The sequence below is a fragment of the Vicia villosa genome, linkage group LG3 (assembly GCF_029867415.1).
Source record: "Vicia villosa cultivar HV-30 ecotype Madison, WI linkage group LG3, Vvil1.0, whole genome shotgun sequence".
NCBI classification, from domain to species: Eukaryota; Viridiplantae; Streptophyta; class Magnoliopsida; order Fabales; family Fabaceae; genus Vicia; species Vicia villosa.
The window spans coordinates 133,151,591-133,223,679 of record NC_081182.1 but is presented as its reverse complement, the minus strand read 5'-3'; the positions used below and the strand labels follow the sequence as shown (position 1 = coordinate 133,223,679).

Here is a 72,089-nt window from a genome sequence, read left to right as displayed (position 1 = left end):
TCAGAATCACTTCCGCTGAAAAGTCATTTAAATCCGTAAAACTGTGAACGATCTATTCACCCCCCCTCTAGATCCTAAGGCCAGCGTCTAACAAGAAATAAGGCCTTGAAATAGTTTATATAGAGTGATACCTTTTAACTTACAAGTCGATTTTGTAAGGATGGCTTAAACCAAAATCCGATGCCTAAAGCTTGAATCCATCCATCATTGGATTGGAAACCAATTTTAATACCAAGGCTCTAAAGCATAAAATATGGAGGACCAAACAAATCTCTACCATAACAAGTATATATGACAGGAGTCCTTGATAGAATAAGAAAAAAAGCAGGTGGAACCACGACATTTTTCTTCTTTTCCAACTTAAAAGATTTATTCTTTTTAAAAAACTTTACATGGCTCACTTTAAGGGGAAGATGACTGAAGGCAGCACCATGTAATAACACTTACATCTTGTAATCTTTAACCTCGAAAAAACGTACAAAACGAAATATTTTCTTCTTTATTAAATTTATATGGAACAAGAGCATCTTTAACGCACCTACACTTGTTGAAACATGGTGCACAAATCTTAGAGTTAGATGAAAAATTAAAAAATATATAATGAGGTTAAATCCTTGTCTAGCTCTCCCCTCTTTTCCACCACTAACAACAAAGAGAGGCAAAATATTAAGGAGATTCAAGGAGAAATGGAGAAATTCAATAACATGAAGGAGGAATACTAGAAAAATGTTGTTGTGTATTATAAACTTCCTCCCAGATAAAGGCTTAGGAGCAATATCAAACTCTTACTCTGCATTAAAGGCCTTTCGCAATCTACTATATGGATAATTTTGTTTTATAAGTTTTTGATGCCCAAGGTGTTGGCTGGAGATTTCGTTTAGAGAAAATATTCTTTGAAGAGTTAGAATTCGAAGAAAGATGGTGACTGATGGCCATTTTTGAGATCGAATATGGCTACTGATGGCCATGTTTCGAGGATGTTGTTTAAGTTGAAGTAAAGATGGTTAGAATCGGAGCTAATTCGAAGTGAATTATCTTTAAGACTTAAATGTTTTGCGAAGTACGAAGGGTACTGAAGCTTGACGTGTTTTCGTGGCATTCTCGGTTCTGATCACGTTGCCACGTATCGAAAGAGGATTCAGGCGGGAGGATTTGAATTTCGAAGTAGTCTGTGTAACCGAACAAGGACAGATGGCATCCCAGGGATTCTTGTGAGCAACGTGGCATCAGATTAGTATAGGACCGTTAGGGTCGAAATTAGTATAAATAAGGGTCTTAATGTTAGGATTCCGTGTGTTCATTTTGTACAAATCACTCACAAATTACTCAAGTATCAAGTGTTAAGAGAACGAGTTCGCTGAGAAATGTACGTATGACACCAACACCATTTTAAATACATTTGTATCATTCTTTATTCAAGTATCTTTCCAATTCCTTTATTGTTTTCGTTTAACTTTCATTTCGAAGCATTTTACGTTTCTGCATTTAACATTCTTGCACGTTATATTCTTGCACTTTATATTTCTGCAATTTACACGCTTTTTATGTTTTCTTTGTCGAAGTTATATTAACATGTATAACAAGTGTTGTTTCACATGAGTAGTCATATGATCATATCACAAACGAGTTTTCGAAGCAAGAACAAACAAATATGGACCAAATCATATCAAAAGACAATTGTTTGACTATGTCCTAAGATCAATCTAGTCGATCCTGCGAGTAACCAAAATATATTTTATAGTTTGGAGGACTAGCAGTTGTTTACCGGAAATCACCGTAAACAAATTGGCACGTCCAGCGGGATAGTGTCAAACAGATTGTTATTAATTGATTGTTTTGTTTTGTCTAGAAAATATCAAGACCTTGTATGAACCTTAGGAACGGTAAATTAACCAACAGTGCACAGCCGATTCCTAAACGAAGGTACAACAAGAAAATGGTCAATGTGGCTAGTGGAGGGAGAGATCAAGATCCCCCACATGGGTCAGGAACAGTAGCGGCAAATTCTACGCATGTTTCGACTTCTACTCAAGGAGCGCAGGATATACTAGGTTCGACAAGATCTGCACCCATAGGTAGTTCCCAGGCTATGCCCGAAAATAATCAGGGACAATAGGGACTGTTCCAGTCTCGAGTTCGACTACCGTGCCTCCACTCACAGGCGCAAGCGAGATACCACCTTTCTCGACAAACGCTGCAAGTCAATTATTTATCCCAGGACCATCCTCATCTGCTTTAGAAAGTTGGAGACCCAACAACCCATATGGAATGCCATATTCATACATGGTAGGATTACGAGGGGCAGGGCCCACATACACTGCACCTAACCCAACGGCGTTTTTGCCTAATGTCGGCTCGATAGGTCGAAGCGCACAAAACACAGGCTTCTCTGCCCAAATACCTCCCTTAACTAACAGTAGTCAAGCGGCATTTCGACAGGAAATGGACGCAAGTAACCATGATATGTTAGGTGTCCTTGCTAGAGAATTGGGGTCAATTTTTAATCCATTAGTGACAAACATTTCCAGGACTAACCAGGAGAATGTAGAAACATGTCAAAAAATATCTTCGCAAATAGGACGAATGGCGGATTTCTTAGGAGTCCCGCAAAATAGGCGAAGAAACAACCAATCAACCTATCAAGAAGGGGACTCAGTTCTAGAACAAATTCGGAATGCAGTTCCACCACCTAGGCCGACGCCGGTCGAAAGAAATCAAGTGGTAGATTTAGAAACTCAAAATCAAACAACTAACGTTGGTCGACAAGTAGTTCCCGAACAACAGCCTAGAGTAGTGGTAGTGGGAAGAGACGAACATCCTGACGAAGTTGTACATAGGGTTAGGAGAGATAATTTGGCAACAGAAAACAATCTCACTACATTGATAGAGAGAATAATGGCTAATAATGGCCTTAATAATGGACTTCGACGTCCAAACTACACATCCCCCGTACCCGAACATATTATGCAAACAGAATTGCCAAGACGTACCAAGGTACCCAAATTCACGAAATTTTCAGGGGACACTAGTGAATCAACGGTGGAACACATAGTCAGATATTTGACGGAAGCAGGGGATCTAGCAGGGAACGAGGATTTGAGAATTAAATATGTCCCTAGTTCGTTAACAAAAAATGCTTTTGTTTGGTTCACTACCTTACCCCCAAATTCCATAGACGCATGGGCACACCTGGAGAGGTTGTTCCATGAACAATTCTACATGGGTCAAACCAAGATAAGTCTGAAAGAAATGGCTAGCATCAAGAGGAAGTTCACGGAGCCTATAGATGATTACTTGAACATGTTCCGTTTGTTGAAGTCAAGATGCTTCACGGTTGTCCCAGAACATGAATTAGTCGAAATGGCTGCGGGCGGCCTAGACTATTCAATCAGAAAGAAACTAGATACCCAATACCTAAGGGATATGGCCCAATTGGCAGACAGGGTTCGATAAGTCGAACGACTAAAAGCAGAAAAGGCCAGAGCAAATAAAAATTACAAGAAGGAGAGGGTAGCATATATTGAAGCTGAAGACGTTGACGGCGAATCTTTCGAAGATTCATACAACGTGGAAGAGGTCAAAATAGACCTAGTTGAATTAAAAGAAGCACCACCTTATTCTTGCAAGTTGCTCACCCCTTCTAATGGAAAAAATCCAGTTGAGAATGATAAAAGCGATAGATTTCCTAAGAAAACTTATACATTTGACGTCACTAAATGTGACAAAATATTCGATTTGTTAGTAAAAGATGGCCAGATGATAGTTCCTCATAAAACCTCACAATGTTTTCTAGGCCATAAAACCTCACAATGTTTTCTTTTCAGGGATCTAATTCAGAATGCTATCAAGGATGGACGTCTGAAATTCGCTGATAAAACAAAGAGTCATATGAAGGTTGACACAGACCCTTTGAATGTTGCTGACACTAACTTGTGTGAACCACTTGACGTCAACATGGTGGAAGTGTCTGAAACTGATGTTGCTGAAATGGAGATAATTTCAACTGGAAAGCAGGCTACTGAAAGCCTAAGTGACAATACAGTCCTCAATGCTGATATTAAAGAATCCTTTGATGCAGAGATAACTGAAGATCTGAAAGGGAAAACTAGCGAGGCCACTGAAGACCTCAGGGCGAAACTTCAGCAGATACAGATTTCAGAAGCCCCTCCTGCAGTTGTTAACATGGTCAATGTTAGGAGACCTTTATCTGAAATAGAAGAACTAGAAAAATGGCTGATAAGGGAGAAAGGAAACATTGAAATCCCACCGAGAGGGGAGAGTCTGAAAGATTATCTCTGGAATTGTCATGAGAAAAATGGTGGAAAAATGCTAATGTGCCCAAGGTGTTCGATTATGATGAATCGAAGGTTTCAAGCTAACTTTGAGAGGGCCCTACGAGAAAGAATGGAATAACCCTGGAGAGGAGGAAACCTATTGCTGAAGGTATATCCAAAGACTGAAGAAAGTTTAGTAGGCTTTTTGGTCAGATGTCATAAAGAAAACACTGAGGTTGTATTGTGTCCCAGATGTGGAGCAGTCTATGACGAACTGCTAGCGCGATCATTCGAAAGAGTATATTTCTACATGGGTCGAGACACTCAGGGTCTCCGTCCCAACATGTATGTGTTCGACAACCGGACCTCATCGAAGAGGCCTGACAACCCCCACCCTAGAGCTCGAAGGGTCACATTCAAAATTCCTGCAGATATACCCAGGCATATATGGATGCAAGTTGGTGCCTGAACCAACAAATGGCGAAGCTGGGACCAAGGGGGAAGAACTGCAATGGCATATAGGAAGCAATTCTAGACATCAAATCGAGAGATGTACAGGTTGGAGAATTACGAAGGCAAAAATCCTATGTCTAGATCCGAATGGAGAAGACACCAGAGGATGAAGAAGGCCCAGAGGGAATATAAACCAAAGGGGATTGGAGAGTCTAGTAGCAACCAAATCCCAATGCAGGGGACAAGAACAAGTAAACCTCCGATGGAACGCAAGTTGTTCGACTCTGAAAACGAGAAGCAAGAAGAAAAGATGCATTCCAGCCCTTGGAAAGAAGACGATAGGATGACAAATAATTTCGACTCAGACGGAGTATCGTCTATAAACTTCAATTGCAATGTTGTGTCAGTACTCCCTCTTGAGTTTAATCAAGAGACAGAAGCTAAAGATTGTGAGGAAGCTGATGCAGAAGAGATGGCAAGAAACATACCTGTGTGTTACTATGTTCTAAACAATGGGGCAGTCGAAGAGCAGAACGCCTTCTTCGAAAGGCCTGGTGAAGGTATGAGAAACCACCTAAAACCACTATACATAAGGGCTAAGATTGAAAATGTTGGCATTAACGAAGTCCTAGTAGATGGGGGGGGGCAGCAGTGAACCTAATGCCCCAGTACATGCTGAAGAGAATTGGTGTGTTCGATACTGATATAAGGCCACATAACATGGTTTTGTCTAACTATGAAGGCAAAATAGGGCAAACTTTAGGAGTCATTCAAGTGAATTTGACTGTGGGTTCGGTCACAAGGCCAACGATGTTCATGGTGATACCAGCAAAGGCGAATTACAATCTTTTGCTAGGAAGAGAGTGGATCCATGGAGTTGCCGCAGTGCTTTCGACAATGCGTCAAAGGTTAACCATTTGAAGGGAAGATGGTATAGTGGAAAACATTGAAGGATATCAGAGTTACTACATGGCTAAAGTTAATCAAGTCAACAAAACCAGTTTCGACAGGAACTTGGCAAACATAGGGCCTTGCCATGCTGCGGAAGATATATACACCCCAAATAAGAATGCTTTATACTATTTGTCTTTACACCCAAATGGGTTCCAATGGAATAGAGAAATAATGGACGGTCTAGAAGATACCACACCAATGGAGCATTTGCCAAAAATACGGCCAACAGGCTGGGATGACGACGTTGATGATGTCAGAGTCATCCTTCTTCGAAAGGATTTCGGCTTACATAGCCGAGAACAAAAGAAAAGCGACTCTCGAAGCCGAATTATTAAACATGACTGTCGATGCAATTCAAAGAGAGGCAGAAACGACGGGTTCTGGGATACATTTGATCCCTCAATCTCTTGAAGACACAATTCAAGTTGAAAAGATCTCAGGTGAAGAGGCGAGTCAAAGGCTGGACGTGATCTATGATAAAGAACCCTTGGGATTCGAGAAAGACCCAATGGCGTCAAATATAAAGATGTTAGCCCAAGATCCACTCGAAGAAGTAAATCTTGGAGACGAAGACCAGAAGAGGGTAACATACGTCAGTGCAAAATTAGAGCCAGCTTTGAAATCTAGAGTCGTTGCGTTATTGAAGCAAAACAAATAATGCTTCGCATGGGATTACGACGAGTTGCCTGGTTTAGGGAGAGACTCGGTCGAATTAAAGCTTCCCATAAAGGAAGGAAAAAAGCCCATCAACAAACTCCTAGGAGGTTCGCACCAGAGATTCATTCGAAGATCAAAGCAGAGGTCGAGAGACTTCTACGTTGCAAGTTCATCAGAACTACAAGGTATGTTGAATGGATTGCTAATATTGTGCCGGTTATTAAAAAGAATGGTTCATTAAGAGTATGCATAGATTTTCGTGATCTGAATGCAGCAACTCCTAAGGATGAATATCCCATGCGAGTGGCAAAAATGCTAGTAGATTCAGCCGCAGGCTTCGAATATTTAAGTATGTTGGATGGATATTCTGGGTATAACCAGATCTTCATTGCAGAAGAAGATGTGTCCAAAACAGCTTTTCGTTGCCCAGGGGCAATAGGCACCTACGAATGGGTTGTAATGCCGTTTGGTCTGAAAAACGCTAGAGCAACTTATCAAAGAGCAATGAATTCTATATTCCATGATTTTATAGAAACTTTCATGCAAGTATACATAGATGACATTGTTGTAAAATCTGTTTCAGATCACAATCATCTGAACCATCTGAGCCAATCATTCGAAAGAATGAGAAAACATGGCTTAAAGATGAACCCCCTTAAATGTGCTTTCTTTGTGAAAGCTGGAGACTTCCTGGGCTTTGTGGTCCACTGTCGCTACCGCGAAAAATGGAATCAGAGTCGCCACTAATATATTTATCCCATAAGGGAAAGGAATATCAGAAAACCTAACTCGAAACAAGGACAAGGTCTTTCGACCAGAGAATCTAGGTACGGGAGTCGGTTACGCAAGGGGAAGGTGCTAGCACCCCTCACGCCCATCGTACTCGATGGTATCCACCTATGTTTGTTTCTATCTAAAGGGTGTATATATGTTTAAACCTAAATGCGAATGAATGCAAAAGAAACACGGGGAAAAGAAGGATTATTTACAAGTGTGCTCGCTTAGGCCCCACGACCCAATGCCTACGTATCCCTTACCAGGAATCAGAGCGACCGTAGTTCGGCTCCATAGTTTCCATTTGTTTTGTGTTTTTTAGTTGAACAGCGGTTAAGGTCACAATCCACGATGCTCGACCTTTGGAGACTTATACGCCTACTTTTGGAAAGGACTTAACTTGTTCTTAGGTGCCTAACAAGGCAAAAGAAAATGAACTTTGGTTTGTGTCTTTTATTATAATTCCATGATGACAAAACCCACTACAAGGCTTCGCATCACTTCCTTACTTTGTTTTAAATCTGACCATTTATTAGATGTTTTATGTGTTTTTGGTTGGGTGTTTTTTAATGGAATTTATTTGTGATTTAGATCATACCAAAAAAAGAGTCTTTTTGAATATTTAGAGAATGCACATCGAGGCCTACGCCACAATCGTTTCTCTAAATATTGGTTAAGAAATGCAGAGTTTTTTTTGAATATTTAGAGAATGCACATCGAGGCCTACGCCACAATCGTTTCTCTAAATAGCGGTTGAGAAATACACCAAGGGTACGCCTCAATCATTTCTCTTCCGCTAAGTAGGAAAGAACATACATCGGGGCCTACGCCCCAATCATTTCTTTCCTACCACAAAAAGAAAAAAACAAAACGGTATGATCCTTATCAGTAATTATTAAGTGTTTTAAGATTGAAAAAGAAAAGAAAATGAGAAGGGGGCTAACCTATTTTCTAGTCTAATTGTTGTTCTAATTCCTATTTAAGATCTAAACTAATATCTAAAGGGAATATTAAACTAAGAAGAAAATTGTTTAAGTTGACTAAAGTCAACTTTAACAACCAAGGGTATTTTTGGTATTTCATAAAGTAGAAAACATTCACAAAAAGAAAGAAAATAAAATCTAGACTAACCATGAAATATTCACAATTTTGTAATTTTTATCATGTTTAAGACTATTTTCAAAAATTAAAACAAGAAAAAACTACTTATTTATGGTTTATCAACCAATCAAAAATTTAGGGAAAACAACAATTAAAACCTAAAAAAAATATTTACAAATTCTTAAAATCCCAATTGGCTGAGGAATATTTTTGTCATTTTTTATTTATTTGGAAAATGATTTACTAAACAGAATTAAAGAAATAAAACAAAACAATTAGCAAGACTAGTCAGGGGGTGAGTTAGCAGTCAGATATAGAACTAAAATTCAGGTAATGCACACTTGGGCCGGAACAGGGGGGTGGAGAAAGCAGGACGCTCAGGCCCATGTTCACAAGGCTATAGGTACATTAGCAAAGCAAGAGTGTCAATCAAAAAACGTTACAGGCCCATCACAAGCAAGGCCCAACGACCATATCATTTACTCCATTTCATTTTTATCTTATTTTTTACCCTTAGTCAGCATTTATTTGTCATCATTATGCATGCAGCTTTTTTATATCACATGATTTTTATCAGTAACGACATAACACAACATGGAATCAATTGGGCCCTTTTTCACTTAAGTCAAATAAGACAAAATAATAGCCAGAACCAACCAGAATGCAACACGTCATTTCCAATCATTTAATAAAGGACAAAAAAGAATCAACTTAAAAGAGACGTATCCAATGGACACTTGCCACGTATGCGGACGGAGTGTCAACCACCATGCACACATAGACGCCGGAGAACCACCTCCGGTCGTCTTCTCCGGTCATACGGCCACCGTCCTTCCATGAAAACACCCAGACAATACAGATTCACACATGATTCGACTCGGTTTTCGATGCTGAGTCTAAATCCGAGCTTCGTTTTCTCTAATAATCCTTCCAACTTCTTATTCGAACCAAAACGTAAAGCCCTAATTTTTACCAAGCTCACCAAAATCAACAACACGCACATTCATCCAATCATCGTCATGCACACACTTCAAATATATGAGTTAACGTTTAAACAAGCATCATTTTCGCACAAACAGAAATCAAACCTCACAAATCCATAACTGAATATCGGTGCAAGAGTCTATGGCATGCGATCTATTATGCTAAGAGGATCTAGAAGCTTACCTGTTTGGATCTTGAATCAAAGATGGATGAAAGAAGAACTCTGCAAGTTTCTGAGCTCCTCGATAATGAAGATAATAGCTCCTGACCGTGTGACTTCGATCTGAGAAATAAACTCAGATTTGCAAGATTCTTGAAGTTCTCAGTAATATGACGAAGATCCACTAGCTTTTGCCATTTGCGGATGATTCTGAATCGTAGATGAAGATGATGCTTGTCAAGGTAGAAGCGAGTGGTGGTGGAAACGACGATGGAAGTTGATGGAGGTGGTTGCGGTGAGGAGAGGTGGTTGCGGTGATGAGAGGTGGTGGATGGTGAAGATGATGGTTGGTTGAATAGTTTGTTAGAGGTGTAACAAACTTTCTTTTGTGAGCAAGTGGAGAGAGAACGAGAGAAGAAAGAAGATTGAGAATGAAAACGGATGAAAAAAAATGAAGTGTCTGTTCATGATTTGTGAAGGGCGTGGAGTTATATAGTGTGAGTGTTGTGCATGGTTAGCTTATGGTAAGGAGCTTGTAGTGTAATATTTCTCTCACAAACTTAGTGAACAAGTTGTGATGTTTGTAGTAAGTTTTGGGTGAGCTTTTTACGTGCAGCACTTGTATGGCCGGATTTGGGAAATAGTGAGTTGTTACGCGTGCTATGCCCCTGCATGCTACAAGAGACATACTTCTCTTCCATGGCAAGAACAAAATGCCCATGACCCTGACTTTGCAAGCATGTAGCTCCCTCTCTACTCCTTCATTTGATTCAGATTCATGCTCAATGTAAAGAAGGCATGAAGGATAAAAGGTTTTATGTTTGAAGTTTCTTGAAATAAGGCCTTGAGGTACAAGCAATATGGTCACAAATATGTTGGATCTTCACTGCATGGGCCTGCATGGATTTGCATGGGTGTGACTTGGAATTGTGCCCTCGTCTTGGTCAGAACAAGGCTTGGTGAAGTCACAACTTTAGCGCTCTATAAATACTTCACATCCCAACCAAATTGCGTGATTCTTGACTCAATGGATGGACAACATGGAGATGAAGAGAACCATAGCAAGTTTGTACTTTGTGAGCTTTTATATTTCTCTAAAATCGACCTCAAAGTCAGCACGCCACATGCTTGATCATTTGCATGCGCTGGCGAAGAAGCTGCCTGGAAGCTTGTCTTGACTTAGTGAAATCTTCCAACTTTGAGCCCTTTTATCTCTTGATCCTTGCCCCATATGAAAAAACTCCCAACTACAATGTTGTAGAGGGCCACGAGATACACAACTTTGATGTTGAAAAAAAATTGATTTGAGGGTTGGAACTTGGTCAAAAACCTCCTGGAAGTGGCTGCCTTGCTCATGATAGTAATGACAAAAAATAAAATAAAATGGTGGGAATGACTCCACCAGGGCTCGAGCACACGCACCAATGCTTCCAGTCAAGTTGCTTTACCATTTGTGCTGCCCATTCATTCATGTATGCTGTTCCTTTATTAATTAAAGTAGTGAATCTTGTTTCTAAGTGCCCATTTTATTATTTTCTCTATTTCCTTCAAGCCATATCTTTTTATACAAGCCTCTAATGAAAAAACTCTCAACTACAAAGTTGTTCCTCACCATGAGAGGAATAATTTTGATGTTGGAAATTTTCCCGAAAAAATTCATTAATCATGTATAAACTGTTGATGAAATAGACCGGTCATCCAGTGTCACAACCTTCACAATTTTCTAAGTATGAGAAATTCATTATTTATCATAACTTCCCAAAATGGCAATTTTGACGATCCTTTGATTTTATTTGTTTCTTTTGATTTTTCTTGATCGACTTTCCACCAAATAGTCAATATTATCCAGTTGACTTTGACTCTGACCAAAAAGTCAACATTTTCTGATTTTTTCTAATTTCAGATGAATTTCCTAATTAATCCATTTCGGAACCAATTCTCAATCAACTTCCAACCAAATAAACTCCAGTGAATGATATTTCTTCAAGACAACCATATTTCACGTCCACAGACATCTCCTGATTAAATTTTGACCAAAGATATCTCCCACACGTAAGCTCTTTTTTTCAATTTCCTTGAACAGTAACTATGATATGGATGAATGTAATGGATAGATGGCCTAAATGAGGTATGCACATGAATATGGTATGAGAGCCAATTAGGGAATAGATAAGTGGGCAAATTTTGGGGTGCAACATCCACAAAAACGGAATAGAAATTAATCAGAATAAAACAAAGGCTATTATGGAAACAAAACCTCCTTCCACGAAGAAATAACTACGGTCTTTACTAGGAAAGATAAACTTCTTAAGAAGATTTATCTCTAACTTGAGTGGACGCACGCAAGCTTTTTCCCCCTTACTTCAACTCAAGCAAGGAAGGTTTGAATGGCATGCTGAACATCAAGAAGCTTTCGAAAAAATCAAGCAATACTTGATGCATCCACCAATATTGTCTCCCCCATATGGGAAGAAGCACATGCCCCTGTATATTTCAGCTTCAGATAATACAATAGGTAGCATGTTAGCTCAAGAAGATGACAATGGCATCGAAAGAGCCATTTATTACTTAAGTAGAGTACTCAATGATGCAGAAACTAGGTATAGCGCAATAGAAAAACTCTGCATTTGTTTATATTTCTCTTGTATCAAACTCAAGTATTATATAAAGCCAGTTGATGTTTATGTTTCGTCTCATTGTTATGTTATTAAACATATGCTATCAAAACCAATATTGCATAGTCGAATTGGCAAGTGGGCCCTTACTGAGTACTCTTTAATATTTCAACCCCTTAAGGCAATGAAAGGACAGATCATATCAGATTTCATTGTTGACCATGCAGTGGTTGAGAACCCTCAACAATATGTAGAATTGAAGCCTTGGAAGTTATACTTCGATGGTTCGACCCATAAAGAAGGAAGCGGCGTTGGAATACTAATAATTTCTCCTGATGGAATTCCAACAAAGCTCAAGTACAAGATTGAAGGTCCCTTATGCTCCAACAACGAAGCTGAATACGAAGCACTGATCGATGGACTTGAAGCTTTGTTGGAATTGGGGGCAACCAGAGTCGAAATTAAAGGAGACCCCGAACTAGTGATTAAGCAACTGACGAAGGAATACAAATGTATCAAAGAGAATTTGATCATGTATTTTGTCATAGCAAATAGGCTCCTTAAAAAATTCGAGTATGTGGAGTTAAATCACGTTTCAAGGTTGAATAATTAAGAAGCGAATGATTTGGCACAATTAGCTTCAGGATACCGGGTATCAAAGGAAAAACTATAAGAACTGATCGAAGTAAGAGGCAAAGCAATGGCCACGAAGCTTTCTCCAAGTGATTTGGAGAACTCACAATTAGGTTTCGCTAACAAAGAGGAGTTTGAGGTTTTAAATATAGACTCTTTAGCAGACACAGATTGGAGGAGTCCAATTGTGAACTATTTAAAAGACCCTTCGACAGACATAGATAGAAAGGTAAAGTATCGAGCCTTATCATACTTTCTGATGGGAAATGAATTGTTTAAGAAAACCCCTGAAGGAGTTTTGCTAAAATGCCTGGGTGAAGCGGAAGCATATTTGGCTCTCTCAAATGTACATAGTGGAGCATGTGGAGCACACCAAGCGGGGCACAAAATGAAATGGCTTTTGTTTCGGTATGGAATGTATTGGCCCTCTATGTTAAAAGATTGCATAGAATTTGCAAAAGCATGTCAAGAGTGTCAAGAACACGCAGGTATTCAACATGCTCCCGCAAATGAATTAAGTTCAATAATAAAACCATGGCCTTTCAGAGGTTGGGCACTAGACTTAATTGGCGAAATTCACCCCAAGTCTTCCAAAGGTCAAAGATATATCTTAGTAGGAATAGACTAGTTCATAAAATGGGTCGAAGCGATACCACTTGCAAATGTGGATCAGGAGGCTGTGATTGAGTTTATTCAAAGACACGTTATATACAGATTCGGAATCCCGGAAAGTATAACCACAGATCAAGGATCAGTGTTTACTGGTAGAAAGATGCAAGAATTCGCCAAAGAAATGGGGTTCAAATTGTTTACTTCTACACATTACTACGCTCAGGAAAATGGACAAGTTGAAGCAGCAAATAAGATAATAATTGGCCTCATAAAGAAACACGTAGGGAAAAAAACTAAGAGCTGGCATAAAACTTTGGACCAAGCACTCTGGGCCTGTCGAACGTTGCCAAAAGAAGCTACAAACACTACACATTTCCAATTGACGTTCAGACACGATGCGGTGCTCCCAGTTGAGATATACTTGTAGTCAGTCCGGATCCAAAGACAGGCAGAAATTCCTCCAAACATGTATTGGGAATTGATGATGAACGAATTAGTGGATTTGAACGAAGACAGACTTCGAGCGTTGTAAATGATAAAAAGACAAAAAGAAAGGGTGTCTATAGCATACAATAAAAAGGTGAAAGGTAAAACATTTATTAATAATGACTTAGTTTGGAAAGTTATTTTGCCTATAGATCGAAAGAATCATGTTTTGGGCAAATGGTCCCCACACTAGGAAGGACCCTTTCGAATTTTAAAAGTATTCTCAAATAATGCTTATGAGATAGAAGAGTTGGCAGAAGATCGCAGGATCTTAAGAGTGAATGGGAAGTATCTGAAAAGATACAAACCAATCATGCACGAAGTAAAAATTGCAAAAACGTAGATATTTAAAGTATGTTACGTAGGCCAAAATGGTTAAACAAACACCAAAATGGCTTCGTGTCCAAGTGAGATATGTAGTAAATAAAATAAGAAGACAAAGCAATGTCAAAATATATTTCATTACGATTAGAAGAGTACATTCCCTTTTGGAAGGATGTGTTTCCATGAACAACAAAGGCTACAAAAATAGAAGCATACTAGAGGCTATCAAAAGGAAAATTCAAAAGCATGAATAATAAAACTAAGACCTATAACGCCTCCATCAAAGCCTCAAACAACGCACCCTTTAGTTGATCCTTTGTTCCAGACCTTCCAAGGATAGCAGGGGCAAGCTTTCTTCTTCTAAGAGATCTAGAGATCCTTCCTTACGCATTCTTCTCACTATACCTTTTTTGGGAAACATGTAGGACAACAATCTTCCATAAGGAAGACATGTCACTACGCCTTGACGAGAGGCAGCCATAGCAACAGCTTCGACAAGCTGCTTGAAGATCACCAATGGAAAGTTGATTTTCCTTCCCCGGAGAGCACAAAGTATGAACTCCAGATCTTCCACCATGATGCTGTCTTGGTCCTGGTTTCGTGGACGAAAGTTGCCCACTAAAAGTTGATGCCAAATCCTAATGATCTTAGCACTAAAAGGATCATTAGCCATGAGGGCCCTCAAGACATCAGAGGTAGTCATGTTAATGATGTTATTATCAAACGCTTCTCCAAGATTATCACACCTCAGCAGTTCAGAGATAGTTGAGGGAGTAATGGTAATAGGAGCCCTTCGAACCTGAGACACAATGGTGGTTCTCCCTTCTGGATCTATGCAGAGGGACCCAAACATCCAGAAGTCTGCCAGCATGTTAGGATAAACGGACCCCTCCAGGATTCCCTGGTAAAACTGGAGTTGTTGGTTGGCAAAGAGTGCGTCAACATTGATGTGGTTCTCATCGAACTCTTCCACAGAGAGTTTGAATTCCTTTTTAATGGAGGACTTGATGGTAGCATAAGTCAAAGGTTGTGCCATTTTTAGGAAGAGAGTACAAGAAGTTCTTCAAACTCTGTCTTTAAAAGAGTATAAGGGAAGGAGAGGAAACTTTGATAATAATTTGGTAAGAGAATGAAGAAATGAGTAGAATACTAAGCCTTATATAGAGAACATTGGCCATAAAAGAGTGGTTATTTTTTAAGTTTTGATTGGACCGCGTTTGGTTTCCCCAAGAGAAGTTATGGAGTTCGTCGTTTCCCGCCTTGGAAGTTGAAGTGTAATCATTTTAGAAACTGATACACGCACGTCCCAAAGTAGAAGTTTTGAAAAGTGATGTCATCATTGAATGACAGTTGCGGCTAAGGGAGTGGAAACGTTAAATCTAGGCTTAAAGAGGCTGCGAGGAGTAATTATGCCACATAGATACACTATCAAGGTCATTATGACAGCTAAAAAAATAAATAATAAGTAAATTTTTGACAATTTAAGAATTGTTAAAATATTATTTATGATGGTTGCAAAATATAACATATAGATAATTGGAAGGAAAAGTGTGCATATATTCCTGGACTAATTTTCAATACAAAAAGACAAAGTGCTAAACTCAAAAGATGTTACAAAAATTGGAACAATTAGTAAAAGTCCTGAGGAAGACTATCTTTCATTTTGGCATATTGAGAAGCCCACAATGTCAAACGACGTTTGATTAGTGCTTGTTGTTTGTTCAGTTCTTCGATCTCTGGCGCTAACTTCTATACCATCTCGAGATGTTGAATTCCTGACTTCCCCACTTCGTTCAACTCATGTTGCTGAGATTGTTTGATCTCTTCTTGACGGGATTTAGCGTTGCTTATTTTTTCTTCGAGGCGTTTAATTTTCTGCTCCCAGGATTTGATGTTTGTCTCACAAGTTTTGTATTCTTCTTGGCGTTTTGTGTGCTCAAGCTCAAGGGCACTAGCCTTGTCTGTGGCGTCGTTGGCAGCTTTCCACGAAGAATTGTGAGAAATCATTTTCGCCTTGAGTTTTTCATCAACATCCCGTTTCCGAATATTATTAGCCTGAAGTTGATCCAGAAGAGAACTTAGCGAGACAATTACGTCGGAGACTTCGTCCGAGACCTGGAGTAGATCCACTGTCTTCAAAAGGTTGATCAAACCAAAACAGCTGGTGGAGTCCTTGCGCAGAGTTTCAATAAGATTGGTCTCAAAGAGCTTTTCCTTTATTTGACGAAGGAGCGTTGGAATGTCATTCTCCTTACCACCATCCTTCAAAACAGTCGAAGAAGGCTGGAGTCGGATAGGCGAAATACCCTTAGCATTCATCATAGCCTTGAGAAAGCTTACTGGATTAGTATCTTTGAGTTGCTCCAGTTTTGTAGGAGTAAGCACTGCAGTGGTCTGCTTCGAAGTAGCCACAGGAGTAACTATGTTCCCAAGAGTCGAAGTTTCATTATTGCCGGGAGGAGGCAAGTTGGAAGTTTCATCTACATCTTCATGTTCAGAGATAGTGTATTCGCTCTCGATTGGCTGGTCGACTATGTTGCCACTATTTGAATTTTGTGGGTTCTCTTCCATGTCCTTATCTCGGAGGGTAACTGGTCAAGCGTCATTCGAATGACTTTCCTCAACATGCACAGGAAAGACGTTGGTCGTGATAGGTTGAGCATCTTCGAGGATTTCAGAAAGGGCAGGAGATTTACGTTGAGGGAAACCTGTTACATAAATCAAAGTTTGTTAGGACAAGAAGCCTTCAAGGAGTTGCTTGTCAATCAAAGAGACAAATGCATACCTTGAAGGTTGCCAAGATCAATGCTGAGGTTTGAAGTGTTGAGATCAGAAGTAGCGGTGCCCACGTCATCCTGTATCGACAAGGTAAGAGATAAACTTGGTTGTTAAAGTTAAGTATGAAAAGTGATTATGTTATAAGGTCCAAATACCTTTTTTGGGACATTATCTGGGCTAGAGTTATGGCTTTCCACAACTGGAATAGCACAAGCGACCTTTAAAGGTGATTCATCAAAAGATATCTTATCACTCGATGAAGTGAGTTTTGAAGTTCCAGATTCCTTTTCTTTGGTTAAAGCATTAGTAGCCTTCTGTCTTTTCTTAGCTGCTAGTCTGGTACGAGGGGGAGATTTATCTTCATCATCTGAAACATTGGTAGGAGAAACTTTCCGCTTTGAAGGGGTCGGAGGCTTCGAACTCTGAAAATGCACAGTAATCAAACTAAGCAATATTCATAAAATTTCACAAGTCAGAATGTAAGGTATGAATATACCGTGAGTTTTTTGCCAGTAGTGACGGAGTCACTCCCACTTGTCTTGGTGCTTTTCGAAGCTCCAGCGCCTTCCTGTGCAGGGGTTTCCTTGATACTTTTCTTTCGAGTAACAGCTGTGAACAAAGATACAATTCAGTGTTTGAGTAAAGAAGGAAAGTTAGTCGAAGGATTGTCTAAACCCCAACCTTCGGGTATTGAAGTCAAGACACGAACGTGCTCAAGATCTATATGAAGATGTCCTTTGAAAGTATCCAGGGTATGCTTAGTCGGGACCACTCGTTCAGCGTGTTTTTTAGATTGTTCCTGTAGGATTTTAATGGCATTCCCACACACAAACCAATCTGGAAAAGGAGGACTTAGAGCCACACCAAAATCAGCACTAGGTAGTGGAGGGAATTTTGGAGGATTAAGTTCAAGAGCCACTTCATAACGTAGTTCAGGTCGAACATACGTCGGCAATTTCAACTTATCCAGTTAAGCAGAAAACTTTCCATGTTAAGTGACCGCAACTTCACGAACGGTCCGACTAAGGTCATCAGGCCTGTAGATAGTTTCAAAGAATTTTTGAAAGGCTTGGATTTCTTTAATATGAGTCAAAGTACCTTTATGGAAGTTCTCCTGCACATCAGCAAAAGCTTCAGTTAGTTCTTGAGTAAGGCTCTCAGCATCGAAGATTTGCGTAGTATAGTAATTTGTCCACCAATCCAAATTGTCTCAATACCAAATTTGGTTGGTAGCAAAGAAGACAACAATGACTTTTGGGAGATCGAAGTCGGTGGTATAACAGCTTTGGGGTAAGGAAAGCCTCCCAGATAACCATGGATTCGGCTTGTTGATCTGGATACATTGCTGGAAATTCTCGAGCCACTTTCCGTTGCACAAATGGAGCCATGGAGGGGCTAAATTGATAACGTTTAGCGAACATCATCATGTATGCTAAGAAGGTTTCACGAAGCTTGGCCGTTTCTTCTTTTGGAGTCAAGAGAGCCAATCTAGTTCCTTCTACCGTTCGATTTTTATATCCGGATCTTCTTCATTTACAACAGCTTTGTACGGGAGATGAGCTTCGAAAGTGGCATTGAGCCATAACTGCAACAACCAGAAGGGACCAGCAAAAAGAAGAGATCCTGTTTTATAGTTCTTAACAAGGTCTGTTTCTTCACCAAGATTCTCGTAGAGAAATCCTAGAATTAATTGGCTTAGGTTTAACTTTTTCTTAGCATTTATCTGGTTAGCCATACAAAGATATCTCTTTGCTACTTGTATATATCTAGAACAAAAAACGCATCTTCTAAGCCAGAGTGCTAGAAATGCATTGTGTTCTTCATCTGTGACTTCTGTGGTCGTTTGGACATGGTATCTTTGGATAAAAGTAGTATAAGTGACTGTTGCTTCATTAAAGTGGATAGTGTCAGTATCCATGAAGTTGGGATCGAAGGTTTCTCCAGTTGGTCGAAGCCCTGTGATAGCGGCTACGTCGAAGAGAGTAGGGGTAACCATTCCACATGGAAGGTGGAAAGTATTATGAGAAGCATCCCAGAAATGAACTGGCGCTACTAGCATGGTTTGGTTATATTCTAAACCTGTTTTGGATAACTGGATTAGGTCATAAATCCATAGTTGTTTCCAGAAAGAAGCCTTTTGTTTTTCCACTTTAGTTAGCCAAGTGTAATACAGGTCGGGATCTTTTGCTAAAGGGATTGACCTAAACACTTTCACGAAATTAGTTACATAGTTTAACCTAATTTTTTCTAAGGTCATAGTGGCTTCAATCAAAGTACCATCTACATTGTCAGTCTTAGCTAAGATTGGGTGGCCATCTTCATCTACATAGTAGCCCTTTCAAATCTTTTGGGTAAAGGTCAAAGGACACGCGGCAAGCGTTGATTTAATCTAACGGCGGTCGAACAGTTGTTAGCCTTACTCCTAGTATATAGGAGTAATGATCATAAAGTAATGATAGAACGTGGGAATGCAAGTTTCGAGGAGACGATTTTGAGAATGACAAGACGTTTTGAAAGTGGAGTCATAAATGATTATGACGTTAGTCAGTTGTCTAGGAACTTTAAAAAATGAGTAAAACGAAATCTCGTCATAACAAGAAACGCCTATTTCTCTTATTTTCGAAACAGGCATTTATTGGGGGCAATTTGTTGGCTGGAGATTTCGTTTAGAGAAAATATTCTTTTAAGAGTTAGAATTCGAAGAAAGATGGTTACTGATGACCATTTCGGAGATTGAATATGACTACTGATGGCCATGTTTCGAGGATGTTGTTTAGGTTGAAGTAAAGATGGTTAGAATCGGAGCTAATTCGAAGTGAATTATCTTTAAGACTTAAATGTTTTGCGAAATGCGAAGGGTACTGAAGCTTGACGTGTTTTCGTGGCATTCTCGGTTCTGATCACGTTGCCACATATCGAAAGAGGATTCAGGCGGGAGGATTTGAATTTCGAAGTAGTCTGTGTAACCGAACAAGGACAGATGGCATCCCAGGGATTCTTGTGAGCAACGTGGCATCCGATTAGTATAGGACCGTTAGGGTCGAAATTAGTATAAATAAGGGTCTTAATGTTAGGATTCCGTGTGTTCATTTTGTACAAATCACTCACAAATTACTCAAGTATCAAGTGTTAAGAGAACGAGTTCGCTGAGAAATGTACGTATGACACCAACACCATTTTAAATACATTTGTATCTTTCTCTATTCAAGTATCTTTCCAATTCCTTTATATTTTTCGTTTAACTTTCATTTCGAAGCATTTTACGTTTCTGCATTTAACATTCTTGCACGTTATATTCTTGCACTTTATATTTCTGCATTTTACACGCTTTTTATGTTTTCTTTGTCGAAGTTATATTAACATGTATAACAAGTGTTGTTTCACATGAGTAGTCATATGATCATATCACAAACGAGTTTTTGAAGCAAGAACAAACAAATATGGACCAAATCATATCAAAAGACAATTGTTTGACTATGTCCTAGGATCAATCTAGTCGATCCTGCGAGTAACCAAAATATATTTTATAGTTTGGAGGACTAGCGGTTGTTTATCGGAAATCACCGTAAACACAAGGTAATTGTTCTTTTTTCCAAACTGAGTTTGGAGTAAGCACATATTAAACTCACATATATGACACGCTTTATGTCTCTTGACGTTTGATACAAGAAATTCTTCCAATACGTAGGGCTTAAAATCGTTGATAACTGAAAAATCCGTAGGTAATTATTTATTACCAAGGGATTACTGAAGAACCTAAAGCCCTCTGTAAAAGACCTCTATAAAAGTTGCCTTGGTAACAATCACCTACGGCCACGTCTTCCCACATTACTACAGGTGGATAAACCTTGGAAACATCATGGATAATTTAAACAAATAAGTGATCTTATATTACCCAAGGCTAAAGTTGTCACAATACCCAAAAATAGTAATTTATACAAAGCTTTACTATTATTACTATTTTTGCCCTCATTACTATGGTCCACCAAATTTTTATCTTTTGGAAGCATTCAATTCAAACAATTATGTGATACATTAACTGTCCACCCACTTTTTTCTTTAGAATAAACAATTTTAACTCCACAAACAATTGTGTAAAATTTATGCACTCCTTATATAATTACACATCCGTGTCACTAGATAAGTATCGTAAATATGGACCTTCATAAAAGAATATTCTCCAATATCACGAGTCATATCTTCTAGGCAATCATCCATATCTATGTCAACTTCATGTATTTATGAAAATGCAGTTTGGTTTTTATCTACTTCAGCATGCCACATTCATATTATATAATTTTGACAAATTACATCACAACATAGGTGATGAAATATTATGTTCTTTTCATTTTTTTATATTCCCGCATATAGCACAAGAATAATAAAAGATTCCATTTTCGCCAAGAAGATCTTTTCCAAGAATTCAAGAATTCCACAACTCCTTTTTCATACACCGAGTCAAATCTATCGACTTTCATCCCACTGCAATCCATAATACATTCTGAAATTTATATCAAATGCTTTCAAAATCATTTAACAATAAAATAGTACAATAACACAACGACATCATTCTTAGAAACACAATAACAATCTCAATACAACAACTTACTAAGTCACTTTTCAACAATATGAAATAAAATCAAAAATAATATTAATACAACATACAACAACACAATAATAATGTCAATTCAACAACATAATACAATTCATTTTTATACAATATGTAAAAATAATATATAACAATAATACAATATTAAAACAACAACAACAACATTGTCAATAACACACTAACAATGTAACAACTAAAACATCAATATATAACATTCGTAATAACATAAAAACTATCTCAATCTCACTCAATCACAACAACATATAACATTAAACAACAACAAAAACTATTACTATCTTGACAAAATATAACATTCAATCACAATCAAAATAATAACATCCATCATTAAAACTCAAGACGCCTGCTATCATGAATAGCAATGAAATATTTCATGTATCATAATTATGAAGAATGAGAAGAATCAAAGAAATGAACGTCACATTTCACTACGGATGGAAAACATGCACCATTTCAAAAAGACATATGACATCAGTTGTGATATAGATATAATAACGGTTGTACGTTTGTTGGTAGGTAGTGTGTGATTTTATGTATACTGGTTTCTATCACGGGCGTGTGACCGTGGTGATAAACTAGGTTGCACGGTACCTATAACATAGGTTATTGTAAAGAACCATTGCGATATATATATTTAGGTCATGGGTATGAAACCCAGCAGCCACAATTTTATTTAGAATAAAAATAACATTTCACTTCGATTACAAGAGAAAACCGTTGTAATCTAAAATTGATGTCTTTTCCTACACTTCACTAAGCATATACGACCATTAAAATTGATGTAGAAGATAATAATCTAAAACATTAAATTATTCTAGAAAAACAACTTAAGCGAACCACCATTTTTCAAATTACATGCATCTCGTAATTCATCTCTTGCAACTTAACACATTGAATTTGGTTCAATGCTCCAAAATTTTCAAAGCTACAATTCATTCTCTGCTGGTTTATTAGCAAGAAATTTGATGTTTTGCAATATAATTATAAGAGAATGTATCGTTGCTTTGAAGAGTTTGGGACATTGAACGAAGTTATATGTGTTAAAGAACGATAGATGAATACGAGATGCATGTAGGTTTAAAAACATTTATTGATCTAAGCTGATTTTCAAATTTGATTTAATTTTTCAGATTATTATTTTATAAATTAATTTAAATGAATGCATATTCAGTGAAGGGATAGTGAAACAAGTAATTTGCATGTGATAAACTCAATTTTGAAATATTATAAACAGCTTTCAGAATGTTAACATGATTTGGAAACATAAACTAGCATGACATTAACAACATATTAACATGAACGGAAACATAGCCCATGTACAGATAATCCAAAAAACAAGAAAATCATGCCAGATTAAAAAACCCTCTATAAGAACTAGTGTCATACATGGACAAATATGGACAACTTGGAAGAAATCTTAAGAAGAAGAAATATGAAGCGTATAAACTTGATTACCTTTTAGTTTAAAGAAGCTTAAGAGGATGAGTTTACTACATGTGGACGAGAGAGATGTTAGGGTTTTGTTTTGAGAAAATGGTAGAAAGCGTATGAATAACATGGAAGAAAACTTATAAAGAGAAGAAGAACGGTAAAACGTACAAACTTGATTACCTTTTAGTTTAAAGAAGCTTATGAGGATGAGTTCCCTGAATGTGGATGAGAGAGATGTTAGATTTATGTTTTGAGAGTGACAAAAAATTTAGGTAAGATATTCATTTTGGTCCCTTAATAATACCCTTGGGTTCAGATTGATCCCATAATTTATTTTAGAGTCGCATTGATCCCTTAACTTTTAAAAGGTCTCATTTTAGTCCTTTTTGACTAATTAGAGACAGATTTAGCGACCGATTTCAAAGTTTTTTCTATCGCTAATTAGACAAAAGGGCTAAAATGAAATATTTTGAAAGTTAAGCGACAAAAGTGGTACGAAAAAAATTGAGGGACCCGTATGAACCCAAGAATATAGTTAAGGGATCAAAATCAATATTTTGCCTAAAATTTAAGTACTACTTACAATGGCTTTTAGTAATAATCATGGTAATAATTATTTTAATTTTATTATATTTATAAGAGTATAAGGACAAACCCTATTTATAATGAAAATAGGAAAAAATTGTTGGTGTTGGGAATGGAAGCAAGTAACATTTCGTCTATCACAACGGTTTTTATTAAGGACTGTGATAAAATGTATTTTAATAAAATATTAAAAAATTCATGCGTGTAAAAATTAGTTATTTTTACAGTTGTTAAAACGGATGTAGTAAAATTGTGTTATCGAACGTATATTTTGTAGTAGTGATGACCTTGATAAAATGTTAATTTTAATCTTAAAATTGAAAAAAAGAAACACACAATATTTCACCACAGTCATATTTTTCAACGGTGATAAAATATATCTTGTTTTTATTTTACTACGGTTTTCGCAATGGTCGAAGTGAAAGTTATGAAATCTATAATTTTTAATAGTGAAAACTAAACAGATGCTGTAAGTGTTGAATATAGGGAGTGTTTTATAAGAGTCTCGATTATGCAAGATGGTGAATAATGTAAATTATATTTCTGAAGGAGATAAATGCAAAACGAGGGTCTCTGGAGAGCTGAGAGTGAAATTATGATTGATTAAATGAATGTACTAGCTAGATGTTGATTATTAATGATTCTAATACATGAATGATACTGAATTTAACGATGAACATTGCACAGAAGGATATGTAACATATTTATATTGAAGAGTGCATGATGAAAATCAAAACCAACTCCAATATTTAATTTAATACTTGAATGAAAATCTTTTTTAATAACCATATATTCATAAATTCATAAACCTAGTGTAGATTCACTCCCCATCAATTCACACCATCGTTAATTTATGCCATTTCATTAATTAGTAGGAAATTGAAGAAGTACTTAAATTATGACATTTCATTAATTAATAGGAAATTGAAATGCTTTATTATGAACCAGTAATCGATAGATCAAGTCACAATTACAATAAAATCAGTAACTTCATTCACAGTGTGCATCATACAAAGTGAATATAGAATAAATTGTTGTAAACCATTACACAAAATTAGCAAAAACAAGTTGGTTCTATTAGGGAAAAAAGTAAAGTTATTTTTTCATTACAAACCAACCAAAGAGTATCTCAAACTTTACTCTATTGTTATCTCTTTCCTGGCTTGATTTCAATTGCTTCCACCAATCATAGTATCTGGAGGCAACATTATCGGAAATGTCTTGATCCACGCCAAATTGCATAGCAACACGATGTGGTAAATACTTCTCTCTACATCCGATACCGACCAACTCACATGCCCTCAAACACTGCGCAAACGACAGTAACTCTTCATCTAAACAAGGATTATAACATTTCCACATTTCTCTTTCATTAAAAACCTCAACACATGGCGAATTCTCGTATGGTTGCCACACAAAACCATTTTCAAATCCGGCAATATCCACGTCCTTTTTCAAGTTTTTATTTTCCAATACTTTAACTCCACCCCATCTAGCCACCTTCGGTAAACCATGTCCTATTGTATAACGGCGTGGATTAAGAGCTAAAAACCTCTCTAAAGCCCATATTTGAACCAATTGAAAAGGAGCCCAAATAGTTACTCTTAAACTCGTCATGCTTGTTGTTGCATTTTTTGTAATGATGTTATTCAGTAAACTCAAGTCCCTGTAAATACTAGCTAAAACAGCAGGTGCAAGAGCTATTCTATTTCCATAAGCTAAGTGTATTGCAAAAGGAATAACACTTCTCAAAATAGTACCACAAGAATCTGCCGAAATAAGAAAGTCAAAAGAGGAAAGGAGGGAATCATTTGGTTGGCTATTATTTGGAGCTTGTGGCTTCGTAGGAATGATATAGTCTTCAACAATGCTTCTTGGAACTCGAGGGACGTGGTTTGGAGTTGTAAGGCCCTAATTTGGAGGTGGTCGTTCATTGGGAAAATTACTCATTCCAATTGTAATTTCTATGAGTTTAGCAATAACCCATTATTTTACTTATCTTAAAGTTTCAATCGGTTTGTAATTTTCTTTGTTTTTGGTTTTGTACCTTTTGAACTTGTTGGTGGTTGAAATATAATATTTATCTCTTGCTTTCAAAAAAAAATATTATTAAAAAATGAATTAAAATGCATCAGTGACTCTTAAATCCTCAAAGCAATACAAAATGAATTATAACACAAGAATGTTAATTGTTTGTTATTCTACCTGCGGCATTTATCACTCTTACACTAGCACAAGACTGTTACTGTTAATTTCTTGTTATTATACAACTCAAAATGACTCACATTACTCTTACTGAATTAATGTTCAAGTAATAAAAAAATGCAGCATTTTTGGTGATGACATGAAACACTATGAGAAATACTCTTTTTTCCTGCGGATTTACCTGCGAATTTTAACTAATTTTCCGCAGGAAACATGTTTCCTGCGGATTTTCCTGCGGTTTTATGTCCCCAGCTAAAACCTTCGTGGGTAATATTTTCGGCAGGAAGTTCCGCAGTTAATTCCGCAGGTAAATCCGCAGGAAACAATCCGCAGGTAAATCCGCAGGTAATTTCTATCTCAAATTAAAAAAAATTTAATAAATTTTTAAAACATTGTAAATTATATATTAAAATAACCATAATATAAAAATAAGATTATAAATTTAAATGTTTTGAATTTTAATAAGACAAATTTATTAAACAATAAGTTACTATAAATTCTACTACAAAGTTAATAACAAGTAGTATTTCTTGCTACTTCATTATTTTTGTGGTAAAAAAAAAGCTCAAAATTTCTAAAGAAAACAGAAGTAAAAAAGCTCAAGTCACAGGAACAAGTGTTTGAATTCTCCATTTGCAAGCTGAGTAGCTGACAGAGCTTATGGTTACCACTAAAACAAGTAGTCTAACACAAAAGCCATATGATCTTCCTCCATGTAATTAGCAACGACAGCTCCAAGGGCACATACTCCTCCTCTACCACACAAAAATGTCACGTGTCTGCAACAATCACACCAATTTTAATATCTTTTCTTAAGATTGCAGGTTTAAGAGTAAAAGACAATAATAGTCACTGAATCAGTGTCTACTTCATTCACACTATTACCATTTATAAAGATTAATTAATGATAAAATGGAAAATGATAAGAAATAGAAATTTATTTTATTAAAGAAATTCATAGTTTAAGCAAAAAGCTGTGTATGCAAGTATGAACAATCAATTTTGTAATGAATTATTAAAATATAATTAATCAATTCACACACAATTAACACACGCATTAAAGTGATAATGATACTACAACTAAAAAAGTACCTGAGGGAGGCACGTGCGACAGTGACACGCATGTCAATAATCTCCGAGCATAACAACAAATCCTCACGGCAACCGGTAACCTCAAACGACCTCAAGCAAGTAAAAGCCGTACCAAGCAAACCGGTATACACCGTCGGATCAACCACTTCCCGCCGATTCCAATTTACCTCCACCACCTGCATCCACAACAATTCCACCACAAGTTAACCAACACTCTTCAAAATCAATTCCATTATGAACTACTAGTACAATCTATCAACACATACCTCGTCTTTCAGAGAAATCGCAGCTTTCAAGAACGTTTCATTCGGAAGCAAAAGATTCACAACCGCATGATTCATTTTCTCAGCGATCAAATCGGACGGTTCGTGTTTAGCCTCATCGTGTCCATTTTCAATTACTGAAGATGTCATTGTCTCTCTGGTGAGAAATAACTGGAAGCAGAAGAAGAAAGACAATGATCAATAAGGGACTGAGCCAATCCAAGTGAATATATTCGGTTACTTGATTTAGAACTTTATAGGACTGTGTGAGAAGAAGCAACGTGTTGAGCTGTGGTTACCACTAAAACAAAAACCTTTGTTTAAATCCTCCATTCGCATCTGATAGTGAGATAAGGTTGTTGTAACTCAAGTCACAGGAACAAGTGTTTGAATTCTCCATTTGCAAGCTGACAGAGCTTATGGTAGCTGAACATATCTGCCAACATGTAAATGAAAATCTGAAACCACAGCTTTACATGCTTAGAAAATTGAAACTTCACTTACAAGGATAATAGTGAATAAAAAATGATTCCATTAATTTTAATAGACATGTCTCAAAATCAATACAACAACCAATTATGAAAGGGAATAACAAAACAATACCAATTTCATCGCCAAAGTTGGTCCATAACTCAGCTTGGATGGACTTGTCACTGCTAACAATACCAATAACTTCAACAAAAGCTGTAAGGTGCACCGATCAGAACAACCGATTTCAGATAGAGATAGCGCGACATCATTTTTATTACTAACCTACTAGTTTCTCTCGAGTCATTTTTATTTTTGTCTAACTTACACACCTTTAATAAATTGGCAACTATCAAAAGATCAGATACAAATATCTAGACTCTTATAGAGGCACATAAAATTGAATGCCCTATCCAGACAAATATCTAATCAACATATTACTTTAAGTACCTAATTCTCTCTAACGAAAAACATCCTGTTAGAGAAAACTTAAATAGTGAGCTTTATTTTTTTCTCGTGTTTAATGTAGAGATGTATTTCTTTATCTCAAGAAACTTGTTGCTCTTACATGAGGGTTGTCAACAACAAAACGAGCCAGTGAAACAATATGAAAGACCCGTGACAGTCGTGAATAATAGAGTCAAAAGAACATTCTTCTACTAAATCAGCCTTGAAGAGTTGCAACCTATCCTTTGCACCATCAAGTTTAAGCAAATGGTTAACATGTCCCTGCAGTAACTATGTGACACATTAATCAATCTCAAATGCCGAGACTAAAATTGTTTGCTTTTCATTAAATAGAGTAATTGACTTACTTGAAAAATATTAGAAAAAGCTACCAGGAATGTCTGTAAGGGAAGATAAATTGAAGCAAGCACTGGCCCTCCTTTTCTAATAGTCCATATTTGTATTGTTGCTGCCACTCCTGAAATCACCACTCCCTGATACAGAAAAAACGACGAGCCGAATTCATATACTGTAGTGAAATATCAGATTGAACAATCAAGTTTGATTTACGAACCGAGTACAAAATACAATAGGCCTCTTCAAAGGAATTGAGCTGCCAAGCTTTGGGATCCTTCTCAAGAAATGTTGCAATCGTCCCAAACTGCACAATACCAAATAAGCAAGTAAAAGCAGAAACAGTGAGTTGTGCTGGAATTTTTTTCAGAACAAATGCATGCATCAAAATCCAACCAGACCAACTCAAACAGTGACCAAAGAGAAAAATGCCACCCAAGTTCATGTTTTTCCCATTGAAGTCCTCAAATAGAGACAAGAATTGTCCCTGATGTACTGCTAAAGGTGATTCTGGAGCATAAATTGTTGGTCCTTTGTATAGGGTAATGATTGAAGCTCCTCCAGCAGAAGCAAGTACTCCAAGAACCTTAGCTATACCATTAAGCCTATTTAAGCGCAAGCTCTCATATCTGCACTTAGTGTTTTTTGCAAAGAGGGAAACAGATAAAAAAACAAGAATACAAAAAGTGAGAAAGTTGTATACTATAACCAAAGGTTGCTATACGTAAACTCATTGTGGCATTTGAACAAACACCTTGATTACAAAAATCACCTAAGTTTATAATCAATATAACATAAGTAAACTCATTATGGCATTTCAACAAACACCTTGATTACAAAAATAAGCTAAGTTTATAATCAATCTAACTCATTGTGGCTCAAAACAAACACCTTGATTCAGTAGAAATCAAAATCGTCAAACAGAAATTAACAAGATCAGATGAATTTACCTGAGTTGAAAGGGGAAAAGTACAAGCTAGGGTTCAGAGATTCGATCGGTGGTTGCGATTGTGAGAGTAGATCGTTGCGAAGAAGATTAATCATGGTGAAAACTGTAACGGGTGATGGCTTGGTCAACTCCAAACGTGGCCGATGATAGAGCGATTCCGCAATTTCTCTGTTATGAAGGTTTTTGTTTTGAGCGAACTCCAAACGTTTGTTTGGTTTTGTTATAGTTGAGTTGAAGTACTTAGGCCTTTGTTTAATCGTTTAAACTTGAAGCATTTCCAGTATGGTTCAGCTTGGATAACTCATATTTCCGGGGAGATGTATCTTCGGAAGCTGGAGACATAAATGAAATTTTGTGCGCTGTTTGGGAGTTTGGAGGGGAAGGAAGGGGAGGGCTTTGAAAAATAAGAAGAATTGGATGAAAAGGATAAAAAGATTTTGGGTAGGAGGGTTTTGGAGGGTTTGAGTTTATTCATAAAACCAAAAACCCCATAAAATGAGGGAACTCAAAAATTGTATTGAAGGAGGGTTTTGGAGGGTTTTGAATGGCTTACATAAATTTTCCAAATATCTTTTAGGTTGTTATAGTATTCTAAAAATTAAAAATTTACTAATGATAAGGACTCTTTTATCATTCTAAACAAAATTATTTTTCCAAAAAATGTCAAATATTTTCCTATATTTTTTTAAAATTTCATTTTTGGAAGCCTTCCCCTCCCCTCCCCTCCAAACTCCCAAACATAGCCTTAGGGTATAAAAGATCTATGGGATGCATTGAAAAATCATCAACCATGTTTGTGGGTATTTTTCATGTAGTCGCAATTTCATATGGCGCCACATACTTTTAAAAAAAAAAGTAATTATCCGCGGTAAAATGTTTTAATGTTGAATCTGGATTATTAAAATTTTAAAAAAAAATTAGGAGTCGCAATATAGAATGGCCAAACATGATTATTAAGGTAATATTTTTGAAATGTGAGTTACTTATGTATTTTTTTAAAAAATTGATTATTATAAAAAAAATCTTTGATACCCATTCTCAAAATTTTTAATACCTTTTATTAATTTTATTTTTCAAATATTTTATACCTTTTATTTCATTAAAAAATTAAGATGAAAATTTAAAAATAACAATTTTCACATTAAATCATTAATTAATATTATAATATCAAATAATTAACAATTAAATATAATGATTAATTTTTAAAAAAAATTTAGACAAAAATTACTTATTTTAAGAAAATAGTTAAATTTGCAGCAAAATCCGCAGGAAAATTTCCTGCGGAATTACCTGCGGATTCTGTAATAGAATTGATATCTGCAGCAAAATTCGCAGGAAAGTTTCCTGCGGATTTACCTGCGAATTTTGCATTATAGTTTCATTTTATGTTTGAAATATACAAGTCGCAGCAAAATCCGCAGGTATTCCTGCGGAATTTTCTGCCAATTCAAGATCCGCAGTAAGATTTATTTTATTTAAGAAAGTCCCAGGAAAATCCGCAGGTAAACCTGCGGAAATTTTTCCGCAGGAAATTCCGCAGGTAATACGTGTATTTCTAGTAGTGAAAGAAAAATACAACTCATATAACTGTTATTATGCCTTGGGTTTAGTTTGCTACCTAATCGTGTTGTTTTCTTTTTAGAGTGTTAATTATTGAGCATCAGAAAGAATTGGGAAGAGTTTGTACAAAACCATGCAGTACACTCGTGGTCTTCATTACTACATGGTGTGAATATATTGCCATGGTTAAATAAATTAACTAAATAATTATCCTATTTATGTAATATTGTCATGATCTTATTTAGTTCCCAAAAATTAGAATTTAAGACCTATGCTAAAATAGAAGATTGTCCCCCATTGATCTTTGTTGTTGTTGAATTATTCTACTGTTGGCAACTTGATTCTTAATCATTGGGTAACGATTACATCGCTGGAAGGTAAAGAGGGAAGGGTGGAAGGTGTTGACAACATTAAGGAAGAGGTTAGAAATCATTTCCTTCATTTCTTTAAGGAGGAAGATAATGGTAGACCGGTGCCGGAGGCACTACAACACGGAAGACATACAAAAGCACTTTTTTTGGCCTTTAACAGCGCTTTAAAGCGCTGCCAAAGCCAGCGCTGGCGTAGGTAACGAAAGCGATTTTAAATGCGCTCTGGTAGACCCCCCTATAAGAGCGCTTTTTCCAGAAAAAGCGCTCTGGTAGACCCCCCCCTATAAGAGCGCTTTTTCTGGAAAAAGCGCTCTGGTAGACCCCCTATAAGAGCGCTTTTGCTGGAAAAAGCGCTCTGGTAGCCCCCCCTATTAGAGCGCTTTTCCAAAATCGCTTTGGTAGGTTGCGTTTTTTTTTTCTTTTTTTTAATCTTTAGCAGCGCTTTTTGTAACAAAGTGCTTTCGTATGTGGACCTTTAAGAGCGCTTTTTAAAAGCGCTGTCGTTGCTAAATGAGGTATTTTAAAGTGCAGCCTGTAATTTCAGCCTCCCAGTTCGACCTGTAATATTTTCGACCTGTAATATATTTTCGACGATATATTTTCAACCATAGGTAGGACTATATATATACTAATATAATACCATTATAATATCCAAAATTATATATATATATATATATACATCATTATGTCAAACAAACTAAATCTCTAACATCAACAATATTATACTTCAAATATTAATTGGCAACAATATGAGCAAAGTTAGTAACCATATATCCTAGAGTACTATAATATTCTCTTCAAATCGACACAAATCCTACTACATGAATAGCTGATGAATATAAAATTGACACAAATCCTCTTTGATTTCTTCCAACTTAAGTCTCGTGTAAGAAGCAGCACGGAATTCGTCAAAGTACTACAGAATAAAAACATAATATGAATGATTTAGTTAAATGTAATAAATTATAAGAAGTTATCTAATTAAATTATAAATCCATACCGTGATTGGAATCTCTAATTGATTCATTTGAAGGATTTCTTTCATAAACCTCAAAACAAAGTATCCGCAGTCTGAACTGTTTCGCTGTATCGGACACTACATAGAAAAACAAATAAGATTTTATAGTTGTCTTGTTTTATCAAGTAGCATAAATATTATAAGCAAAATTGTGAAAAATAATGTACCTGCACTTTGATCCAAGTAATGTTGTTTGATTTAGTCTGGGATACTTGTGCGTCTCGTTGACTTCGGAACACTTGTATTGATCTAACAAAAATATAAAAGCATATATTTAGATCAATCTCACAAATAATTAAATATATAAATATACAAGAATATTTAGAACGATCCCACTTACAAATCAATAATTTCCTTCATAGCCGGATAATTGCTCCACTCACCATCTACCGAATTCAGAAAATATACCACTTCTCTTATCGGGTTGATAGCAAGCAACAACCAGTGTGCTCTATAAATTAAAACAATAGGTTATATGAAAATTTTGATACGCAAAAGAAACAAAGATTAAATGAACCAAGAATGAGAAACTAACCCTACTGGTCGGGTATTATACGCCCAAAGAATCGACTTTCTGTATTGCCGGATGACATGAATCTATCGACTAAGCGCTGTCTAACTGATTCCGGTTCCGAAGCAATTGTCATTCCGTTGAAATGGGCGGAAGACACGAAACAGAATTTGTTTGACAATGCAGTCCCGCGCAACACTCTGCCATGCAACAACCTTAAATAAAAACATTATAAACATATTAGCGGATGAGTGAATAACCGGATGTATGAGTGCATATTAGTGTATATTACCGGTTGAGTGAAAAACATAATAAACATAATGTGTAAATAAATTGTTCGACTAATTAAATAATATATCGGATGAGTGAATATTACCGGATGTACGAGTGCATATTAGCGACGCCTAGTTGTTCTTGCGTAAAAATCTCTTCCAAGTCATCTATTGCAATATGTGACATGAATTCAACACCAAAGATACCTTCATCCATATTGATTTGACGGAGAGCACCTTCCTTCAAATCGGACATATCAACAAGTGTTCCGAGCGTCGTCTGGTATCGAGGCACAAAAGCACCACCTGTTTTTGCCGCTTGCTTCGGAGGACCCTTAGGTGGTACGCTACGAACTTCCTGTGTCACTTGTTGTGACCCCCGAGCAGATGCCTAAAAATCATATAACGATCGATAAAATATAAAATCATGCAGTTTTAGATTCAAATTATATATTAACACCTTAAATGTACCTCTTTTAGTGATGCAACAGACTTCTCCTCCTGTAAAATCCCTTTGCCCTTAATTGCGGGTTTTGTAGGAGCAGTCTAAAATTAAAATGTAAAAAATAATTAACGTAACGGTGCAGAATTGAAATTCGAAAACTAAATGATTCATAATGGTTTTCAATATACCTCTTCACCAATGATAATGAGCTCCGAGGGCCGTGCAACAAATGACCCTATTGCATCTCGCATCAATGTTGTCTCTGAGACCATGTCAGGTACCGGTAGCACCGCATCATGATCTAATACAACATCAACTGATACTTTCAGGTGTCCATCCGGGAGCGGTCTATGGTGAAGTAAATCTCCCACAGTGTTGTGCACTTTTCCCTTGCCAACTAGGCGATAATTCGGTGACGATAAGTATAGTTGGCAAGAAGAAATGCCCTAAACCAATAGTAAATATAAAGTCATTATCGTTAACAAAATAGAACAATTTGTAAGGAAAAGAAATTTATAATTACCTCGGGAAGTTTTCTTTGACAGTTGAAACTAGCTTTATCACTAGTTTCTTTCACCAATGTAGTATTTCACTTTTCTCTCATATACATATCTTTATCTCTTTGCAATTCAAAGACTTGTGCTTGCAATTCCTGCAATTTTTGCAACACTTCTTGATTGGTAGGATTTCTTCTCCTAGGATGCTTGTAAAAAGAGGTTGGAGTTACACCATGACCCTTACCACTCACCTGACCGGGATACTCAGGAGCATCTAGTGCTCTACTAAGTACGCTCCTATCATCCTGGTCCTCACCGGTGGACACCGATTGCGACAAGGTCTCCTGTAATTCATTTACATTTCAATAATTATTAGTGGAGATAAAAAATCATTTATATATTAAAAAACATTTGATTTAATTAAAGACACAGTATTATACTTACACATTCAGTATAAACTCTCTGAACACCGGGATCGACAGTTTGATTCTTGCCCACACGAGCTTCCTTCCACAACACATGTACAGGAAGTGAGGTTTCCTCACTTTTAGTCTCCTCTAACTATGCTTTGACACAAATGATAAAATCGTCAAATAAAACACATTTAGACAATTAATTAAAACGCATTTCTATTTACTTACAATTTTATCCTCTAAGCGTGCATATCCCAAACGCCCTTTTTTGTATGGATACGCGGGTTTTGATGCTCTCGCACTATTTGTGACACTCCTTTTTCGAAAATCTTCATCTCTTTGATTTACAAACTCAACCCAATATTTTTCATCAATGAAGATCTCATACTTTTTTGGCCGTCCCGGTGCCTCTTCAAGAAAGTTTCCATCTTTATCCTTAAGATAGGTGTTTGTCAAAAAAGCTTTCCACCCTCTATATCTTTTTCTGGCCAAACTAAGTATGTAGCGTCTACGCTCATCTGGTATGTCAAAAGTGCTCTGCAAAAAAACATACGCATAGTGTGTTAGTATAAGTAATTTAAACAATTTATCGTCAAGATAATAACAACAACCATATATGATACCTGAAGCTCGTCCCAAATCGCTTTTTTTTCGCATCCAACTCTTCGTTTTTCAGATTCCATTTAGCTACGGAGACTGGAATATGCATACGAACAAGTGTACCAATATAGCTTGTCAACTTTGCAGAATTACGACCAATTGGTTGGTTATCAGAATTCCATTCCAAATGGTATACTAATCCGTGGTCTCTAAGTCGAATGATTCCCTTCATAATGGTGATGCCTCGTGCAACTTCTTTTGCTTCAGTATCAGGTGGAGCATTTGTATCCGGAGCATCTCTTTCTTGTGAGTTTCCAGGTGGAGCATCTCTATCCGGAGCCATTGAACCTGTATCAAACAAACTAAAGCACATTAGTACACTATTAATAAGATAACAATCTATACAAGTCGAATGGAAGTCAAACCATGCATGTACAAGTAAATCGGAAACGAAATCGGTGAAATCAAAATAAGCGTCAAAAAAGAAAGTTGTCGGAATTGAACGAAATTTACATGGCTATGGTAAAACGTCCCCACGGACTCAAAAATAAAGTCGGTTTTCCGAAATTCAGACCCTAAGCCCGACTTTTGATTACAGGCAGAAGCAAAACCGATAAAAAAACAGTCCAGAAATGTAATGATAACTACATGAGCAGCTCCGGAATCGTCAAAATAGTATAGTTACATGTAAAGAAGTCGACAAACGGATACATGGTTCAAAAGTTATGTACAAAAACGAGAATATGCACCAAAATTGAATAAGTATACTATTGAATAAAACAACCGGTACAAATTGAATAAAGCAAATTAGTCGGAATATGTATACTATTACCTTTATCACTAACGTCTCTTTCTTTTCTTGGTAGGATTGTGTTCTACGCGTCTCTTAACAACGCGGACGGTTGGATTGATCCAAATACCCTCATTATGATCATTTCTAGTACAAGATTCATTCTCATTTTGATCGTTTCTTGTACAAGATTCAATGCCAACACCAATATCACCTTGATCTTCAATGTTTTCATCAACTATTTTGTTAGATAAAAGCACTATAGACCATTTCGTACTTGTCGGATCATTGACATAGAACACTTGTTTAGCTTGAGAGGCTAGAATGAAAGGCTCATCTTTGTACCCTACCCTATTGAGATCCCAATTCAGTTCTCATTCCCATGTTTACCATCTTCGTCACGGGTCCCAATTCAGTTCTCATTCCCATGTTTACCATGTCCTTCCTTATGTTAAGGCCATCCTTAGACTTTCCTTGTATATTGAGTAACGTACCTATGACGCTGTCAAATACATTTTTTTCAATATGCATAACATCCAGGAAATGTCTTACGTACAACGACTTCTAATATGGAATTTCAAAAAAAATTGACTTCTTCTTCCACCACCCTTGACAAGTGAATGTGCAAAAGGCTTGCCAAACTGAGTGCTCATATCTTTCACCTTTTCAAAAATTTGATCACCTGACAAAAAAGGCGGGGTTGTACGATGTTCGGCCTTTCCATTGAATTCTTTTCTCCACCCACGGTAGTGATGATTAGAATTTAAGAATCTACGATGGCCGAGAAAGACATTCTTCAGACAAAGCTCCAATCGTGTCGTATCGGTTTCATCTTCACAAACAGGACACGCCTTTTGACCTTTATTGTTGTACCCGGATAGATTTCCGTATGCTGGAAAATCATTAATTGTTCCAAACAACATCGCCCTCAAGTTGAAACTTTCTTTCCTATACCCATCGTAAACCTCCACACTGTTCTCCCACAAAAACTTTAAGTCTTCGATTAAGGGTGCCAAGTATACGTCTATGTCATTCCCTGGTTGTTTAGGCCCAGAAATTAGCATAGATAACATCATGTACTTACGCTTCATACATAGCCACGGAGGTAGGTTATAAATCATAAGAATCACAGGCCATGTGCTATGCGAGATACTTTGAATACCATGCGGGTTCATTCCATCAGTAGACAATGACAAGCGGATGTTTCTTGCTTCTTTTCCAAATTCAGGATAATCAGTATCAACTTTCATCCATTGTGGTGAGTCTGCCGGATGTCGCAACTTTCCATCAATAATTCTTTCATCTGCATGCCAAGTCAAGTGTCTTGAATCGGTCTCACTATGATACATGCGTCTAAATCTCGGAATTATAGGAAAATACCATAAGACTTTGGCAGGAGACAACTTTTTCTTATATCGAGGGGCACCGCATTTAGGACACTCATTCAACACTGCATACTCGTTTCGAAACAAAACGCAATCATTTGGACATGCATGTATCTTATCATAGCTCATGCCAATAGAGGACAACATCTTTTTGGCTTCATACGTTAGATTGGGAAGAACATTATCCTTTGGTAGCATATCTTTCATAAGGGCTAATAACTCTGTGAAACTTTTATCCGACCATCCATTGTCCGCCTTTAAGTTGTACAACTTTAACACCGCAGACAATCTTGTGAATTTTGAACAACCATCATACAACGGTTTCTCTGCATCGCTTACCAACCTCTCGAACATTTTGGGACAATCCTCAAGATCTTTTTCAAGCGCTTCTGCAATCTCTTCGACTCAATCGCAATCGTATGTGTCTGTGCAATCGTCGTTTGATGCATACTTCCTATTACACCTCGACTCAGCATTCCCGTTACTTTTCTCACCATGCATTGTCCAACATGTATAACTTCTATCAATTCCAAACCGTAGTAAATGTGATGCCAACTTATTCCCGTCAACCTTATCCCCATAACAGCAACCCAAGCAAGGACACGGCATTCGAATCGGGTCTTCGGAGTGCGCAACCGCAAACTCAACGAATTCCCATACCCCTTTCTCGTACTCTTTCGACAATCGGTTTGAATTCATCCATGTCTTATCCATGTCTTAATTAAGCTAAACAAATGCTTCTTGGTTTCTCTACCAGGTACTAAGGAATTCTGTCAAGATAATAAATAACTATCATCATTATGTCTTGATCAGAATACCTAATGAGATCTTATAAAGTGTGAATAATAGAATACCTAATCAGAATACCTAATCAGAATACCTAATCAGAATACCCGATTTCTTAAAGAAGACATTACCTTATTTCAAGGTAATATAAGTCCACAAACCAAAAAACTGGTTGAGAGACACTAAATTGATATTAAATAGAACCATAAACAATAAACTATAAGCAGAAAACAACAAACTATAAGCAAGAAGAAAGGGATAGTAACCTGAGTTAGACTTGATGTGGGAGATGGGTAGGTTTGAATCGGTGTTGTACAAGTAGAAACCAGAGACTTCAAAGTAACTGTAAAATTAAACACACACACGATGCAGTTAAATACAAATATCATAAAAGTGAAGGAACTATATGCAAACTGTAGCACAAACTACAACCTAAAACCATCGCTGGACATACACTAACCTATATAACACAGAAAGGAAACAGTTATAACACCAATTTCAAAGATAGCATGGTTACATCTTCAGCAATTATTTAAACAATGCAAGTTTAACAAACCCAAGGTCTAGCCTTCAAATATTGATACAACTCAAACAAATTGATACTCCATCACATTATGTAGTTCTTCAATAATGTTATTTAAAACATATTTAAAATTCAGCTATTAAATTATATGTAGATTAATGTCTAAATTTTGTAAAATCATGTATAGATGAATGAACATCGAGATACTACAACATGCCTATGTGGTTAGATATAGTAAATTCACGTTCTGCAAAATTGATGGAAGAGGTAAAGTAATAGTATGCCAATTTACACACACAACGACAAAAAAACCCAAATAAGAAAATTATCAATTTAGAAGAGCATGTACCTATTTCAACAAATCAACAAATGACTGCTCATAAACAAAATTTTCAAAGATAAAAACAGAATTTTCACAGCAACAAACATATCGATTCGGCAGCATAACGACATAGTAATCTCTCAAGCTGAATGGGTACACAAGCTGAACTATACAGTTATGTTACATTGTCCCTGAATACAATATATATTCATTGGTTTATTCCATCCCAGCATCACTCAGAGAACACAAAAATGCATTATTTCTAAAGAAACATACACTGTCTTTTTTGAAAGGTTTGAATAAAATACCTATAAACACTAATCTTTCAAATGTCAAAAACAGAACTATAAATCGTGTACCTTCGTCTTCTCTTCGTATTCGTTTTCTGGGCAGGGTTTCTTCTTCGTCTGGCTTCGTATTCTGGGCAGCAATGGAGTTTTTATGGAGATTAAGTGTTGCGGTTTTGAGGATGAGATACGGTTTTGAGGAGTTCTTATGGATTTTTTATGGAGTTCTTCGTTCTGGGCAGCGATGGTTCTTCGTTTCTTCGTTCTGGGCAGCGATGGCAGTGAAAGAAGAATTAGGGATTATGAAACAGCTATTATTTTGATTTTAAAAATTTTAATTAACGAAACAGCTATGAAAGCGCTTTTAAAAAGCGCTCTGGTAGCCCTGTCTTTACCAGCGCATTTTAGGGTAAAAGCGCTTTCGTACCCCCCCCTTTAAAAGCGCTTCTGAAAGCGCTTTCATAAGCCCCCTATAAGAGCGCTTTTTGAAAGCGCTTTCGTACCCCCCCCTATAAGAGCGCTTTTTGAAAGCGCTTTCGTACCCCCCTGGTCGCGACTTTACGTGTCTATTAATCTGATGACTGCAAGTGCACAGTCGTGTCGTGTAGTTTTAAAAGATATCGAATCCACAGGGACTATGAATCGATCTACCGTTATCTAAGGTTACTATGTAAAGCTAAGGCTACTAATATTTTGATTGTTCCTAAGGGAAAGTGATTGTGAATATTAAGAAATATAATAATAGAAAGATATCAGTATGTATTTCGTTTAACTTAAGGCGATCCGAAGGTCCATTAGCTAATGCATAATTCGATTAAAAATCTTTATTAATTCAATTGATTAAAAATCCTCCTCTCAAACTTTCGCTCTGTTGATTTAGATTACTATCCTAACTCGTAATGTACGCTTTCGCCATCCCATTAGATTTTAGAAAAGCTTTTTGGAAACAACGTAATTAATAAAATGCTTGTTTTATGAAGTCGTTATCTATTTAAATCCCCTAATCTCAAACTTTCGCTCTGTTGACTCGGAACATGCTAATATCCCTAACGTACGCTTTCGCCATCCCGCTCGGGTGTAAAAACATTTTTTTAAAATAAATAAGTTCTAATTAGTTTTAATACGCTTTCGCCATCCTTAAAACTAATGTCCTATGTCTACTATCCAGTTAAAGATCTCAAACTTTCGCTCTATTGATTTTAACCTTTGACCGTCTTAACCCCTCAAACTTTCGCTCTATTGGTTTTAAGACTTACTAATTAAATTAGACATACAAACCAAAAACAAGTGATATTTAATAAAATATAATTAAGCCAATTTATTTCGGATCCCACAGTTAACTTACTTTACATACCGATATCTTAGTTAATTAGCCAGACATATTAATACGGTTAAGCATGCATAAATTAATTTGGTTTATAATAAAAGGCATGTTAAATGGCATATAATATATCATGCAATAATAATATAAATAAAGGCGGTAAATAATAAACCTGAATAAAATAAATTTGCAATTGAATCTTGAAGTATGAACCTCCACCACAGGTTGGCTGGATCGTTCTTCGGAATTAAACGGACAGAAATTAAAAACAAGGAATTAAAACGATAAATCTAACGTAAGGCTAGATTTATACAAGGTTCACAACAATTTCCGGTGTAGAAATTGTTATGAGAAAATAAGACTGTTTGAATGAAAGCAGGAAGAAAAATAGCAATCGGGGAACAATTTCGGCAGCACTTCGTTAGCAGGAAATCGGACAGTTTGAAGTGAAGTGGCTCCCTCTATTTATAGGCGAGCCTTTGCAGTTGGAATGCATGAAAGTAGGAACTTCTCAGACTGGGGCTTGGAGACGCACGTCTCCACTTCTTTAGGGAGACTCAGCACACGACTTGAGACATGCGTCTCAAGTGGAGTAAATATAGGGAGAGCTGGAGACGGGCGTCTCCTCTTGGTGACGTGGCAGAAGAACGTTGGAGACGTGCGTCTCCACTTGCTTGGATGAATTGGGCCACGCACAATTGATCCTTCGTGGGCTGGGTCATGGCTTTGCACATTTGGGTCTCCTTTTTGCACCTCTTTTTCACTTCAGCACCCCTTTTCTCATCTTTTAGGCACAAATAGTGGTCATTTTAGCTCCATTTCCTCTCCTTTTCACAAATAGTCTCAATAAGAGAGTAAAACCTGAAACAAAGCAAATACTCGCATAATATCGTAATAAAACAATATAATAAACTGAAAATGCTATAAATATCTACGGATTTCAAGCTAAATATATGATATAAAATCGTGTTATCAAACTCCCCCAGACTTGAACCTTTGCTTGTCCTCAAGCAAAATAATAAGATAAAGATAGGAGGACAGCGAAATGAAATACGCTTCCACCACGTCGTTCGGTCATACTCAACTACATAGTGTTCTTGTTTTGAAAATAATGTAGCAGATCCTAGCAATAAACTTATAGTAGCGGCACTAGACAACTCCTAGCGTGCATACCAATCCAAATCATGCCATTATAGCTTGACCTTGACTCGTCATCATGTTTTACCCTTTTCATTCACGCGCAATCACATTAAGCCCATTATCTTGACACGCACATAGCAGAGTAGTCGGTTAGTGACTATGATCCTTCTTATGGAGTTCTAGCACATTTATGTGGTATACTCCTTAGCGCTCATTTGTAGATTGTGGGGAATCGGACAATAGTCCTTCCTACCAAGTTCAGTACCAGATAACTTCTGAACCAATCAACAATGAGTTTTTAAATCCTTTGTATTTGAGATTTGTAACCGTTAGGTTAAATGATCTTGTGAGGATCACGTTACTTAGTAGGCACATTTCTTATTAGCGGTTAAGCACATAATTATTATTATAAGGATCATACACTTATATTCATCGACTCTCTGCGTGGTTGGTATCTAAGACGGTGCCGACTGCTAGAATAAACTACTAAGGGTTACTTCAAAAATTAAAGTCGATGGTTTTGTAATAAAGGGTATTCAAATCGGTTACGCACACTTGGGGGTTTTAGAGTGTCGGGACAATAAGGGTATTGTCTTGAATCTTTATTGTGATTTCTATGTGTTAATTATTTGAGTAACTTCGTACTTCTCGAAAGTGTGGGGTTATGCGTTTATCGTTTTGGAGTAAAATTTTTTATTATGGCTCAAGAAAATGGAAGAAATTGTAATAGCCACGGAATTATACATATAAGACTTGAAATTCCATAAATATGCTTTATTGAATTAGAAAAGGAACATTACAAGGAAGGGAAATACAAGGAAAGGAAATAAACTTAAAAGGAAATAATAAAGCGAGTAATACGACTCCCTCAGACTTAAATGATGCAGTGTCCTCAATGCATGTGAACTACTCCTCATTGTTGCGGTTGCGGGAACTGCTTGCGCCTCTTGTACGAACACGGTGACGTCTATCAGTAGGAGAGCCATTTACACGAATGTTAAGATCATGCAATTGTGTAGCAATTTCAGTGTATTGACCTTCGTTCCTAATAGCGTAGTCACGATGCTCTTGTTGCATCTCTCGAATAAGCCTTAGTGTTTCATTTTGATTTGTCTGCATAGCTTGAAAGAGTTGGTCTTGGCGTTGAATAGCAGCATACATGGCATCAAGAGTGATAGGCGGAGGGTTGTTTGGAGGAGGTTGGTTGACATCAGCTTGTTCTTGGTTGAATTCTTCTTCCATTGCATCCTCAGGCTCATTATGATGTTCAGGTTGGTTATCTTGAGGATTTTCATTAATAAGCCTCCAACGCTGAACACAACGGATGTTGATTTGTTCTGGGCATGGCAGGATGACATAAGGAATTAGAACTTTGTTGACGACCAAAGTGTAGTGGCCATCATGGCGGGGTGAAACCAAGTGTGAGTCACGAGAGTAAGTGAGATCGAGGGATTGAGCAGACATCATAAGATGAGAGAGGGAGATGAGGTCATCACCGAGACCTAAGGCACAGGCCAAGGAGGTAATAATTCCGCCAAACAGGAAGGGGTTTGTAGCGGGGGCGTTGATGCAGCCTTGGATGTGTTGGAGCATAAAAGGTGCGGCATTGAAACGGATATTGTTAAGCGCACGGTATAAGAAAAATAATTCATTTTGGTTTACCTTGTGGTTGTTGGATCTTGCAAAAATAGTGTGCCCCAAAACACGTTGAAAATAGCGTATAGCGGGGTTTTGAATATGAGAAGCATGTAGAGACCTCCAACCGGTAGGAATTTCGCCAGTGAGATTGAACCAAAATTCGAAAGCGAGTTCCTCCTAAGATCGACCATTGAGTTCTTGAAAGATTGTGCGGTGAGCATTTGGAGCATTGTTAAAATGCAAATATGTAGCGACCGCTTCTTGGTCCAGAGTAAATTCACGGTTAAACATCCGAAATTGGATGCTACCGGTTAAAAGTGGTTGATCAGAAGGAGTGTCGTAATTAAAAGAGCTCAAGAACTCTAAGACGAGCGGCTCATAAGTTGGTACAGGTTCGGTACAGAGATGATGTAGGCTAGATTTTGTGAGCAAACGGGTGACACCATCTATGAGACCCATACTTTCTAGACATTCGATGTTCACGAATTTCGTGGGAACAATCGAACGTTCATAGAATGCGAGGTATTTGGTTCTTTGAGCATCGTTGTCTTCCTCTCGAAAAATAATATGTGAAAGGTCGGGAGGTGGCTTCTCAGGAAGCACACTACGGATGATTGAACGTGGAGGCATGATGTGTTTTGAAGAAGATAGTGTGGAGAGTAGAAGAATGGAAAAATGGTTTAGAGGTTGTGAAGAAAAAGAGTGGTGGTGGTGTGGTTTTATAGTGAGGTTTGAAAATGGTGGAGTTAATATAGAATTAAAATGGAGTTATGGTGGTGTTTGAAGTTTGAATGGAATGGAGAAATGGGAAATGATGTAGAGTTAAAGAGGTGAATGATGGAGGATGAATGAGGTTTATGGTGTTTAAATGGAAGAAATAATGGGGAGAATGAAGAATGTTGAATGATGAATTTTGAAATTCAAATTCAAAATTCAAAGAGGGAGTAAAGATGTTTCTGCATGGTCAAATGCAGTGAAGACTGCTGCCCTTGGGAGACGCGCGTCTCAGGCAGTCAGTCTGCTGGGGGACATAGTATGGAGACGTGCGTCTCCTGTCCTTTGCATGCTGCGTTCTAGTCCCACAGAGGTGGAGACGTGCGTCTCCTAGCTTAGGGAGGTGGTCTCCACGCATGCAATGGTCTAGACAGGTTCTGACAGATACCATTAAGTATAGAATAATAGTTCAGAACAGTGTCATTGTTTAATACTATTAACAGCAAAAAATAATGGTAATCAGGAATATATAGCAGTTAATAGCAGTGCAGTATAACACAGTAGCAGTAATGTATAAAATAATGCATTTGGAATTAAAACTAGTACTGAGTGTTGATAGAAATAGAATGTAAAAGTGCAGAAAATGAAATCCTAAACTAGAAATTTGAAATTGCTAAAACTAGAAATAAAATCTAATAATCTAAGCGTTAACATCTAGCCACGTCTATTGTTGTGCACATTAGAATAAATGTGTTTGAAAACTTCGTTGAATTGAGCATTGACGGTGTCGATGAAATCGAAGAAGTGCATTTGCAGAGTGTGTAGCTCGTTGCGCACATGTTGTACTTCGTGTTGTAGTGCATTGATGGCTTGCTCATGTGTGTTCTGATCAGGAGCAGGCTCGATCCTTGGAGGAGCATTTCTTTGGTTCACCGATTCGGTGGATGCAGCAGGTTGTTGTGGTTCAAGCTCGACATCAGTCATATCTTCAGTAGGAGTCTCAGGCTCATACTCAGGAATTGGTTCGTCTTCAGGAAGAGGCTCATACTCAGGCATGGGTTCATCTTCAGGAAGAGGCTCATAGTCAGGTTCAAGGTAATCTATGGGTATATTTCCATGTTCATAGTATCCAGGAGGAGTGTCAGGCTCAGATTCCGATGCGTGCATTTCATCATCAAAATGTTCATAAGCTTGTGGGGTTTCAGGTGAGGATTCTCTCTCAGGAATCTGACCATAGTAAAGCCAGTTAGTAGGGTTATGTACACTCGTCCTTGGACTTGGTAAGGTGAACTGATCCAGTACTTTGTTATCAATGAGTAAATCAAACTGATCAGGTCCAAGGTTACCAATGATACCTCGATTAAAGCAGAAGTGAATGTCCATAGAATTGTAGGAACCAAAAGGTGTCATTCTAAGTAGAGGTGTTCTCAGACCTATGGCATTTGCAATCATAGTGACAAATCCGCCGATCAGAATAGGTGAAACTTCGTCTTGCGTGATGCGCTCGAAGTTTGTTAGCATGAATGCGATGGCGTTGACCGGACGATTCTGAGAGGTGCAGAACATGATGAATAACTCTTCTCTAGAAACTTCAGTGATATTATCGGGTTTACCGAAGATGTAGTGTGCGATGATCTTATGCAAGTATCTGAAAGCAGGGTTATGGATGTTCTCGGATTGAAACTCGTTCTCTTCAGGGTTATCGTTTCCAGTGATCTTGCCCCAAAATCTTTCCAACTCCCAGTATGCAAGACTGTATTCAGCTACTGTGGTGTATGCATCTAATCCATTAGGTAGTTCTAACATTTCAGCAAAATCTCGGATGCAAAACTGATATTCCAAACCAAAGAGTCGAAAGAGGATAACTCCTTTCCTCAGCCCTTGTCCACAGTTAGGAAGATAAGTCAAAGAGCTCAAGAATTCCAGAGTGAGCTTTCGGTAAGTACTAAACTTGCGGAACAGGTGAGAACCGGTCCAACCGATTTGGTTCAGCAAGTGCATGACGCTTTCTTCGATACCGAGTCTTTCCATAGTCGGGTGGTGAGGATAGCGAGTCAAATCCATTTGCCTCTCAGCCAGCTTAGCATATCTCGCTTCTTGTCCTCTACCACGGAACACAACTTCCATATTGTCAACTTCTTGCATCTTGATGAGTTAGTAGTTAAGAAAGCCTATAAGTTGAAAATATTAAGATTAAGTTAGAACTAGGCTAGTGTTATTTAAAAAAGGGAAAAATAAAGAGAAAGATAAAATAAATAGTGTAAAAAGTTATAATAATAATTATAATTATAAAACGGAAAGATTTTCACGATTTAAAAATAGCGGTTATAATTATAATAATTATTATAAAATGTAGGAAAAATATAAAAACATAGAAAAATTAAAATAATTCAAAAATAGAATAGAATATAAAAACAAAAAAAATAAAAATAATTGTGGGTTGTCTCCCACCAAGCGCTTTCTTTTATGTCGTAAGCTCGACGATTTAAAAATAGAAATTATTTTTTCGAATGAGCGGGCAGCTCGTCAAGTTTAAGAATTTGAATGTTTTCATCGTGTTCGAGATGGTGGTAATACTTAAGACGTTGCCCATTTACGACAAAAGGTTTGACGGTTTCTCCTTTGATTTCTATCGCTCCGCTCGGAAATATGTTAGTGATTTCGAAAGGACCAGACCACCTAGATCGTAACTTTCAAAGAAATAATTTTAATCTAGAATTAAATAGAAGTACTTTATCGCCTATGCTAAAAATTTTCCTAGATATACGCTTGTCATGCCATTTTTTTGTTCTATCTTTATAGATTTTGGCGTTTTTGTAAGCGTCTTGTCTAAGTTCGTCTAATTCGTTTATGTCTAGAAGTCGTTTCTCAACAGCGGCAGTGTAGTTTAAATTTAAATTTTTAATGGCCCTATAGGCTTTATGTTCTAACTCTACCGGAAGGTGGCATGATTTTCCATAAACGAGTTTGAATGGGGTGATTCCAATTGGAGTTTTGAAAGCTGTTCTATAAGCCCATAAAGCTTCATTTAACTTGGATGACCAATCCTTTCTAGATATAGCAACAGTTTTCTCCAATATTTGTTTTATTTCGCAGTTAGATACTTCTACTTGTCCGCTTGTTTGTGGATGGTATGGTGTAGCTATTCGATGATTTACTCCATATTTTCGAAGGAGTTTTTCAAGGATTCTTGAAATGAAATGAGACCCACCATCGCTAATTACCAATCTTGGTACACCGAACCTAGGAAAGATGACGTTTTTGAAGAGTTTGATAACTACTCGTGTATCGTTTGTAGGAGAAGCGATGGCTTCTATCCATTTCGAAACGTAATCGACAGCTACGAGTAGATATTGATTTCCGAATGATGATGGAAACGGACCCATAAAGTCTATTCCCTAGACGTCAAATATTTCTACTTCTAGAATGCCCTTTTGAGGCATTTCGTCACGTCTCGAAATATTTCCGGTTCGTTGGCATCTATCACAGTTTAATACAGCAAAATAAACGTCTTTCCACAGGTTGGGCCAGAAGAGTCCAGATTGAAGGATTTTGGCGCAGGTTCTAGATGTGCTATGGTGTCCTCCACATGGTGCAGAATGACAGTGTGTTATTATGCTTCTTATTTCTTCCTCGGGTACACAACATCTAAAGATTCCATCGGGGCCTCTTTTGAAAAGTAGGGGGTCGTCCCAATAGTAATGTTTTAGGTCATGGAAGAATTTCTTCTTCTGTTGGTAACTCAGATCAGGAGGAAGTACACCGGCAGCTAAGTAATTTACGAAGTATGCATACCAAGGTGTGTCAGAGCGGACTAAAGCTACTTCTGCAAAGTTATTGGTTTCAGTGATTGGATGGTATGGTTCTAATTTGTTAGCTTCTAACTGAGCGATGAGTCTTTCATAAGGGTTTCAGATTTTCCAGTCGAGAGAGGTGATCTGCTATGACATTTTCAGTTCCCTTTTTATCTTTAATTTCCAAGTCGAACTCTTGTAATAACAGGATCCATCTTAACAGTCTCGGTTTGGCGTCCTTCTTGGTTAAGAGGTACCTAATAGCGGCGTGGTCAGTGTATATGATTATTTTGGCTCCTACCAGGTAAGAACGGAAGTTATCTAACGCGAATACGACAGCTAATAATTCTTTTTCGGTCGTGGCGTAATTCATTTGAGCTTCGTCTAGGGTTCTACTGGCGTAGTATATGACATGTAGTTTCTTATCTTTTCTTTGCCCTAGAACGGCTCCTACAGCATAATCGCTTGCGTCGCACATTATTTTGAAAGGCTCATTCCAGTCGGGAGTTTGCATAATCGGCGCAGAGATTAATGCTTGTTTAAGCGTACGGAATGCTTCAGTGCATTTATCGTTAAAAATGAATTCGGCGTCTTTCATCAGTAATTCGGTTAAGGGTTTGGTTATTTTAGAGAAATCCTTAATGAAACGTCGGTAAAAACCAGCGTGTCCTAGAAAACTCCTTATTTCTCTAACTGTTTTGGGAGGTCGAAGGTTTTCGATAATTTCGATTTTAGCTTTATCCACTTCGATCCCTCTATCGGATACGATGTGTCCAAGTACGATTCCTTGTCGAACCATGAAATGGCATTTTTCCCAATTAAGGACTAGGTTAACGCTTACGCATCGTTTAAGTACCATTTCAAGGTTTTCTAAACATGTTTCAAAACTTCCTCCACAGACAGAGAAGTCGTCCATAAAGACCTCCATTATTCCATCCAGGAAGTCGGCAAATATTGCCATCATGCATCTCTTGAAGGTTGCGGGTGCATTGCAAAGTCCGAAAGGCATTCGTCTATAAGCGAATGTACCATAAGGACAGGTAAACGTGGTATTTTCTTGGTCGTCAGGATGGATAGGAATTTGGAAAAATCCGGAGTATCCATCTAGATAACAGAAATGTGAGTGTTTAGCTAGGCGTTCGAGCATTTGATCTATGAATGGTAAAGGGAAATGGTCTTTTCGGGTGGCTTTGTTTAGCTTCCTATAGTAAATGCACATTCTCCATCCAGTTTGGGTATGTTGTGCTACAGATTCGCCTTTTGTGTTAGTGATTATAGTAACTCCTCCTTTCTTTGGTACGACATGAACAAGACTAACCCATTTACTATCGGATATTGGATATATGATTCCGGCTTCTAGCAGTTTTTGGATTTCCTTTTTAACCATATCGCTCATGATAGGATTTATTCGTCTCTGATGTTCCCTAGAGGTTTTACAATCTTCTTCTAGCATAATGCGGTGCATACAGAGGGAAGGACTTATTCCTTTCAGATCTGATATGTTATATCCTAAAGCGGTTGGGTATTTTCTTAGGACAATAAGTAGTTTTTCAGTCTCGGTTTGTCCTAAATTGGCGTTAACTATAACTGGTCGGTTATGTTCTTCGTCTAGGAATTCGTACCTTAGGTCGGTAGGTAGTGGTTTAAGTTCTATAGCAGGTTTCTTAGGCCCAGGTATAGGATCAGGAGTTAATGCTAAACATTCACTCAGGTGGTTATCTTGATATTCCCCACGCCAGTTGTCATCTTCAAATATTGGCGGTATAGGAATTCTTAAGATCTCGGTTTCCTTATGTGGTTCGGATTTTATTTCATTAACACAGTCATCGATTATGTCGGCAGAGCAGCATGTGTCAATTATAGAAGGTGCTTTTAGGAATTGGGAAAGAATAAATTCTATTTTCTCTTCTCCTACTTCGAAGGTAAGCTTTCCTCGCTTGACGTCTATAATTGCACCAGCGGTTGCTAAGAATGGTCTTCCTAATATGATCGGGATGTTAGAATCTTCTTGGATATCCATTATGATGAAGTCAGTTGGGATGTAGAATTGGCCTACACGAACAGGGATATTTTCTAACATTCCTACAGGGTATTTAACTGAACGGTCGGCTAGTTGAAGAGACATTCTCGTTGCCTTAAGCTCACCTAGATTTAGCTTCTTACAGGTTGAAAGAGGCATCAAACTAACACTGGCTCCTAAGTCGCACAAGGATTTCTCTATAATAGTCTTTCCTATTACGCAGGGTATAGAAAAGCTACCAGGATCTTTCAGTTTGGGAGGCATGTTATTTTGGATGATAGCGCTACATTTAGCGGTAAGTGTTACAGTTTCGTTATCCTCGAGTTTCTTTTTGTTCGATAGAATTTCTTTCAAGAATTTAGCATACGAGGGCATTTCAGTTATGGCTTCTATGAACGGTATGGTTATGTTTAACTGTTTCAGAAGTTCTACAAATTTTTTAAATTGCGCTTCGGTTTTTGATTTGGCTAATCTCTGAGGGTAAGGAATTTGTGGCTTATAAGGTGGTGGTGGAACGTATGGTTTTTCTTTTTCAGGTTCCACTTCGTTGTTGTTCTCATTGGTCTTAGCAGTTTGATCATCAGTTGATGTCATTTCGGTTTCCTTTGGCTCTTGTTGTGACATGGGTGCGTTTTGAGTTCTAGGATCGATAGGTCCATCGTAGTTCGTTCCACTTCGTAGTGTTATCGCGTTCGCATGTCCTTTAGGATTAGGTTGTGGGTGAGCAGGAAACGTGCCAGCAGGGGCAGCAGTAGGTGCTTGTTGTTGGGCTACTTGTGAAATTTGAGTTTCTAACATTTTGTTATGCGTAGCTAAGGCATCTACTTTGTTCGATAATTGTTTTAGTTGCTCGCTATTGTGGATGTTTTGATTTAGGAAGTCCTTATTGGTTTGTTGTTGGGAAGCTATAAAGTTTTCCATAATGATTTCTAGATTCGACTTCCTAGGGGCGTTTTGAGCAGCTACAGGCGCTTTTTGATAGCCAGGTGGGACAGCAGGTGCTTGTCTAGGCGCGTACAACGCGTTGTTGTTCTTATACGAAAAGTTCAGATGGTTTTTCCATCCAGGGTTGTACGTGTTAGAATAAGGGTTTCCTTGAGCATAATTTTCTTGATCAGATGGGATTCCAGTCAAGAGTTGACATTCGGCAATTGCTTGTCCAGTTAATCCACAAATCTCGCAGTTAGGTGCTACGGCAGCAGCGGTGGCTGAAGGAGTGATGGTTAAGTTTTCGATCTTTTGAGTTAAAGCGTCTACTTTAGCGTTAACGCGGTCTATACCACTTATTTCGTACATTCCTCCTTTGGTTTGGGTCTTCTCTAGAGCGGCTCGTTCTCCACCCCATTGGTAATGGTTTTGTGCCATGTTCTCTATGAGGTTGTATGCTTCATCATGAGGTTTGTCCATTAGTGCTCCGCCAGCAGCGGCATCTATAGTCATTTTAGTGTTATAAAGGAGACCACCATAGAAGGTATGGATGATCAGCCATGGTTCGAGTCCATGATGAGGGCATAGTCTAAGCATGTCCTTGTATCGTTCCCAAGCTTTGAAAAGTGATTCGTTATCTTTCTGGGTAAATCCGTTGATTTGACCTCTTAGCATAGCGGTTTTGCTAGGCGGAAAGTATCTTGCTAAGAATACTCTTTTCAGTTCGTCCCATGTAGTTATGGAATTAGAAGGTAGGGATTGAAGCCACGCTCTAGCTCTATCTCTCAAGGAGAAGGGAAAGAGACGTAATCGAATAGTTTTGGAACTAACGTTATTAGCTTTGACAGTGTCGGCATATTGCACGAACACAGATAAATGGAGGTTGGGGTCGTCTGCAGGGCTTCCAGAGAATTGATTCTGTTGAACAGCTTGTACCAACGAAGGTTTCAGTTCGAAATTGTTCGCCTCAATCGCAGGTGGTGCGATACTTGAGTGCGGTTCAGCGCGTGAAGGAGCGGCATAGTCTCTAAGAGGACGAATAGAAACCATCTCTAACTTCGGGGTAATTTGATTGATTTTATCAGTAAAGATCAATTCCTGATTAATCGGAATTGGTGCTACTTCGGGAAGGTTGCGAGCTCGACGTTTGACGTTAATGAAACGTTCAATCTCGTTAATTCGTTGTATTAAATCTTCTCCTTGTGAACGAGTATTTGGCATACAATCGTCCAGAAAGAAAGGAAAGAATTGCCCTAGTCTCTACGGTGTAACAGTGAGTTACGATATCGAATTAATAGTCCCCGGCAATGGCGCCAAAAACTTGGTCGCGACTTTACGTGTCTATTAATCTGATGACTGCAAGTGCACAGTCGTGTCGTGTAGTTTTAAAAGATATCGAATCCACAGGGACTATGAATCGATCTACCGTTATCTAAGGTTACTATGTAAAGCTAAGGCTACTAATATTTTGATTGTTCCTAAGGGAAAGTGATTGTGAATATTAAGAAATATAATAATAGACGGATATCAGTATTTATTTCGTTTAACTTAAGGCGATCCGAAGGTCCATTGGCTAATGCATAATTCGATTAAGAATCTTTATTAATTCAATTGATTAAAAATCCTCCTCTCAAACTTTCGCTCTGTTGATTTAGATTACTATCCTAACTCGTAATGTACGCTTTCGCCATCCCATTAGATTTTAGAAAAGCTTTTTGGAAACAACGTAATTAATAAAATGCTTGTTTTATGAAGTTGTTATCTATTTAAATCCCCTAATCTCAAACTTTCGCTCTGTTGACTCGGAACATGCTAATATCCCTAACGTACGCTTTCGCCATCCCTCTCGGGTGTAAAAACATTTTTTGAAAATAAATAAGTTCTAATTAGTTTTAATACGCTTTCGCCATCCTTACAACTAATGTCCTATGTCTACTATCCAGTTAAAGATCTCAAACTTTCGCTCTATTGATTTTAACCTTTGACCGTCTTAACCCCTCAAACTTTTGCTCTATTGGTTTTAAGACTTACTAATTAAATTAGACATACAAACCAAAAACAAGTGATATTTAATAAAATATAATTAAGCCAATTTATTTCGGATCCCACAGTTAACTTACTTTACATACCGATATCTTAGTTAATTAGCCAGACATATTAATACGGTTAAGCATGCATAAATTAATTTGGTTTATAATAAAAGGCATGTTAAATGGCATATAATATATCATGCAATAATGATATAAATAAAGGCGGTAAATAATAAACCTGAATAAAATAAATTTGCAATTGAATCTTGAAGTATGAACCTCCACCACAGGTTGGCTGGATCGTTCTTCGGAATTAAACAGACAGAAATTAAAAACAAGGAATTAAAACGATAAATCTAACGTAAGGCTAAATTTATAAAAGGTTCACAACAATTTCCGGTGTAGAAATTTCGGCAGCACTTCGTTAGCAGGAAATCAGACAGTTTGAAGTGAAGTGGCTGCCTCTATTTATAGGCGAGCCTTTGCAGTTGGAATGCGTGAAAGTAGGAACTTCTCAGACTGGGGCTTGGAGACGCACGTCTCCACTTCTTTAGGGAGACTCAGCACACGACTTGAGACGTGCGTCTCAAGTGGAGAAAATATAGGGAGAGCTGGAGACGGGCGTCTCCTCTTGGTGACGTGGCAGAAGAACGTTGGAGACGTGCGTCTCCACTTGCTTGGATGAATTGGGCCACGCACAATTGATCCTTCGTGGGCTGGGTCATGGCTTTGCACATTTGGGTCTCCTTTTTGCACCTCTTTTTCACTTCAGCACCCCTTTTCTCATCTTTTAGGCACAAATAGTGGTCATTTTAGCTCCATTTCCTCTCCTTTTCACAAATAGTCTCAATAAGAGAGTAAAACCTGAAACAAAGCAAATACTCGCATAATATCGTAATAAAACAATATAATAAACTGAAAATGCTATAAATATTTACGGATTTCAAGCTAAATATACGATATAAAATCGTGTTATCACCCCCTATAAGAGCGCTTTTTGAAAGCGCTTTCGTAACCCCCCCCCTTTAAGAGCGCTTTTTTTGCGTGTTTTTTTATTTTGTTTTTAGCGAAACCTATACCAGCGCTTTCTCCTAAAAGCGCTTTAGTTGGGGTGCTGCTAAAAGATAAATTTGGCATAGTGAGGGATTAGAGTTGAAGTGGTTAACCGAGGTGGATAGGGATTACCTTGAGTGTCCTTTCTCGGAAGAAGAGGTGAAGGAGGCCGTGTGGTCTTGTGATGGGAACAAAAGTCCCGGGCCGGATGGTTTTTCGTTGGAGTTCTTTAAATTATCTTGGGAGGTCATTAAAATGGATGTTTTAAACTTTGTGAAAGATTTTCATGAGAAGGCCACTCTCACTAAAGCTTGTACTTCTTTCTTCATTATTTTAATTCCAAAGGTGACTAATCCTCAATCCTTGAGGGACTATCGCCCTATTTGTTTAGTGGGAAGTTTGTACAAAATTCTAGCAAAGTTGATGGCGGCGAGATTAAGAAAGGTTATCGGGTGTTTGGTTTCGAGGAACCAATCGGCCTTTATACCGGGAAGGAGCATATTGGACGGAGTGCTAGTGGTTAACGAGATACTTGATCTAGCCATGAGGGACAAGTGAAATTGTGTGGTTTTAAAGGTGGATTTCGAGAAGGCGTATGATAGAATTAGTTGGAATTTTGTGAGGTGTATCTTGAGAAAGATGGGTTTTGGGGACCGTTGGATGCGATGGATGGAAGGATGTGTCTTTTCTAATTATTTATCCGTTCTAGTTAACAGTAGTGCTACGAAAGACTTTAGGGTGGAGAAAGGCCTTAGACAAGGCGACCCTCTATCCCCGTTTTTGTTCGTCATAGTCATGGAAGTTCTAACGGCCTTGGTGAAGAAATCGAAAGAAGTGGGTGATTTTTGTGCCTTTAGGATAAACGGGGTGACGGAGTTTGATATCTTACAATTCGCGGATGATACGATTATTTTTACCGAGGGAGATACCGCTAATTTGTGGGGTGTGAAGGTTATTTTAAGAGCTTTCGAATTGATGTCCGGCTCTCGTATTAATTTTCACAAGAGCAACATTTATGGTTTAAATGTTGACCAATGGTTTTTGGAAGCCGCCTCTAATTTTCTCTCTTGTAAAGTTGGAAAGCTTCCTTTCAAATTTCTTGGGGTAAAGGTGGGGGGTGATCCTAGGAAGATTGCGACGTGGAAAGATGTGTTGGCTTCGGTGAAAAGAAGATTGGCGGTTTGTGAAATTCTGGACTCAGACACGCGATGTCTTACAGGATGTCACGACATCACTATCTGAATGTTTTTAAACAAATGAACAAAGTGTAAACAGAAAAACAACACAGGAAAATTGTTAACCCAGTTCGGTGCAAACACACCTACATCTGGGGGCTACCAAGCCAGGGAGGAAGTCCACTATAAGTAATATCAATTCAAGGTAATACAACTCAATATTACGCCTTTCACTTAATATCTACCCAATGCAACTTCAATCTAAACAACTTAGACCAGAGATCCTACTCACTCCCCCTCAATCACAGCAGTGATGAAAAACTAACCAATGAAAAACAAAAGAAGACACTCTTCAAAAACACAACTTGATCTTGCTTAAAAGGTTTGATCAAGTACAATGGTACTCTTGCTTAAAAGCTTTGAGTACTTCTTACAACTCAAAAACAAAACACCTAGACCAAGACAATCATCATCATGATTGTTTGGCTTACAAGAAAACTACAACACAAACGAAAAACACAACCAACTTCTTGACGGCAAACCCTAAAAAAACATCGTACAACACTTCTTCAAATGTTATAAATAACCTTGCAGCCGCTGGGCCTTGGATCCAATATTAGTTTTAAACCAATTTAAAACCATTTCCATAAAATAAAGATCCTATGAATAAACATCGCAGAACGTTGTTCTGAAACAAATCAATATCCAAAGTTTCCAAAAGAGGCGCGCAAAGTCTTAACAGATCAAACAACCATCCTGAGAACATAATAAAACACAGCAGCTTCGGATGTCATGACATCGGTCTTGACATCAGGTAAAAGCCTGCACAAGAAAAACTTCAAAAACAATGCATATCATGACACCAGGTTTGACATGATACAGACACTATTTGTTTTACCAAAAAATACAGCCAATCAATAACATCTACAAACTCCCCCTTTGGCGAATTTTTGGCTAAAACAATAATAGATGATACCATCAGAGATTACGCACAGCAGCCAATAGAAACAAGAATCCAGAGAAATAAATTCTGACAGCCAACAACATCCTGCTTGATTAATCATAGTACATCCAAGGAACCAAAAGTAACACAGAGAAACAATTACAGCAAACAACCAGCAACAACCAGGTCATCATCTATCACTTTCACTTCTCCCCCTTTCTAGCCACAAAAGGAGCCAAACAACAGATAAAGATTTTCACTTCAGAACCAGCAGTATCTTCAGTATCCTCCTTACTCATTTCCACTCCACTGGAACTACTAGTCCGGGCATCAGCATCCTTAACCTCATCAGCCATTACAACCAACAGTATGATCATCACCACCATCAGCAGAGTATACTTGACATTCAAGTGAGCTATAGTGCTGGTCGCACACCCAATTAATTGCTATAATCCTTCACAAAGACAAATGCCCAGTTTGCTTCTTAGATTTTCAAATTGATTTGCATCCAAGGCTTTTGTGAAAATATCAGCTAGTTGAAGATTTGTAGCAACATGTTCCAAGACAATTGTTTTATCTTCAACAAGATCTCTAATGTAATGATGTCTAATATCAATGTGCTTGGTCCTGCTATGCTGAATGGGATTCTTTGAAATGTTGATGGCACTTAAATTGTCACAATATAATGTCATGACATCTTGTGTGACATTGTATTCTGTTAACATTTGTTTCATCCAAACAAGCTGAGAGCAACTACTTCCTGCTGCAATGTATTCTGCCTCTGCAGTGGACAGGGACACACAATTTTGTTTCTTGCTGAACCATGAAATAAGATTATTACCCAAGAAGAAACACCCTCCTGAAGTACTTTTTCTGTCATCAGCACTTCCTGCCCAGTCTGCATCACAATATCCAGTGAGAATGGGTTCACACCCATGAGAGTAGAGCATTCCATATTCACAAGTACCATTCACATATTTCAGGATCCTCTTGACTTGATTGATATGACTGGTTTTGGGTTCTGCTTGATACCTAGCACATACCCCAACAGCAAAGGCAATATCAGGTCTACTGGCTGTAAGATACAACAGACTTCCTATCATGCTTCTGTATAGACTTTGATCAACACTGGTTCCCTTTTCATCTTTAGACAACTTTAAATGGGTATGTGCTGGTGTCCTTTTGTGAGAAGCATTTTCCATTCCAAACTTTTTGACAATGTTTCTAGCATACTTGCTCTGAGAGAGAAAGATTGAGTCTTCCATCTGTTTGATTTGCAGCCCAAGAAAATAGGTTAATTCTCCAACTAGACTCATTTCAAATTCAGATTGCATCTGATCAACAAAATGTCTAGTCATCTTGTCTGACATCCCACCAAATACAATATCATCCACATAGATTTGAGCTATCAGAATCTTCCCTCCTTCATCTTTAACAAAAAGAGTTTTATCTATCCCTCCTTTCCTGTATCCATTGCTAGTAAGAAACTCAGTTAGTCTCTCATACCAAGCTCTAGGGGCTTGTTTCAGACCGTAAAGAGCTTTTCTTAATTTGTATACATGATCAGGGTGGTTTGGATCTGCAAAACCTTTAGGTTGTTCGACATAGACTTCCTCATTCAAATATCCATTCAAAAAAGCACTCTTCACATCCATTTGGTATAGTTTGAATTTCAGAATACACGCAATCCCTAACAACAGCCTAATTGACTCAAGTCTGGCAACAGGGGCAAAGGTTTCATCAAAGTCAATTCCTTCAACTTGGGTGTATCCTTGAGCAACTAGCCTTGCTTTGTTTTTGATAACAGTTCCCTGTTCATCTGACTTGTTCTTGTAAACCCATTTAGTTCCAATGACATTAGTACCTTTAGGTCTTGGTACCAGCTCCCATACTTCATTTCTTTCAAACTGACCTAATTCTTCCTGCATGGCATTAATCCAGAACTCATCTGTTAATGCTTCCTTGACATTTTTAGGTTCAATTTTTGACACAAAACAAGAGTTTGAGACAACTTCTCTTGACCTTGTAATAACTCCACTGTTGAGATCTCCTATAATAAGATCTTTAGGATGATCTTTCTGAATTCTTATAGAGGGACTCTTGTTAGGGGGTTCAGTCTCAGCTTCTGTGATAGTGGGACTGCAATCATCTTCTCTTGTAGAACCGTCTGCTGTAAAATCCCAGAATGTTCCGACATCTTCTGTGACATCTGCTTGATTGTGAACATCATCAACCACAACATTTATGGATTCCATTATTATTTTGGTTCTTGAGTTGAATACTCTATAAGCTCTACTGTTTGTAGAGTAGCCCAGAAAGATTCCTTCATCACTCTTGGGATCCATCTTCCTCCTGTGATCTCTATCAGCAAGAATGTAACACTTACTACCAAACACATGGAAGTATTTGACAGTGGGTTTTCTTCCCTTCCAGATCTCATATAGGGTGGTAGAGGTTCCTTTTCTTAAGGTAACTCTATTATGGACATAACAAGCAGTATTCATGGCTTCAGCCCAGAAGTAGATAGGAAGATTCTTAGCATGGATCATGGCTCTTGCTGATTCTTGAATAGTTCTATTCTTTCTTTCAACAACCCCATTTTGCTGTGGAGTAATAGGGGAAGAGAATTCATGATGTATTCCTTCAGAGGAGCAGAATTCAGCAAACTTTTGATTCCCAAATTCCTTTCCATGATCACTTCTAATTCTCACAACACTATTTTCTTTTTCTCTTTGAATTCTTTGACATAGGTCCTTGAAAACATCAAACACATCTGACTTTTCTCTGATGAAGTTTACCCAAGTGTACCTGGAGTAGTCATCCACAACCACATAAGCATATTTCTTTCCTCCAAGACTTTCTATTTGCATTGGTCCCATCAAGTCCATATGTAGAAGTTCAAGAACTCTGGAAGTAGTCAAATGTTTAACCTTTGGATGTGACATCCTGGTTTGTTTTCCTACCTGACATTCACCACATATTTTTCCTTCATCAATTTGTAGCTTAGGAATTCCTCTTACAGCTTCCAGAGAAATAATTCTTTTCATACCTCTTAGATGAAGGTGACCAAGTTTTTGGTGCCACAGCTTTGCTTCTTCTTCTTTAGAACAAACAGTAGAGTAGCTGGATTCATGAGACACCCACAAGTAGCAGTTATCTTTGGATCTGACACCCCTCATTACTACTTCCTTTTCTTTATTAGTAACCACACACTCAGCTTTAGTGAAGTTGACTTGGTATCCTTGGTCACATAGTTGACTGATGCTTATGAGGTTAGCTGTCAGGCCCTTGACCAACAAAACACCTTCTAAATTTGGCACTCCTGAACAGTCTAATTTTCCAACTCCTTTGATTTCTCCTTTAGCTCCATCACCAAAGGTTACATAACTAGTAGAATGACTTTTGATATCAACAAGCAGATTCTTGAGTCCAGTCATGTGTCTGGAACATCCACTATCAAAATACCAGTCTTCTTTGGCTGAAACTCTAAGAGATGTATGGGCTATTAAGGCCATATTTTTAGGTTTCCATTGTTGCTTCTGGATGGGCATGATCTGCTTAGGTTTGTAAGAAGGAACTTGATTTGGATATCCATATAGTTTGAAGCAAAAAGGCATAATGTGTCCAAACCTTCCACAGTAATGACATCTCCATCTTTGAAACTTTCTCTTCATTTCACCTTTCTCGTGATGTTGAGTCACATGTTTTGACATCGGCTTCAACATCTCAGCTTCAGGTTTAGTTCTGCTACTATCTTGGACATATTTCTTTGCACCAACAAATCCTATACCAGACATATCTCTTGAACTTTTTCCAACCTGCAAGATTTCCTCCAACATATCCGTGCCACTGTTCAACATTTTTACTGATTTTGACATCTGATCAAGTTTGGATTATAACAGGATAGTTTCACCATTCAGTTCAGATATAGTTTCATTAAGCTCTTTGTTATCAACCTCCAACTGAGCTATGTATTTCTTCTGCTTTTCACCTTGTTGACACACTTCAACACATTTGATACACAGCTCTCTGTAGGAAACTGCCAGTTCTTCAAAGGTTAGCTCGTCTTTCCTAGAATCTTCATCAGAATTGCAAACTCCAGTAAGAGCTGTGACATGTTTGGCTGATTCTTCTTCAAACTCACTCTCAGAATCTTCATCAGACCAGGAGACTGACAATCCTTTCTTTTGTTTCTTAAGATAGGTAGGGCATTCAGCTCTAATATGTCCATACCCTTCACATCCATGACATTGAATCCCCTTACTGTGATTGTATTTTTCTTCTGGTTTAACTCCTCTGCCAGAGTCATAAGATCTACTGATGTCAGATGAGATGTTCTTAACATTAGGTCTTGGCTTCTGATCCATTCTTCTTATAATTTTGTTGAATTGTTTGCCAAGCATAGCTATAGATTCAGATAGATTCTCTTCTCTACTTTCCTCTACTTCCTCTTGAGAGTTGGACACAAAGGCTATGCTCTTGTTCTTCTTTTCAGAATTTTCACTGATTCCCATCTCAAAGGTTTGAAGAGATCCAATTAACTCTTCTACCTTCATTTTGCTGATATCCTGTGCCTCTTCTATAGCTGTAACTTTCATATCAAATCTCTTAGGTAGGGATCTAAGGATTTTCCTTACCAACTTTTCATCAGACATTTTCTCCCAAAGCTCCTGAGGTATTAGTAATATCGAGTAAATTCATATGAAAATCCTTAATACTTTCATCATCCCTCATCCTTAGATTTTCAAATTTTGTAGTTAGCAGTTGAAGTCTTGACATCTTCACTTTGGAGGTGCCCTCATGAGTAGTCTTTAGGATATCCCAGACATCTTTGGCTAGTTCACACTGGTGAACCAGTCTGAATATATTTTTGTCAATTCCATTGAATAAAGCATTTAGAGCTTTAGAGTTGCCAAGCGCCAATGCCTCTTCATCTTTGTCCCACTCTTCCTCTGGTTTAAGAGTTTTGTTGCCATCTTTATCAGTAATAACAGGATGTTCCCATCCTTTGTTCACAGCTCTCCATGCTTTGCTATTCACAGATTTCAGAAAAGCCACCATGAGAGGTTTCCAATAATCATAATTAGAGCCATCCAGAATGGGTGGTCTCATTATAAATCCACCACCTTCTTTGTCCATCGAACCAGAAAATACCTTCCCTAGATCTCACCCAGTAAAAACAGGCAGGGTGCCTGCTCTGATGCCAATTGAAATTCTGGACTCAGACACGCGATGTCTTACAGGATGTCACGACATCACTATCTGAATGTTTTTAAACAAATGAACAAAGTGTAAACAGAAAAACAACACAGGAAAATTGTTAACCCAGTTCGGTGCAAACACACCTACATCTGGGGGCTACCAAGCCAGGGAGGAAGTCCACTATAAGTAATATCAATTCAAGGTAATACAACTCAATATTACGCCTTTCACTTAATATCTACCCAATGCAACTTCAATCTAAACAACTTAGACCAGAGATCCTACTCACTCCCCCTCAATCACAGCAGTGATGAAAAACTAACCAATGAAAAACAAAAGAAGACACTCTTCAAAAACACAACTTGATCTTGCTTAAAAGGTTTGATCAAGTACAATGGTACTCTTGCTTAAAAGCTTTGAGTACTTCTTACAACTCAAAAACAAAACACCTAGACCAAGACAATCATCATCATGATTGTTTGGCTTACAAGAAAACTACAACACAAACGAAAAACACAACCAACTTCTTGACGGCAAACCCTAAAAAAACATCGTACAACAGCTTCTTCAAATGTTATAAATAACCTTGCAGCCGCTGGGCCTTGGATCCAATATTAGTTTTAAACCAATTTAAAACCATTTCCATAAAATAAAGATCCTATGAATAAACATCGCAGAACGTTGTTCTGAAACAAATCAATATCCAAAGTTTCCAAAAGAGGCGCACAAAGTCTTAACAGATCAAACAACCATCCTGAGAACATAATAAAACACAGCAGCTTCGGATGTCATGACATCGGTCTTGACATCAGGTAAAAGCCTGCACAAGAAAAACTTCAAAAACAATGCATATCATGACACCAGGTTTGACATGATACAGACACTATTTGTTTTACCAAAAAATACAGCCAATCAATAACATCTACAGTTTGGAGAGGTAAAAATCTCAACATGGCGGGTAGGGTGGTTTTGATAAATTCCATTCTTAGTGCGGTGCCGTTATATTCCCTCTCCTTTTATAAGACCCCTAAGAAAGTGTTGAAAGAGATAATAGCTATCCAAAGGAACTTTCTTTGGGGTGGTTGTGAGTTAAGAAAAACGGTCAATTGGGTTTGTTGGGATACGGTTTGCAAACCACGAGAAGAAGGAGGGCTAGGGGTGAAAAATGTAGAAATCATGAATGTGGCGTTACTTAGCAAGTGGAAGTGGAGGATACTTACGGAGAAGGAGGCGTTTTGGAGGGACATTCTAGAGCCTAGATACGGTAAAGTGAAAGTGAAGGTCTTAATTGGTGACGTTTCGGTGATGGGGAAAAATGACTCAATTTGGTGGAGAGACATCTTAATCTCGGATAATTACGAGAACCTCAACAATTATCACTTTGCCGGGGCTATCAATTGTAAGGTTCGAAGCGGCAAAGACATACCTTTTTGGTATGCTTGCTGGTCGGGCAGTCAATCGCTAATGGAGGCATACCCAGAATTATACCGTTATGCCAAGAACCACCTTGCTGATGTTTTTTCTACAGGTACTATGTCAAATGGAGCGGCTGACAGTGTTCCTACCACAGATATAGCTGGTACTTGGCTATGGCAGCTGCATAATATGGTGGAGATATGCAAAGGCGATGACGTCGAGCTGGCTGACAGCGGCGGAGATGCTATCTCGGTACAGCAGCGCCAGTTTCTTATTGCTGACTTGTTGGCCGAGTTACAGCAGCAAGGCATTCGTGTGCATGGCAACGGCGAAGATATTTTCCTTTGGAGTACGGAGGCGAGTGGTGTTTTCACGGTGAGTTCTTGCTACAACCGATTTAGGGAGAAACTTTCCGGTCCCCCGCTTGATAATTCTACGGTTTTAGCTTTATCCCAACTTTGGAAAGTTAATGTCCCCTCGAAAATCCTTTTATTCGGTTGGCGTTTCATTATCAATAAACTTGCAATGGAAGACCTTTTGGTCAAAAGGGGCATTCTTTCGGATGGTAATGACTCTAGATGTGTTCTTTGTGCTAAGGAGGATGAGTCGCTTCGACACTTGTTTGCTCATTGCGTAGTGACAAAAAGGGTGTGGAGGAAAGTCTATGATTGGGATGGCGTTGACACTTGTTTATCTAGAGAGGAGTTTGTGAATTATTTTCTTTATTACGGAAAAATTACGTGTGTCAAGACTAGAATCATTGGGGCGGTGGTGTGGCTATCAACAGTTTGGAATATTTGGCTATCCCAGAACGCTATTGTTTTCAAAAATGAAAGCTTTAGTTTCCTTGATTGTTGGTCGGAGACCGTTTGTAAAGCTTGGAGATGGTTAGGCTCTTTTTATAATAGAGTCAATTCATGTAATTTGTATACTTGGAATATTCTACCGTTCTCGTGTTTTGAGACGTAGGAGTTTTCCTCTTGTTTTCTTGGGCGGAGTACCCCTTTTACTCCGATTAATCCATTGCCTATTAAAAAAAAATCATTGGGTTATTCTTTGGTGAACTGATTTCAAGATTGTGACTCCTTTGACATGAGTGCATGGAATCAAAATACATTGAAAGACACGTGGCGGAGTTATATGTAATTAAATACGTAAATGCAAAATTTGATTGATGTTATTGTTCTTAAACTAGTACTGTTAGAATATTTAATTTTGATGCAGAGCTTGCGTGCATATGCGTGATGAAGAAAGAGCCACACGTGAGGTGGTGGTAGTTTGCAATTTTGATGTATATTTTGTTGTATAATTAAAACAAAAAAAACTGCAGCGCAGTTGGTAGAAGAACTATTCTACTATAAGGAAGGTTGATGGGTCTGTAACGCACAGCCTATCAAAGTAATATAAAAGATTATCGAACCACAGAGACCGATTGTCAATCTATCAACTCTATTGTTAAGGTTCTTATCTAAGGTGAACAGAAATATTGTTGTGAGTGCAGTGCAACAATGTAAGTGAGCGGGGTGAATAACAGTTTAAATTGCGATAGGTTGGAATGTAAATCATGAAACCAGACTATGTTCTAGACATGCATAAGTGAAATGACTCATGGGGCAGTATTTTCTAATCGTAGCAAAGAACCAATTTAACAGGAACTTGTAACTTTTGGCTACTAAGAACCGAATTTACTCTTTAATTTAACTTCCTTTATTGTCACATATAAAGGGTGCCTTCCGCGTTATAGAAGTAAATCTATTTTTAAGAAATTGATAGTTTTGACTCTACAGAAAAGTGATTTTTACTTGGAAAGATTAACCTAAAGAGACTCTTGGCTTTTGACCAAGAGTCAGATTTCAAACCTACAAACGCGTTAGAAAATAGTTTCAAAATCATTTTCTAAAAAGAGTTAATGATTTCTATTTAACCAACCAAATCGCTTTCGCTTATTTTGTTTGGTTAAATAATAATAAAGTCCTATCTTTGATATGGACGGCTTTCGATCTTACCTAATAAACATTTAAGCACAATTTGACTTAAGTTAAAAGTAAAACATCCCCAGAGTATTTTCACTAACACGACATTTAGAACACATACATGATCACAATCATTACATTCAAACCTTTATAATTTAGCCAGACATAGTAACTGCGAGTCTATAACACATGTAGACTATGGTAAGTGCGGGTAATAAAAAGGGTGCGAGTCTATAAAACTTGTAGACTATGGTAAGAGCATTTAAAGTCTATAACAGATGTAGACTATGGTAAGAGCATTTTGAGTCTATAAAACTTGTAGACTATGGTAAGAACAAGAAAATAAATAAAGCAAGTAAATTGAACCTTACTCCGATCGGAGATTGAATCTTGATACAAAGTGAAGGCTGGTATGATAAACTTCAACCAAAGTGCTCAGAGACTCGATTACAACTCAATCTACACCGTAGTAACTCCCCGATGTGAAGAGGTTACTACTTTACAGAAACTGATAGTATATGGCTTAAGTTTATACTAAGCTTGGATGAAAAACGAAAATGAAAAACTAAACTATATATAGGGGATTCTGGATCAGCGTAAGGACAGAAGTGCCCCTCAACTCCTTTTGAGGGGGAGCCATTTTGTGAAGGCCGCAGGCGCGAAAGCCTCACCGCGGGCGCAGTGGTCAGTAACGGACATGATCGTGTGATCATGGCAGTTGGCTCCAACATGAAGTGGGCCACGTCATTGCGTCCCCTATGGCCGGCGCGGGGCAGAACGCCACAAGTACAAATCTTCTTGAAAAACCCTATTTTCTTGGCGTTTTGGCTCGTTTCTTCACTAAAGGCTCCGAAAGGTCAAGAATCCTGAAAACAAAGTAAATACAAGCATAATACAAGAAAACGATAATAAAAACTAAGGAAAACATGTGATATTCGAGCCAGAAACATAGTGCTATTCAGTGTGATCAAATCCTCCCACACTTAGACTCTTGCTTGTCCTCAAGCAACAACTCTTAAAAGTAGACAAAGGGAAGTTCTGGTGTTTACAGGTTTTGGGCAAAAAGGGCTTCTAGGTTCGAGTAAAGGTGTGTTACTAGGCACTATCTATCCGAACTAAGGGTATCGTGGTAACACTAAACGCAAGAATGCAAACATAAGCCTCATAAGCGTGCAGAACAACCCCTAATATCCTACTATGCTAAGACTCTTTTTGGTACGAGGTCCTTTTTCATTCAGGTGCACTCACATTAAGCCCGTTATCTGTACGTACTCATGGTATAGTGACTGGTTAGCGACTCTGATCTCAAGTAACGGGGCTCTGGTACAAGAGTTGGTGTAACCCCTTTTATTTCACCCACTTGAAGTTGCGGGGGATCGGACCGTAGTCCTCCCTACCAAGTCCAGCACCAGATACCTCTGGACCAACTACAACGGGCGTGCCTTTTATAATTATTATTTTTTCTTTGTTTTTTTATTGATGCTTACAACAATCTCGAGTTAAGTAATCTTGTGAGGATCACCCAACTCATAGTTGCACACATGTATATATTTTTTTTACTTTTTGGCAATGGAGATCATTCACTTATATTCATCGATCCTATACTTAGAGCATGCTTAGGCCGGAGCCGACTGCTAAGATAAACTACTTAAGGACCTATATGTACATATTTAAAAGTCATAGCACAATGGGAAGAAAAAGGGTATAATCTAACTATTTCATAAAGCTTAAGGTGCTAAAACAATAACAATTTTTCAAAAAAAACAAGTGCCTAAAACAAAACAAACCCTATCCAGAACCTGTCTCATAGCCCAAATCCTTAAAAACAACGATAATGTCCTTTGAAAAATAAAATTTTGTAAGTCTAAAGGTGGGGGAAAGGGTATACACTACGCATAAGGACTCGTCTATCACATGCATTTTATTATTAACTAACAAAACAAAAACATACTGGAGGGAAATGAAAGCGATAAATGCTCCTCCCACACTTAAATCAGACATTGTCCCCAATGTTCCAAGATAAGGCAGGTAGGAGGTACCTGAAAATGCTAGAGGGGGCCACTAGCTCCCTCACCGTCCTGGTTAGTACGGTCGGAACGACGGCGGAGCTCTCTTCTCAATGCTAGCTGCTCCATCCTCTCTGTCAAAACGGCACTTGCCGTTTGTAGCTCTTGAGTCCTACCCAAGAGGGTACCTTGGGTAGCTTCCATCAGTCGGAAGTGACTAGCATATGTGGTTTGATGACGTTGCTGCTCATTCTGGAAAGCCAGTTGACTTTCCATAATGGTTTGCAGAGAGCGGGCATTCTGCACTTGGGATGCTTGCATGAAGGCCATGTTATCGGCCACCTATTGCTGCATGGTAGCAAGGAGGGTATCCCTCTGGGCCTCTCGGGCCATGTGCTCACGCCACATGTCCTCAGTGACATGGAAAGTGGGAGCGGTATCTGCATGAGGGTTAGAAGAAGAGGGTGCAGTGTGTGATGGTGAAAAGTGGGGTGACTCCTCCGTACGGTAGTCGAACTCATCATCGGTGTTGTTACCCTCATCTGTAGGTAGATTTGGGGGCAACGGACCAATAAAAGTCGGGGCATTTATATCGTAGGTCCAGTTGCGCTCAAATCTGATTTCCGTGCGACGGGTACAAGGCATAACAACACTCGGTACGGCGGCACCACCAACCATAAGGTAATAACCACCTTCCTGCCTCGTCTTACACAAACGTATATCTTTTAAAAACTTAAGGTTTGCAATACAAGGGGGAAGTGGGTCGAGAGTGGCAAGCTTGGTGTCCAAACCAATGGCACGAGCAATAGTGGTAACCAGGCCACCAAAGGAAATCGGTCCTCCTTTCCTCACAACATGGTGCATATGGGAAATCATAAACGGGAACGAATTTACTTTGGTGTCGGCTAGGCAACTTTGAATGATAATTAGTTCCTTAGCATTCACCTTGTTCGGGTTTTCCCGAGCAAAGATGGTGGATGCTAAAAGGAAACGGAAGACGCGAATGGTAGGATTGTGGATATGCGAAGCAAGTAGGCCATCAAAAGAGTTTGCATTTTGTGTAGTAATTCTGGCCCAAAATGCTTCGAATGCCCAATCCGTGTCCAGGGGTGCTTCGCAAATAACACCTTCCCCATAAGGCAACCCTAACATGGCTGCTAGACCGTCGGTGGAGTAGTCATATTCAACAATAAACATTCTAAATTTGACTACACCTACGGTGCTAGCAGTGTTAGGCGAGACGTTATATATTAAGGAACTCAGAAATTCGAACGTCAGCCTATGGTAGGTGGGTGCTGTCATACCCCAATTTTTGACATAAGATACCACCTCATATCATTTGCATATGCATCATTTGCGTCTCTAACAAATTGCATAGTTTGTGTTTGCTACTTGTGACTCAGCAGGGTTTAATCAAGAAATCACTCATCAGTACAAGCAACAATCAATTAGGGTTTTGCTCTCCCTTCATTTCAAATGAATCATCTTCATCAACAATCAACATTTGGTCCTTGGAGATTCATTTCAACAAGCTCAAAGGCTCTGAACCAACCAGATTAGGGTTTTGACTGAAGATAGCATACTCCTGACTTTTGCTCAGGATTTGACCTAATGACTTGGGATATGACCTCAAGACCCCAAGTGCATAATTTTGACCTAATCTATTAACTCAAGACATCTCCTACACAAGGATTGATCAACAGAGAAATTGCAAATCATCAGATTAGGATTTTTGAACTATCAGGGACCAAAATCAGGGATCACATTTGGGAAACCCTAAAAATCCCCAGGAAGTCAATCAGAGGTTTCAATCATCTTCAAATAATCCCTATGGCAATATCCAATGGAAATTACATCTCAATTCAAGATCCACAATCATCAATTTCATCAGGTCGACAATTAGGGTTTTTGACCTAATTCACCTGAACCACTGACTTTTTAATCAGAACATGGTGCCACAACTTAAACCATGGCTCAAGGTCCTCCAATACCTCAATATTATCCATTCATACCATTCATTTGGTAAGAATAGCCTGGTTCATTTGAAATCTCCAGAAACGCGATCCGTCTGAAAAAGTCAACTGTACAAGATCACCATTGACTTTTTGGAATTTTGGTCAACCATGACTTTTGAAATTTCAAATCATCAATATATGATATATGAAGTCATTTGATCAAGAAAAATCAAGAAAATCAATCAAGAATCAAAAAGTCAAAAGTTTGACTTTCCATACTTAGAAAAATTCTAAGTGTTTTTCAATGGTTTTTTCCAAACTTTGGAAGGGAATTTCTCAAAATTTCACCTACAAACTGAAAAAAAACTTCCAACATGAAAGTTGTAGATTTTGATCCAATAAACAACTTTGTCACATATGATGATTTTCCAAAAGATCAACCATTTAAGAGATATGGAGCTTCAAAGTTGGTATCTTTTGAAAATTTCACTTAAAATCTCATTTTCTTCAAAGTTCATGGATCTTTTTCACCCATTTCCTTAAAGGTCTTGAAGAAACTTTCAACTAGGGTTTTGAAGTGTGTAACATGAGCTTTCCAAAATGTCCAAGAGCATGAAAAAATATGGAGTGTAGCCATGGTTTTGAATTTTGACATTAGTGAACCTTATGCTTGAATTTTCACCATTTTTTCACTAAGTTTCAATACTACATGACCTATAATGCAAGTAATGATGCATCAAGGCAATAATTGATAGATATTTTCTGATTTGAAGATCAAAATGGAAGAGGATAAGAAGCTTGAGATTTAACCATGGTTTAGTCACTTTTAACCATTTGCATTTAATGTGAAAGATTCCATTTTATCTCTTAAGCCAAATCATCATTCTTGGATCAACTTGCAAAGGCTTTGAGTTCAGAATCCTTGGCCTATAAATAGAGGTTCAAATCACTTCCAAAATGACACCAAAATCTCACAAATTATAGGTTTTCTCTTTCTTTCTTGAATTACAAGTTTCTTAAGTTTCAAAGAGGGAGAAATCTCAACCTCTAAACCATTGAAGTTATGGCCAAAGTGATGGTTCTAACAACTTCTAAACATCATATGTGATGTGTTTGATCCATCCACACACCCCAAAAACACCTAAAAACTCAGAATCATCATCTCACCTCCATGTTTGCATCAAGTGAACCTTAACATGCCAATTCTCACATCAAGCCATATCTGCCCAAACTATCACTTCTAACACCATCCATATACTTCATATGAATGATCCAAACACTCACATATGACCTGTAACCTCATAATCTTCAAATTCGATTCACACTCCAAGGCTCTGCAGATCGAGTTCCATAGCTTAGCACAGGTGAATTCAAATTGTTCCAAGCATCCAGACACCTTCCATAATCATCATTGAAGCTATCCAGATTGTTACAAAGCATCTGTAACACCTCCAGATCAAAATTCAATTCTCAGTTTGGCCGTTTTTGAGGTAAGTACACTTGAACTTCAAACTCCATGAATCATGCATCATAAATGAAATATTGCTTTGCCATCTTGTTTCTGCACTATCACTGATCAATAGCCCTCAATCAATTTCACAATTCATCAATCATACACGATTTCATGTTCAGATTCAGAATTAGGGTTCTTCATGTTCATCAGAAAATTAACCACCTTAGAGCAAAAATAAATGAAATTAAAGATCACCATCATGTTCCTTGTGAAAAATCGAGCAAGATAGGCTATTTACTTGATCCAAACAATTCAGTTTTCAGAATTTTCAAATTCAAGTTAGGGTTGTGTTCTTGGCGCCAAATTTTTGAAACTGAAATTAGAAATTGATTCAAAAATATAATTGATTCATTGCAAATGTTAAACAGACCACGCGCGTGGTCCAGTTGGCAATGTTTTTGAATGGTAAACACAAGGGCGTGGGTTCAAGCCCTTTGGAAGACAAAACCTAATTTTTTAACACTACTTTTCTTATTTTTCTTCACAACTTCATCAATTATTTTAACCTATCAAATTAACTCATTTTTTATTCATTTTTTACACACTTCTTATTTTATATATGTATTTTATGAATATCAAAAAAAATCACAAAAAAATATTTATTTAATACATTTTTAATTAAGTTTAAAATGATATATTTTTAAGTGTTTTTAAATGCTTTAAATATTGTTTTTTTCATTTGATTTTTCAAACTTGATCATTTGTAAATATTTTGTGATCAAACCCTAATCATTTAAGTGTTAATTAAGTATAATCTTTGTGCTTATCTTAATTAAGTTAATTTCTTTCACAATCAAAAAACTGTTTTAAAACAAGCGATCGCCGTTTTTCAAAACAATAAACCATTTCTTTTTGGTTTTTTTTTCAAAAAAACTCTTGATCAAATCTTTTTGGATTAATCAATTGATTTCAAAACATGGGCCTCTCGAATATTAGAGAGTATAAGTCCCTTTCCTCTTTCTTTGTACAGTTTTTCTTAAAACAGAAAACTTCTTTCAAAACAAAACTTTCAAACTGTTTTCAAAACCTCGCGTTCTTTAACAAAACAATCAACCATGTTTTGTAAATAAAACAGGGGCCTCCACATAGGTATAAGTCCCATTCCTGTACATGAAATTAGGTATTTCGTTGTACACACACCTTTTTGTATATATCTCGTTCAATTTGTTTTTTAACTTCGAACAACAAATCAAAAAACGAAGGTTTTCTTTAAATCTTCCCAAAAATATCATGGGCCTCCATGTAGGTATAAGTCCCGAGCCCTTTTGTAAGTACCTGTTTACATAGCTTTTGAATAAACTCAAGTGGGCCTCTCCCCGAGTATAAGTCCCGAGCCCCCGTGTTTACAAACGGATCATGCTTACAGGTATATTTTCTTCATAAACTCCATTGTATACACACACCTTGTCATATATAACTGTCATACTTGCTCATATTTGTTCATGTACTTGTTCATATTTGTTCGTACTTGTTCATATTTGTGATTGTGTTATATATGCTTGTTTAACTTAGTACAACACTAGGTTCCCCATAGCCTCCTATTGGGCTTGGTGCAAAGAATCTCCCCTAGTTTAGGTTAGGACATAGAGTATGGTTTCCCGGTGAAATCGCTCTAAGAGCTCAAACCAACTATACCATGCCTCCCCTTGGGCTTTGTACAAACGAGTGACCCTCCCATAGCCTCCTCTTGGGCTTACAATGCAAGGACCCTCGATTGTCCCTCCCATAGCCTCCTCTTGGGCTTACAATGCAAGGACCCTCGGATAGCCTCCTCTTGGGCTTCGTACAAGGACCCACGGGCCTCTTATAAGCATCCCCAATATCCAAAACAAATACCCTAGGAGATTAGACATTTATCATCTCTATGATAGGAGTATCTCTTCTATATCATCACAAACAATCAATTGTTAGACGCTGGCCTAAGGATCTAGAGGGGGGGTGAATAGATCTCTCTAAGTTTTTAAGGATTTTTCTACTGACTCGAGCGAAAGCGGTTCTGAATCGACTTGCGTCTATTCTGGACCGCTATTGCAAAGATCGTACGTGTTTCAAAACCAAAGAATAAGTGGAATTGATGGTGAAGTAATATGATAGCTAACCAATACGTTTAACAACTGAAATCCAACTAACTTCTAGATTGACAACTTTGATTTGCAATGCAGTAAGATTGGATCAAGCAAAAACACAAACACTTGGTGCTTATAACCAATTATGAACAGAAAGTAAAAGAGAAAGTAAAAGCGACAAGAACACGATATTTGTT

At 37.8% G+C, this 72,089-nt stretch overlaps 2 protein-coding genes and 1 non-coding gene across 3 annotated transcripts; 1 reads left to right on the top strand and 2 right to left on the bottom strand.

Moving 5' to 3' along the window:
- Window positions 1–26,305: 26,305 nt before the first annotated feature.
- Window positions 26,306–56,117, bottom strand: LOC131658997 (protein WALLS ARE THIN 1-like). Its single transcript, XM_058928243.1, has 10 exons — window positions 56,030–56,117; window positions 30,517–30,582; window positions 28,498–28,979; window positions 28,292–28,417; window positions 28,045–28,214; window positions 27,612–27,692; window positions 27,323–27,444; window positions 27,012–27,179; window positions 26,746–26,921; window positions 26,306–26,432 (listed from the first exon to the last, which is right to left on the bottom strand). Exons 1-6 carry the CDS (start codon window positions 56,115–56,117, stop codon window positions 27,683–27,685), a joined length of 942 nt encoding a protein of 313 aa, XP_058784226.1. The 3' UTR covers window positions 26,306–26,432; window positions 26,746–26,921; window positions 27,012–27,179; window positions 27,323–27,444; window positions 27,612–27,682.
- On the bottom strand, window positions 26,324–27,158 carry LOC131658998 (lanC-like protein GCL1). The gene is made up of 3 exons (XM_058928244.1): window positions 27,012–27,158; window positions 26,746–26,921; window positions 26,324–26,432 (listed from the first exon to the last, which is right to left on the bottom strand). Exons 1-3 carry the CDS (start codon window positions 27,156–27,158, stop codon window positions 26,324–26,326), a joined length of 432 nt encoding a protein of 143 aa, XP_058784227.1.
- On the top strand, window positions 51,129–51,235 carry LOC131593773 (small nucleolar RNA R71). Its single transcript, XR_009281154.1, has one exon. It is a non-coding gene; the product is annotated as a small nucleolar RNA R71 (small nucleolar RNA).
- Window positions 56,118–72,089: the final 15,972 nt, after the last annotated feature.

Bases quoted from the DNA above. Each gene is read 5' to 3' on its own strand.
- LOC131658998 (XM_058928244.1), bottom strand. From the start codon at position 27,158: ATGACATCTTCAGTAATTGAAAATGGACACGATGAGGCTAAACACGAA. The intron at 26,922-27,011 runs GTATGTGTTGAT...TTGTGGATGCAG, and splicing joins CGATTTCTCTGAAAGACGAG to GTGGTGGAGGTAAATTGGAA. The intron at 26,433-26,745 runs GTACTTTTTTAG...TGATTGTTGCAG, and splicing joins GTCGCACGTGCCTCCCTCAG to ACACGTGACATTTTTGTGTG.
- LOC131658997 (XM_058928243.1), bottom strand. From the start codon at position 56,117: ATGGCTGATGAGGTTAAGGATGCTGATGCCCGGACTAGTAGTTCCAGT. The intron at 30,583-56,029 runs GTTCTGAAGTGA...CAAAATTCGCAG, and splicing joins GGATACTGAAGATACTGCTG to GTAAATCCGCAGGAAACTTT. The intron at 28,980-30,516 runs GTAATTCCGCAG...CTTTGGTTATAG, and splicing joins TTCTATTACAGAATCCGCAG to TATACAACTTTCTCACTTTT.